General features: G+C 35.3%; 3 protein-coding genes across 5 annotated transcripts; 2 read left to right on the plus strand and 1 right to left on the minus strand.

Moving 5' to 3' along the window:
• Positions 1 to 15,964: 15,964 nt before the first annotated feature.
• Positions 15,965 to 27,353, plus strand: LOC114291735 (glutathione S-transferase zeta class-like). The gene is made up of 11 exons (XM_082868550.1): positions 15,965 to 16,252; positions 16,418 to 16,523; positions 16,617 to 16,673; positions 17,413 to 17,498; positions 17,591 to 17,662; positions 19,220 to 19,273; positions 19,399 to 19,474; positions 22,744 to 22,805; positions 24,839 to 24,898; positions 26,095 to 26,200; positions 26,978 to 27,353. The coding sequence occupies exons 1-10, from the start codon at positions 16,250 to 16,252 to the stop codon at positions 26,197 to 26,199; spliced, it is 681 nt and encodes a 226-aa protein (XP_082724676.1). The 5' UTR covers positions 15,965 to 16,249; the 3' UTR covers position 26,200; positions 26,978 to 27,353.
• Positions 27,354 to 30,014: 2,661 nt separating this feature from the next.
• On the plus strand, positions 30,015 to 41,677 carry LOC145790543 (uncharacterized). Its single transcript, XM_082868551.1, has 3 exons — positions 30,015 to 33,116; positions 39,698 to 40,110; positions 40,723 to 41,677. The coding sequence occupies exons 2-3, from the start codon at positions 40,102 to 40,104 to the stop codon at positions 41,089 to 41,091; spliced, it is 378 nt and encodes a 125-aa protein (XP_082724677.1). The 5' UTR covers positions 30,015 to 33,116; positions 39,698 to 40,101; the 3' UTR covers positions 41,092 to 41,677.
• A 2,894-nt stretch (positions 41,678 to 44,571) lies between these two features.
• LOC114291732 (uncharacterized) lies at positions 44,572 to 57,614 on the minus strand. Of its 3 annotated transcripts, none has more exons than XR_014329339.1 (6): positions 56,963 to 57,614; positions 56,720 to 56,883; positions 53,496 to 54,282; positions 53,275 to 53,366; positions 52,926 to 53,186; positions 44,572 to 44,971 (listed from the first exon to the last, which is right to left on the minus strand). XR_014329339.1 is itself a non-coding variant. In XM_028235595.2 (5 exons), exons 1-5 carry the CDS (start codon positions 57,317 to 57,319, stop codon positions 53,054 to 53,056), a joined length of 1,533 nt encoding a protein of 510 aa, XP_028091396.2. In that variant the 5' UTR covers positions 57,320 to 57,614; the 3' UTR covers positions 52,764 to 53,053. The 3 variants fall into 3 exon arrangements, 1 of the variants encoding a protein (XP_028091396.2); XR_003639483.2 differs by lacking the exon at positions 44,572 to 44,971 and adding an exon at positions 47,302 to 48,201; XM_028235595.2 differs by lacking the exon at positions 44,572 to 44,971 and having other exon boundaries at positions 52,764 to 53,186.
• Between the last annotated feature and the right edge of the window lie 11,389 nt (positions 57,615 to 69,003).

Raw genomic sequence — 69,003 nt, forward strand, 5'->3', positions numbered from 1 at the left:
AATAATAATATGATTTATCGTAATATCTTTATTTTCAATAATAATAAAAAAAACCATTATTATTCTTATAATTTTAAAAATGTCATTGATATTTCAATCTAAATAATATTTTATAATTTTTTTATTTAAAATTTTTTCTTTATATTTGCAATATATATATATTCCAAAACCAAGGGGGGGCATGTGACCCCCTTGGACCAAGTGTGGCTCCGCCACTGTCCACGGGCCCAACAACACTCACGCTAGTCCGACCTGGGACCGGAGAGAAGCCATGTCCTATTTTAATTATGACCTAAATTTTATTTATTTATATTTCATGTGGTAGTTATAACTTAAATTTTATTTTTTTGTAGTTATGACTGAATGAGAATTTAATTATGACATGTATGATAAGAAATACCACAAAATAGTATAATTTGCATATAATATACAACCTAAAAAAATATACCATAACAGTATCTATAAGCCTCCACAAATTTTAAAATTCACTCAAATTCAAACTAGAATTGTTGACCGGAAATTATCTGGAGGCTTTTCCCAAAATACGCCAACCTGCTAACTTATTTCCCAAACTAAGCTTAGTTTGGCCGAAATTCCCAAAATAAGCTGAAGTGTGTTTACAAAACACACTTTCAGCATGTTTCTGACCCAGGCGCACAAAATAAATAAAATCATAAAAACGTGGTTACAAAACACGCTTTTAATTAAGAAAACGTTGTTCCTATTAGCGTTTTCATCTTTAGTGAAAGTGTGTTTCTGAATCGCACTTTCAATAGAAAGCGTGGTTAGAAACCATGCTTTTAAAGAAAATTTGCTTTTAAAAGAAAGCGTGGTTCGTAACCACACTTTTAAAAGCCATAAAATGGCCCACCTCCCTCATTTGCAATCATGCTTTTTATAAACACTTATGTTTTTTTTTCCCCCGAACCAGTTCTCCCTCTGCTCTCACACTCTGTCTTTGTGGGTTCTCTGCTCTCTCTCTCTCTCTCTCTCTCTCTCTCTTTATGGGTCGTTCTCTACTCTCTCTCTCTCTCGCTGGTATGTGGAGATGGACGCAAGTATTCATGTCTTATAAACTCTAAACTCACATGCCGACAATGAAGTACTGATACTTCAGGAAGTTCACATGGTAGTTGTATGTTTAAAATTACTGTAAAAGAGTTGTCACGTCAACCTTTATGACCTGAACAATTATGCATCAATTTTATAGGAGTTGTCACTTCAACTTTTATTGACTACTCAGTACATATCTGAAGGTTTTAAGTAAAGTTCAAATCCGCTTAGAAATTTAATTTCACTTTTCCGCTTACAAATATAATTCAATTTATTTTTCATTATACAATAGTTTAATTTAATTTTTTACCTTACATATTTAATTTAATTTAATTTAATTGGAGAAATTTAACTAATCTAATTTCAGGTTAACTATGTGTTGATTTAAGTCGGTGTTGTTCTTGTCTGCATACTAGGTTAGCTTTTATCTGTAACACTTTCAAGTTCTGTACATTGAACAACCCATCTATAAGTACTCTACTACAAACTAATCTTCAATACATTCGAACTCTATAATATTTTCTCTTCAAGGTTTATGAATCTATTTGAAGCTGCATAGGGTGACTTTCTAAACACAAAGGGTCTAATTGTTTTGTTGTTTTGTTCTGACACCCCCTCATCCCATTATGAATTGTTGAAGTTCACATGAGCAAGGTAGCTATGGTACGACCTCTTTTTTTTTCATACAGTGAGTAGTCTCGTCAAAGTCGTCGCAGTGATACGTCAAACATTTCTCAGTCATGTAGTGATGCAGTGACTTCAACAGAGGTAATAAATTAAAGAACTCAATGAAATGGCCAAGTTCACATGGCCACAGTAAACAGTGTACGAATGATTAGTCTTTTTTGAAAAAGTAAGTAGTCACCTTCGAGTGACGATTGAAGTACTAGTTGTGTGGAGCGTGTTTAGTATTGATTGTTTATTACTCATAAATATGTGGGCTTTTAATGGCATGTGACTTTGTGCAGCATGACTTAGATGCTTTGTTTTTTTCTCACATTTCAGATTTGAATTATTAATCACATTAATACGACCACATGGCAATAGTGCTGACAAACAACTATATAAAGGACTAAAGGAGTGATGGTAAACACACAACCTTTCCACTCAGTTCTCCCTAGGAAGCTATCATTCATTTATTGAGAAAAAATCAAATGGAATATACATTCACGATAAGGGGTAGGAATCACAGAGGTGAGAGTTTACGACGAGGAAGAGGAACGGGAAAGGGACTCGCAGGGGGTAAGAACTTCGAAAGAGGTAAGAGTTCCCGCCGAAGAAGAGGAACGAGAAGTGGAAGTGGCGATGCAGAAGTTGAAACACCGTTTGCTTTTTAGATGCCTCTTGTGCTTATCATGATAGGTTTGGGAAGTGACATTTTGTGATGCTGAAGTACAATCGAGATCTATGTGGTTTCGTGGAGGATCCATCTGTTAATCAAACAGGATATGGTTTAGCAGACGCTACACTTTTGAAGTCGCCTGCACTATTTATAGAGCGCGTGCAAATGGAAAGATTATATCAGAAAAATCGACTGAAGGTGCCGAAAGCACGTTCAGTTAAGATCCAAAAGGAAGATCCAGATAATGTTGATCGACTATGTGAAAGACTTTGACGTGAGATTTCTCAAATGTGTCGTAGGTTAGCCCGCGATATGAAACTATCTATACTTAAGTCAAATGCCAAGAAGAACGGAACAACACCAAATGGTAAGGCTATCAAGGCTGTCAAGGACGATCCTACACTTCTCTCTGACCTTGAGCTCTTAGATTGGTCGGACTTTGAGATTGCCAATTTGAGCGAGGATTAGGCGTCTATTTGTCTACTAAATTATATTAGGTTATCCATAATTATATATTGTGTGTGTCAAAATAACTCTTTCGACAATGAGTTTGTGAAAGGTTTGTCTAATATTTGTCTATATAATTGTTAAGTATTGTACTCGTCGCTTTATTTTATGTGCTGCGTTATGTTGAATGTTTTCACAAATTATTTTTGTGGGATACTTATCTTTGAACTAGTTACGTCATTTTGAAGTGTTATAAATGTTGGATCAATCTTCTGTGTAAATAAAATAACTTGAAATAAAATCAAACAAAATAAATAAATAACATACCGGATTTATTTATCGAATCGAATTAAAATTAAGACCAAGTCGAGTGTGTGACACTCTGTCCTTAAGACAGATTCGCCCCGCTACAGTGCTTACGGTTGAGTGGCGTCTATCTCCCAGGATACAATGATCTTCACAAATTTGTAGAAGCACTACAAACAAATTTGTCCGGTGAACTAGAACCTTGTGTTCTATAACTCTCTGAAATTTATTCCTAATATTTTATATGAAGAATAATGCACTAAAAGAAAATGGACAGCAAAGAGACAAGAATTTCAGACTGGATTTTTCGGATCAATCAAAATTGGAATGGGGCTACCTTTATGTAGGCTTTGTTGGCACCTATTCAATTTGAATATAAAATGTATGAAGAAGGGACATACCTATTCCTTTAAAATTAAAGAGAGACCATGAAAGGTTTGCACCCTTTCATTCAAATAGAGGTTTGACCCTTCCTTTAAAACAAAAAGACACCATGAAAGGTTACACCATTTCATTCAAAATGGAGTCTATTTCAATTCACAACTACCTCTATATAAATTTTCCAACAATCCCCCACATGAACGAAATTGACAGAGAGAAAATGCAACAACATGATGTAAATACAGAGAGTACAAAAATTGAAAATATTCTGCAAAGGATAGGTAGCTTTTGGCTTTGAACCTTCCCTTGTGAGATATTATTGGGTTTACTAGCTAACCAGTGAACATGATGTCTTGAACTGTTCAACCATTTGTGTAAACCAAGACAATAGAACTCACACAGTATATCTCCAGACACAGTTTAGTTCTCACTATTGTGTTCATTTTGGCCCTGAACAACCTGGTCTTTCATGAGTGCTCTAAAGACTTGTAGCCCCTCACAAATCTTATAGAACCGGCCCAGTTCACACTCACATAGGTGATTCTTATGAAAAGTATCCTGCCATACTCCACTAGGTTTACCTAGATATAAGAATCATTAAAAGTATTACTTAGCCTAAACCGCTGCAGACATCACTATTTCATCAAAGAAATGGGTAGGAGATAAACTCCCCAGTGATCCTTCTGAGTCATTCACAACTCGGTTGTCCCTTTGAACCTAGATCTTGGGATCTCTAGTCAACTAGGTTGGGTTGTCATTGTGGTAACTCTTATTTAATAGGCTTTAGTCCCATTCCCCTCGATGAATTCTCAACTAACTCTCTTGCTAACCCTTTGGTTAGTGGATCAACTATGTTGTTTTTAAACTTAACATATTCTATGGACATAATTTCATTAGAGAGTAGTTGTCTTACGGTATTATGTCGACAACGAATGTGTCGAGACTTACCGTTATACATATGACTCTGTGTTCTACCAATTGCTGATTGACTATCACAATGTATGCATATAGCAGGCACCGGTTTTGGCCATATTGGAATATCTTCAAGGAAGTGGCGAAGCCATTCTGCCTCTTCCCCTGCTTTGTCTAAAGCTATGAATTCAGATTCCATAGTAGACCTAGCAATACAAGTCTGTTTGGAAGATTTCCAAGATACAGCCGCCCCACTAAGAGTAAAGACATACCCACTAGTGGACTTTGAGTCTCTTGTATCCGATATCCAATTTGCATCACAGTATCCTTCAAGTACTGCTGGATATCTAGTGTAATTAAGCCCAATGTTACGAGTAAATCGGAGATATCTAAGAACCCTTATAATTGCTTTTCAGTGTTCTACTCCCGGATTACTCGTATATCTACTTAATTTACTTACTGCATAAGCTATATCTGGGCGAGTGCAGTTCATCAAGTACATTAAGCTTCCAATAATTTGGGCATACTCTAATTGAGAAATACTTTCATGTACATTCTTAGAAAGATACAAATTAATATCTACAGGTGTTCTTACAAGATGATCATCATCTTTGCTGAATTTGTCAAGTATTTTCTCAATGTAATGAGATTGTGACAAAGCATATCCTTCTGATGTTTTGGTAATTTTCATACCAAGTATTACATCAGCAATGCCCATGTCCTTCATGTCAAAATGTTTATTTAACATTTTCTTGGTAGTTTTAATCATGTCATTATTACTACCAATGATGAATATATCATCTACATAAAGACATACAATGACATAACCTTTATTTGTGTTTTTAATATAAACACATTTGTCATACTCATTAATTTTAAATCCATTTGACATCATTGCCTTGTCAAATTTCTCATGCCATTGCTTTGGCGCTTGTTTTAAACCATATAATGATTTAACCAATTTACACACTTTCTTTTCTTCTCCTGGAACAGAAAACCCTTCTGGTTGTTCCATGTAAATTTCTTCATTTAACTCACCATTTAAGAAAGTGGTTTTTACATCCATTTGATGAATTTCTAAATTGTATAGAGATGCAATGGCAATTAGCATTCTAATGGATGTTATTCTAGTAACCAGTGAGTATGTGTCAAAGTAATCAAGACCTTCTTTTTGTCTAAACCCTTTGACCATAAGTCTTGCCTTGTATTTGTCAATTGATCCATCCGCTTTCAATTTTCTTTTGAAAATCCACTTGTACCCAAGAGGTTTACAACCTGGTGGCAAGTCTACTAATCCCCAAGTGTGATTTTGCAAGATGGATTCAACTTCACTGTTGACAGCTTCTTTCCATAAAGGAGCTTCAGAACTGGACATAGCCTCTTTAAAAGTTAAAGGCTCATTTTCTAACAAAAATGTTAGAAAATCTGAACCAAAAGATTTTGAGGTTCTAGCACGTTTGCTACGCCTAGGTTCTTCTTCCTCATTTTGGTCTAACTCTTGCTCTTGATCATGTTCTTGATCATTACTAGTAATAGTATCAAAAGATCTCTTATTATTACTAGTCTCTTGTCCAGTTTTATTTGGAAATACATGTTCAAAAAATGATGCATTTCGAGACTCAATAATAGCATTTGCATGCATTTTGGAATGTTCTGATTTATGAATCAAAAACCGATATGCACTACTATTCTTGGCAAAACCAATGAAAATGCAATTAATGATCTTAGAACCTATCTTAGTCTTTTTAGGACTAGGAATAGCCACTTTAGCCAAACACCCCCACACTTTTAAGTATTTGTAGGATGGTACTCTACCATGCCACATTTCATAAGGTGTTTGATTCACTTTCTTTCGAGGTACTTTATTTAAAATATAATTAGCAAAAAGTATTGCTTCCCCCCATAAGTTCTAAGGTAATCCAGAACTGATTAACATGGCATTCATCATTTCTTTTAAAGCCCTGTTTTTCCTTTCAGCAATTCCATTTTGCTGAGGTGAGTAAGGAGCGGTGGTTTGATGAATTATTCCATGTTCTTTACAAAACTCACCAAAAGGTGATTCATATTCACCACCTCTATCACTTCTAAGTTTCTTGATTTTCTTACCAAGTTGATTTTCAACTTCATTCTTATATTGAATGAAAGTTTCCAAAGCTTCATCCTTGGTTCGAATTAAATAAACATAACTATATCTAGTATAGTCATCTGTAAAAGTGATAAAATACTTTTTCCCACCTCTAGTTTGAATTGATTTAAAATCACAAATGTCACTATGAATTAATTCAAGTGGTTCCGTACTTCTTTCAATTGAATGAAAATGAGTTTTAGATAATTTTGCCTCAACACAAACTTCACATTTATGATTTGAATCAATGTTAAATTTAGGTAAACATTCCATATTAATTAATCTACGCAAAGATCCATAATTAACATGTCCTAGTCTACCATGCCATAAATTTGAAGACTCAAGCAAGTAAGAAGAAGATGTAGTATTATTAATAACTGAGGGTACAACAGTCATTACATTTAACTTGAAAAGGCCATCAGACATGTAACATTTTCCTACATACATCCCGTTTTTGGTAAGTACAAACTTGTCACTTTCAAAAACTAGCCTAAACCCATTCTTACTCAACAAAGATCCGGAAACTAAATTCTTGCGAATGTCCGGTACATGCAGCACATTGTTGAGAGTGAGTTCCTTTCCAGATGTCATCCTGAGTGCAATCTTTCCTTGTCCTTCAACTTTGAAAGTTGAGGAGTTGCCCATAAAGAGTTGTTCACCATTGTCCACTATAGAATAAGATGTGAACATCTTTTTGTCGGCACAAATATGGTGAGTAGCACCAGTGTCCACACACCATTCTTTAGGATTTCCGATAAGATTTGCCTCGGAAACAACTGCAGAAACATTGATATCATCTATACCATTGGAAATATTGTCCACTTCAGTCATGTGGGCTTGAGCAGGCTTCTTGCTTGTTCTTCTTTTGCTTTTGCCTTTGCTACGGCAATCTTTGGCCCGATGTCCCTCTTTGTCACAGATGTAACATTTGCCATTAAACTTGTACTTTTTATTATCCTCCCCTTTAGAGCCTTGTGATGAACTTTCTCCAGAAGACTTTCGTTTCTTGGTTTTTAAAACATGTTCCACCACATTTGCCTTAGACTCCATAGGATGCTTACCAGCCCGCTTTTCAGAATTGCGGTTGTCCTCCTCAATTCTCAAACGCACAATTAATTCGTCCATAGAAATTTCTTTGCGCTTGTGTTTGAGGTAGTTCTTGAATTTCTTCCAGCCTTTTGGTAATTTTTCAATTAAGGCTGCAACTTGGAAGGATTCACTGATAGACATGTCTTCTGCGTGAATGTCATGCAGAATGAGTTGGAAATTTGAGCTTGGCTGATCACAGTTTTTGAATCAACCATTACAAAATCCAAGAATCTGCCAACCACAAATTTCTTTGAGCCGGCATCTTCCGTTTTGTACTTTTTCTCCAACATTCCCAAAGTTCCTTTGCTGTCTTGATTGGACTGTAGACGTTGTATAATGTGTTGTCAAGTCCATTCAAGACACAGTTCCGGCAAAGGAAATCGGCATGTTTCCAAGCATCAACCGCAGCAACCACTTGCCGGTTAGTTTCATCCTCTTTCAGGATAGGAGCATCTTCACAGAGAAAACGAGTCAGGTTCAGAGTTGTAAGATAGAACAATATTTTCTATTGCCATCTTTTAAAGTCAGTTCCTGAGAACTTCTCTGGCTTCTCTCCATGATTTATTAGTACTGTCATCACAGGAAAGGGGGTTGGTGCAATTACAGCCACCACAGTAGTACTTGTTTGGGCATTTGTTTCAGTAGCCATCAATTCTAATTTATAAAACAAATTTATAATTAGAATTTTCACTACACAGAAAATTAAACCAAATTCACAGAATTAAATTCTGTAAAAATAAAAGAAACAAGAATGTAACTTTTATTTTTCAATTAATTTGAAAATAAAATAAAATATTATTTAAACAAATTAATTCCACACAGAAAAATAAATTCTGTAAAATAAAAGAAATAAAAACTATAACTTTTATTTTTCAATTAATTTGGAAATAAAATAAAATTTTATTTAACCAAATTAATTCCACACAAGAAATTAAATTCTGTAAAATAAAAGAAATAAGAAAATAACTTTTATTTTTCAATTAATTTAGAAATAAAATAAAATTTTATTCAACCAAATTAATTCCACACAGAAAATTAATTTCTATAGCACTTCAATAATTAAAATACTAAAACAGAATTTAAGTAATGAAAACTCATAAAATAATTTCTAAAACCCAAAATTAATTTCTGAAAAAATTTTACAAAAATATATTCTGAATTGTTAATGACACCAGTATCATACTACTAGTTGTTGTCAAAGAAAAGAGACAGTATATTACTACTATCTGTCAAATAGCATATAATCACTATTTGTTTTTTCAACCAGAATATTATTTTGTAAATCCACAGAAAATAATTTTCTTCTGAAATTATTTACGAAGAATGAAAAAAAAAACAAACGAAAAATTCTGTAAACAGAATAATTTTAATCTGTCTTAAGATTGTTGGATCAATCTTCTGTGTAAATAAAATAACTTGAAATAAAATCAAACAAAATAAATGAATAACATACTGGATTTATTTATCGAATCGAATTAAAATTAAGACCAAGTCGAGTGTGTGACACTCTGTCCTTGAGACAGATTCGCCCCGCTACGGTGCTTACGGTTGAGTGGCGTCTATCTCCCAGGATACAATGATCTTCATAAATTTGTAGAAGCACTTCAAACAAATTTATCCGGCGAACTAGAACCTTGTGTTCTATAACTCTCTGAAATTTATTCCTAATATTTTATATGAAGAATAATGCACTAAAAGAAAATGGACAGCAAAGAGACAAGAATTTCAGACTGAATTTTTCGGATCAATCAAAATTGGAATGGGGCTACCTTTATATAGGCTTTGTTGGCACCTATTCAATTTGAATAGAAAATGTATGAAGAAGGGACATACCTATTCCTTTAAAAATAAAGAGACACCATGAAAGGTTTGCACCCTTTCATTCAAATGGAGGTTTGATCCTTCCTTTAAAGCAAAAAGACACCATGAAAGGTTACACCCTTTCATTCAAAATGGAGTCTATTTCAATTCACAACTACCTCTTTATAAATTTTCCAACAATAAGTGTTATAGTCATACCTTTATTTTGTTTTCCTGTTCGTAGTAGTAATTAGCAAACTAGATACTTTGTATATGTTGTGTGAAGTTTTATTTAAATATTTCTTGGCAACAAATATTTAAGAGCACAACAAATATTTAGTTTCGAAAATTCCGCGAAACTAGACTTAGTTTGGGAAATAAATTAGTATAGGGACTTATTTGGGAAAAGCCCCGACAAAATCTCTTCGAAATTGCGCAAAATATTTTCTGGGGAAGGTGCGTGTCTTGAGGCCATTATTTTCTTCTTCTTTTTTAATTTTTAATTTTTTATTTGTTGTCTTTATTTTTGTCCATCATCGATCTTTTTTAAATTATAGTTTAATTATAAATTTAAAAAAACCAAATAATCAAGTAAATTAAGCAAATATTTAATTTATATTTTTTCATATTTTTTTTTACTTTTATATTTTTCAAGTCATAAGCGGTGATCAATGGTAAAATCTTAGTCTAATAATCTTTGATATGATATTTATGCTTGCTTGTTTGTGGTTTTCTTTTTATTTTTTTATACTGCGTCATTACAGCTTAAATCAGAACTCTAATTTTAGAGCTCTTAATCACTACTCTTTAGACAATTCATGTTGTTTATTTTTTAAAAAAATTATGTATAAATTATTTATGCAAATATCAAATTGATCTGATAATCGTATATATAATTTTATCATTTTTTTAAAAATACTGGATGAGAAATATAATTTCAAAATTACATAATTTATTTTTAAATATTAAAATAATAAAATTTGGTAGCTAAGATTGTTTATCAATACGATATTTTATATGAATAATTTATATATAGAGATCTAAAAGATGATTGAGTGAATTATAAAATGTGGATTGAAGAAAAATCAATCAAAATAATAATAATAATAATAAACAGTTTTTTACTAATTTCATGGGCTTTTAAAAGTGTGGTTACGAACCACGTTTTCTTTTAACAGCAAATTTTCTTTAAAAGCGTGGTTAGAAAACCACGCTTTCTATTGAAAGCGCGATTCGGAAACACGCTTTCGCTAAATATAAAAACGTTAATAGGAACAACATTTTCTTAATTAAAAGCGTGTTTTGTAACCACGTTTTTATAATTTTATTCATTTTGTGTGCATGAGCCAGAAACATGCTGAAAATGTGTTTTGTAAACACGCTTTAACTTATTCTGAGAATTTGAGCCAAACTAAACTTAAGCCTCGTTTGGGAACAGGCTAATTTAGTAACTTTTTGGCTATTTGGCTAAAATATGAGCTAAAAAAAATTAGTATGTTTGGGATGACTTTTTGGCTTTGTACGAAAAGATGTATAAAAAGTAAAGAGAAAAGAGAATTTTTGACTTTTTGACATGGATTGTTGACTTTTTGACTAATTTAATAACTTTTTGACTTTTTAACTAAAATAGAGTAGGGGTGAGCATGGTCTGGATTGGACCGGATTGGAATAAAACCAGAACCAATCCATTATCTACGGATCCTGAAAAATTGGAACCAATCCAATCCGTTTAAATCATGGAACCAATCCGAACCAATCCATTTAAATACTGATTGGATCGGTTTAGGATTACGGATTTATATAATTAAATAACAAAAATATATATATAACACTTTATTTTCATAAAAATATAAATATAGCACCATATTAGTTTCATAATAGCAATATATTTTTTCATAATAGCGACAAACTGTTCTAGAATTTAAACAACCATAAAGAAACTAGTTTCACCATAAGTATTTAGACCATTACAAATTAACACTAAAAACTAGCAAACAAAAGTAATAAAAGAAGATACTATGTAAGTTTAGGTTTGGATTTAAGTTTTATATGAAATAAGAGAAGATACTATGCAGGAGGGTGTATAATAAAAATATAGACTATTTGTATACAGTTCGGATCGGTTCCAATCCGGAACCGTGGGATTCAATCCGGAACTAATCCGTGAACTGCGGATTTTTAATTTTTCAATCCAGAACCGAACCACGGATTCAAAAAACCAATCCAAACCTACTGGATTGGACTGAACTGGACTAGACTGGATCGGATTACGAATTTCACAGATTCCTTGCTCAGCTCTAAAATAGAGGGTCCTCAAACGAGGTCTTAGTTTGAAAAATAAATTAATAGGTTGCCCTATTTTGAGAAAAGCCTCAATTATCTGCAATGGTAATTTGACTATGTTTTTTTAATATAATAAAGGCAGAGGCGGCAGTGGTCGGACATGGCGAAGCTGGCATTTATCTCTTCTGAGGTCATCGCATACGCAACTAAATGCCTCATTCTAATATGCTATGTTTTTCTAATACGCTATTGTACATCCACTCTAGACAAAGGCGGCGGTAGACTTAGTGGCCTTCGCCAAATTATTTTGAAAAATAAGGTAAAAGTTAATTTTTTTATAAAAAAAATAACAATAATGTGACTTAAAAAATGTTGAAAATAAAAAAGTTGGCTTTTGTGGATTTGGTTGTTTTAAATTGTCTTATCAATTTGGAAGAGAGTTTAAACTTGGTAAGTTTATTTTATGGTTGATTTCGGTGATTCTAACTATTTATATTTTAGTTTATTTTATAGTTGATTTCGGTGATTCTAACTATTTATATTTTAGAATTCGTTGAGTAGAATATTTATATAAAAAATGAAGATAATTGAATATCGATAATTATATGTTTGAATCATATTTATTTTTAAAAAATAAACAATAAATATAATTTTAATACAACAATAATAGAAATTCCCCTTTTTTAGAGACCCCACAACTCTTAAATTGATCCACACCACTCATGATATGGACCCCACACATACATAAGTGGTGTGGATCACTTTGGGGATACGTGGAGATCCCAAAAAAAAGGGGGTCTCACTCATAAGTGCTTAAAATACAATTTAATAAATCATTAAAATGATCAATTTTATTAATAAATTATTAAGTCAATTAACAGTTTTTAATGATATTATAAATTTATTTCAATTAATCATTTCAGGTAACTTTATCATTGTATAGCAGAACAATTAAGAATTTCATTTTTTCAATTAATTCTGTTAAATAAAAAATTCTAATAAGGGGGTATTTGTTATTTTTCAAACCATAGAAAGCAATCCATATTTTAAACAAACTTCAAGAGGTGTATTTGTAATTTACCCATAAGAAAATTACCTGAATTATTGATCGAAAAGGGTAAATTATAAATACATGCCTTTGAAGTTTGCTTAAAATATAAATTATCTCATGTGGTTTGAAAAATTATAAATATCCATGTGTCATAATTTTTTTATTTAATAAAATTAATTGAGAAAAATAAAATTTTTAATTGTTCTCCTATACAATAATAAAATTATCTGAATTATTAATTGAACTAAATTTATAACATCATCAAAAACTATTACTTAATTTCATGATTTATTAATAAAATGGGTTATTTGTGATGAAATTAGAAATTTTAAGGTGCGAGATGTAATTTCCAGAACCACATGAGCTAAATCGTATTTTAAGTAAATCTCAAGAGGTATATATGTAATTTATCCTTTTATTATTATATAAGAAAACAATTAGGAATTTAAATTTTTCAGTTGATTTTTTTAAATAAAAAATCTAATAAAGAGTATTTGTAATTTTCTAAACTATAGGGAGCAATCTATATTATAAGTAAACCTTAGGGGATATATTTGTAATTAATCCTTTTATCTATCCATCCAAATGTGTATATCATATGCACTCTATTATGCATTTTTGTAGTAAATATAACCTAATTTTTTGGTAGACGGCAATTTGTAATTTAAAAATGAAATTACTTTTTTTTGTGATAATAGTATATATTTTTTTATCCAAATATTTTTTAACCATAACTCTACCATAAAATAAAATAAAAAAATACACCATAACTCAACTAAAAAAAATTACTAACAATGATGCATATAATACATACTTTTTGAGAGGTATGTATCATAACATTACCCATCTATGTCTTATATTTTAGATTTTTTTTTCCAAAATTCCCCTATAACAATTATTTAAAACACAAAATGGGGTGAATGGAGTTTAAACTCAAGACCTTTGATCTGCGAAACAATAATTTTATCATTTGAGTGACACACAACCAATACACTTTTATATTTTACAGATTTAATCACAAACCCACTAATATATATATATATATATATATATAGATGGTGCTTGATAAAGTTTGAAAACTAAAAACTGAAAATTAAGTACCGAAAATTGAACGCTGAATTTTTTAAATTGAAAAGTTGATTATAAAAATTTAAGTGTTGAATTAAGGCAAGTTGTTTGATATGTATAAAATTAAATTTGAAATTTATTATTTTTAAATTGTATCTTTCAATTTTTATATTGTGATGGTGAATTGGTGGTGGTGGAGGCGCCGGCATTAGCTGTGGCGCTGATGTCAATGGTGGTGGAGATAGATAGATAATGGTGTTTGTAATGGTGGAAGGGTAATGAGAGTGGTTGTTGTATTAGTCATATATGACAATGATGGCAATGATTATATAGGTAAAAGATTGTAGTGGTTGTTGTAGGAGAATGGATTCCCTCCAGTCCCAGATCAGACTGGAGTATACTGTTGGGTTTATGGGAGCCCATCGGGAGTCCTGTTTCGATAATCCAAACTGTTTAATATGTAGAACTCGTTGAGTATTATATGCTTGTAAAAAATCACATTGATTGGATATCGATAGCTATGTGATCAAATCAGTTTTGCATTAAAAAAAAAAATAGACAGTGAAAAGATAAACAGTTGAAAGAAATCTGATCCGATGAAATAGCTATCAATATCCGATCAATGTGATTTTTTACAAGCATATAGTACTCAATGAGTTCTACATATTGAACGGTTCAGATTATCAAAACGGGCTATGATGGGCTCCACAAGTCCAACAGTACTCTCTAGTCCAATCTGGGACTGAAGGGAAGCCATTCTCTTGTTGTAGTAATACAATGGCAACTACAGTGGTGCTAGTAGTAAAATGATAATGGTGCTTATAACAATAATGACAATGACGATGAAGGTGGTGATAGTTGCAGTGGCGGTGGCGGTGGTGGTGGTGGTGGCATAATGGTGATAGTGGTAGTCATAGTGGAAGTGGTGGCAGTGGCTGTGGTGGTGATGGTAGGGGTGGTAGTGGTAGTGAGTTTATAATTGGGTATATCGATTCTTATGTTTAGTATTTATAAATTCAATCACAATTAAATAATTTTTATATGAGTTGAATTTTTTTTAACTTTTAGCTTGAATTTAAGACACTTAAATTTTTAAATGATATCAATTTTGGTTATTAAATGGATTTATTTGATTATCACTTAATATATTCAATTTTAAGTGCTAAACCAAGTTATCAAACACTCCAAAATCATTGTATTAATGTAAGTGAAGATATTTGTAGTATTTAAATCATCCTAAAATGTAACTAAAAAAAATAACAATGAATAATAATCAAACACAAGACATAATAAAGACATTTTCAATTATAACCAAAATAATAATTATAACATCGGATAACCAACATAAAAAATAGTCATTATTAAATGTTATAACCAAATATGATTTGGACATAACCAATGACCTATTCGATTATAATTAAAATAAAAGTTAGGAGAAATATAAAATAAAAATGAGAAGTAGAAAAAATAATTATAAATTCATAAAAGTACAATATTTATTTGCACAATTTAATACATAAATGACTTTCTTTTCTTTTTTTTCCTTTTTTCTTTTTTATAGAACGAAACCAGACATCCATATATTAAAAAACTTCAAGTGTTAGTGGCTACATTTTTACCCAGATTATACGCTGGGTGAATTACACTCCTAGCAACTTTACAAATACAAACATAGTCCAAACACTTAGCATAAGCTATAATATCATTAATAATAGTAGTAATGTGCCAATTCTCCTGGCGGCCTGTTTGCTGCAGCAGCTTGACCATGACCTGACAATCCATATGCACTTTTATTTGTTTCAAACCTTGATGTACAGCCCATCCGATGGCATCCAAACATGCATGCGCCTCGGCTAGTAATGGATGTTGTAATGATATCTTCACCGCAGCCCGCCTTTCGATTTGTTGCTTCTTATTATCCAAACAAATCCATGCAATTCCAACCTGATCTGTTGAAGATTTCCATGATCCATCTATCATAAAATTCCAAGAATCTATTGCACTGTTGCTATCCCTAACATCCTGCACAATGCAAAGGTTAGAGGAGTTATTGTCTAGAGTAGTTGCAGAAGTAAAGCAATTGCCATTTCCAATTTTATTAGGACTTGAGGTAATTACTTGTTCAACAAACCACTCCTTTGACATTTTCTCTAAAAATTATAAATAATTATAATTAAATCATAATTAATATTATAATAAATTATAATTAAGTCATAAACTGATCAAAATAAAAAAATTACAAAATCATAATTGGCATATTTGATAGACCAAAAATGATACTAGTAATAATAAAATTAGTAAATAAATAATGTGTACACTAATATAAATAGGGACTAATTTGAAAACAGAGTCAATTTTCAGTTCCAATCCAATCGAAGTTTTCAAGCTACTTATGGTGCGCATTTCTCTCTCTCTCTCTCCTCTTTCTATTTCTACACTCACTTTCTCTCTCTATGTTTATATAATTTATGCAGAAACAAATCTTTTTTCTTGCTCATTTTCTTGGAGCAATTCAAGTAATTGACCCCTGAATTGTTGAATTTTTGAAATCGATGATTAGGCGAGTGGTGGTGGTGTTGTTGTGGAGCCCAAAACGAAGTTGCAATTGTATTCTTACTTTCGGAGCTCTTGCTCTCAACGTGTTCGTATTGCTCTCAACTTGAAAGGTCTCTCTCTCTAACTCCCTAAATTTGATTTCTTTTTCAAACCCAATTTTGATGAATTGGTGGTTGATTTTTGTTCATCATGTTTATGAACAGGTCTTGATTATGAATACAAAGCAGTTAATTTACTCAAGGGAGAGCAGTTGAGTCCTGGTGAGATGTATTTTACTGGTTGCTCATTTTCACACACAGATAGATTGTTGTTAGTAGTAGGTGTACTTTTGTAACAGTTCTGCTACTATTAAAAGGGAAATTTGGGAATTTTATAAAGATTTTGATGAAAAGATTGTAGTAGTTCATATTAAATCAAATTTTTTGTTCAAATTTAGAATCAAATTCGATGAAAAAATTGGTGAAGGGTTGGAGATGGTCTGACACGGAGACCAAAAGCACTGAATACATATGAATGGATAAGATTTGGGAAAAATATAGGTAGCCGCACACTTTTGACATAATTACACTGGTCTCCGTCGAGGTTTTAATTCACAACAACTAGGTTTTTTTTTTTTTAATCAATAAATCATTAGTTTTATGAATGAAAAAAATAATATTATTATCTCTTTTCAACTAAAATGTATGTTTATCTTTGTTTATTTCAAAGTCTATCCACCATCTGCGTTAGTTTCAGTCATTTTAGCCTTAGTAAAAGGGAAGTCAGTGTAATTATGTCAAAAGTGTGGGGCTAACTGTATTTTTCCCAAACCTCAAGGAGGTGAATGCAGTTTATATTATATATATATATATACATAAATTGCTTTCAATGACGTTGATTCTTGAGATACATATGCATATTATAAAACTAGGAGGCCAAAATTTTGGGTTCCATCATAACTGAGACTTGTTACAGACACTGTAATATGCTTCATAACATTTGTTCCTTTCTCGAATGTAGAGTTTTTGAAGCTCAATCCTGTTGGTTATGTGCCGGTGTTGGTGGATGAGGACATTGTGCTTTCAGACTCTTTTGCAATCTTAATGGTGAGTGGTTGGACCTTTATTGTCATCACCCCATTGGATTTGATTTTAGTAAAAATTTTCAATTTTTCTAACATGTGCTTAGTAATTTGCAGTATTTGGAAGAGAAGTATCCTCAACATCCATTGTTGCCTCATGATCTTCAAAGAAGAGGCATCAACTACCAGGTATAATGCATGTAATCTCTTATTTTTTTGATCAATTGATATGAGTTGTTTATTATTTACGACAACATTTTTGAGCTTTGTTCCATTCACCAGTATGATATTTATTTGATTCAATGTGTTTGAACCTAAGCATCCATGTGAGGCTCTGGAAAGGCCAGAATTTCACTGCTTGCATAATTTTTATGTCGTCATATTTTCTACAAGTTCTCACTAATATTAGCACACTTTATTTGAACCAAATATAGTTACAACTAGTATTAGCAAACTTTATTCAAATCGAATATAGTAACAAATCAATTTTTATGAGGAATAAGCTAGAAAATTCAGACCTGGTGAAGAAACACTAGTTGGCTTAAAATTCATTATGTGACAACAGAGTTAACATTATATTGTTGTGGAGTTATGCTATATGCATCTTATTACTCTCACAGTTGAAGTTGTTTAAACCAGGAAAATTTAATTAAAATATCCTACAAATGTTGGGTTGCTATAATGCTTGATGAAGGTCTTGTCAATCATATGGAGGTGATTACTATCTTGGTATTGGTCAATGACATGCCTAAAGAGCCATATACACATCATAAGTTCAAATGTTCTCTTCACAAGCCCACTCCTTTTTTAGCAAATTTGGTTGCATTGGGCTAACCAGCATGTATGCATGTTAGTTGCTTCAAATGCTAATAGCCTCTCTTTATGTAAATCATAAAGAGGGTAGAAATCTCTTCTTCAACAGAATCTGACACCTCATGCATAGGTGTGGTTGCCTCCACAGACACTATGAGAAGTTATTGGCTAAATTAATCACCAATGGTAGTCACTTTCCACAAGGATATTCCTCTTATCAAGTTGGCCTGTATTGTTTTGAATGGGTTACCCATTGTTGTCAAATTGCGAATCAAATCGTGAATCGTATCGAATCATGAATTGTACGATTCTAACAACCATACCAATATGACTATTGTCAAATTTAAACTTTCAAACCACTTGATTATATTCATGTGAGGAGTGCAATGAGATCAAATGTTTCTCAATCACAAAATAATGAACACAGGAATTCGTTGGACTGCTTAGCAACAGAAAATCGGTGATCTAAGCTTAGTGGTATCTGTTTGACCTCTCTCATCTTTGATGTTTGGTGCTCAAATCCACTTGTTGGTATATATGTGATCTTTTGTGATCAAGATATGCACCTTCAATGGTATTTTCATTTCTTAGATAAGTTAAGGAACTTATTGAAAGATAAGGGAATTCTTGGGAGGATGGAGTATAGGTTATAGCAATGCTACTGAAAGTCTGAAAATGGACCTTAGTGGGTCCAACACGTACATGCAACTGTCATTTTACATGGAAAAGGATATCCTTAGAACACCCTTGCTCTAGTTGAAGTGCTTTATCCTGCTTTAAGGGAATAACATGTTGTTAAAGTAATAAAACTTTAGGCTAGCAGAACTATTCATTCATTCCTTCTACTTTCTCAATATATATTTTTTTTTTCCATCCTGTTCTGCTCTGATTACTTAAACTAATCCTCAAATGTATTTATTATTTGATTTATAGGCTGCAAATATTGTTTCCTCAAGCATACAGCCTTTTCAGAATACAAGTGTACTGGTGAGTATTGGAGTGGGATCACTGCTTTAAAATTTCTGTTTCATTGCTAAAATTCATATAATGCTATCACAACATTTTTTTTAGCATAGTGATGGGCATCTTTTTCCCTGCCTTTTAATGTACAGAAGTATATTGGGGAAAAAGTTCATCCTGATGAGAAGCTTGTTTGGGTTCAGTATCATATTGGGAAAGGCTTTGCAGGTAAGCTTTACCTAATGAACTATAGATTATGGATTTTTATTTTGTTTTTTCATTTAAAGAAATCTGTCATACCAGTTTGAATACACAAGCTGGTTGTGTGTAGCCTGCTAGACTATGAAGCATGGGTACTTTGAAAAACATGCCATACCCATACCGGGTACTTACTGGCGTATAGTACCTCGTATGGTATTTCTGCATACGTACCGGGTACACGAAAAACGTACTCAAATTTTTTCTTCTAAATTTTTGGCGTACCCAGACGTATCTAGTATATACTCAAGCCGTACTGTACCTTAGTTGAAACAATATTTTTTTCTACTACAGAAATAAAACTCCTTTCCCTAAACTTTTTATTTTTATTTTTATTTTTAGTTTTATACTTAGCATGATTTAAAATTAAATTATAGTTTGTAAGTTATTAATCTATTGACATTTAATTTTGATTTATACTTTTATTTTTGACATTAAATGTTAATTATAGGTTGGATCTTAACAAATTAAACTATTTAATTAATTTTTACATTACTCTAAATTAAAAATAAATAAATTTTTAAAAGTGTACCAAGCCGTACCTGTATCTTACTTTTTTTGGATTTTAGCGTATCGACGTACCCGTATCATACCAGTATCAGTACTCGTACCCGTACCCGTGCTTCATAGCTGCTAGAGCAGACTACTCAACGTTTCACCTTCTTAACCTGTTGCCTCCAATCATCCAAGCAATACTTTGTTTCCTTGTTCCTATCAAAGAGCAAGTGTGTGCAACCAATGGACGTCACAGTTTGATCCAAACTCCTTTATGATAATTTTGTTTTAATAATGTATTTTAATTGTTTTGCTAGTATCAACCAAATAATAGCTGGATCATTGTTAAGAAGACTTTATGAAGTGACTGGAACCTTTTTCCTCCTGCCAATTACCAAATTAATTTATTAGTCATTGATGTTAGCATGCTTTTAAAACATTCTTGTGTTTTATCCTTTTCCTTCCATCTTACCTAAGCCAAAGCATCAGTGGTACACAGAATAGTAACCAAAGCATGATTAGGATCATCAAATAAATACATAAAAAGGAGAAGATATGATCTTGTTATCTATTCAAATCTTCACTTTGTCCTCTACCAAAAACCCTATAATCTAATAAGCATGGACATGGACACACCGATACAACAATTTTCCAAAAAAATGCAGGACATTACATGGGGACATGAGTAAAATATATATATATTTTTATATTTATTATATGTTATATATATAAATATTCCAGTCAAAGTTAATAAAAATACACAACATAACACGCATTTCCAAAGTTCAAATGAGAATGGATTAATGAGTATAAATTTACGTTTTCTTATAATTATTAGTTCCTAATTTATTTTGTTCAACTGTGTAATGTTATGTGTCCCTCAAGTTTCCAAAGCGTGTCTGAGTTTAAATTTTAGTTGATAATAATAATAATAATAATAATAATAATAATAATAATAATAACAATAATAATAATAATAACTGGACGTGTTTGACACATGTCGGAAGTGTCTAAAGACGAGTGTTTGAGTCCAACAAATGAAAATGGGCATGTCATTAATATACCTTGTTTTAGCATGCCTTACATTGAAAGGATGGAACTTTTTTAATACAACCTATGTTTCAGTCCAATGGAAACATGTTCTATCCTTTTTTCTTTTGTCCTTTTTTTCAAGCCAGACAACTTATGTGCAATGCAAGTTAAATTTGAGGCAACTTTATATTTTATGCCATGAGGATCTACAAACCATTCAAATGATCTTAGTAGTGTATCAAATATAGGACTTTGCACACAAGTTCTAGTGCTTTAAAAGGATTAATCGACGCATTCAATAAGAATGCATCAATTTATCTAACTGAACATACATAATTAGGATTAGCATATTCATTGTTAAGAAGAAGACTTTATGAAGTGACTGGAACCTTTTTCCTCATGCCAATTACTTAATTAATTTACTAGTCATTTATGTTAGCTTACTTTTAAAACATGTCTTGTGTTTTATCCTTTTCCTTCCATCTTACCTAAGCCAAAGCATTAGTGGTACACAGAATATAACCAAAGCATGATTAGGATCATCAAATAAATACATAAAAATTAGAAGACATGATCTTGTTATATATTCAAATCTTCACTTTGTCCTCTACCAAAAACCCTATAATCTAATAAGCATGGACACGGACACACCGATACAACAGTTTTCCAAAAAAATGCGGGACATTACGTGGGGACATGAGTAAAATATAATTTTTTGTATTTATCATATGTTATATATATAAATATTTCAGTTAAAGTTAATAAAAATACACAACATAACACACATTTCCAAAGTTCAAATGAGAATTGATTAATGGGTATAAATCTACATTTTTTTATTATTATTAGTTCCTAATTTATTTTGTTCAAATTTGTAATGTTGTGTGTCCCTCAAGTTTCCAAGGCGTGTGTGAGTTTAAATTTTAGTTGTTAATAATAATAATAATAATAATAATAATAATAACTAGACGTGTTTGACACGTGTCGGAAGTGTCTAAAGATGAGTGTTGGAGTCCAATAAATGAAAATGGGCATGTCATTAATATACCTTGTTTTAGTATGCCTTACATTGAAAAGATGGAACTTTTTTAATACAACTTATTTTTCAGTCCAATGGAAACATGTTCTATCCTTTTTTCCTTTTCCTTTTTTTCAAGCCAGACAACTTATGTGCAATGCAAGTTAAATTTGAGGCAACTTTATATTTTATGCCATGAGGATCTACAAACCATTCAAATGATCTTAGTAGTGTATCAAATATAGGACTTTGCACACAAGTTCTGGTGCTTTAAAAGGATTAATCAACACATTCAATAAGAATGCATCAATTTATCTGATTGAACATACATAATTAGGATTAGCATATTCAATTGGTAATCATCTCCATGAATGTGGGGAGTGGATTGAAAGTGCATCATGGCACCCTATTGGTTTAAGTTTCAATTGCCATGAAGGTAGGTGAGAATTTGATCTTGTACTAAGCATTAGGAAAAAAATCACTGCTGATTTAAATTTATCACCAATAGGAGTTTCTTTTTGTAGAATTCCTCTGAAAAAATCCTAACCTATTTTAACTTTTGAGTTGGGAAATTTTCCATTAGAGTAATTTCTGGGCAAACAGTGACCAAAAACAAGTTTGCTATGATATGATTAAGGTTGCTTTGAAAATTGAGTGTTGAATTTGAGCTGATTTCTATGTACACACGTTGCAGCTCTTGAGAAGCTATTAAAAGATTATGCTAGGAAATATGCCACTGGAGATGAAGTCTGTCTGGTTTGTTTCTTCCCTCCCTGCTATCTGTGTTCAAGCCTATATGCATACTGTATGTTTAGGGGGGTTCCGTTGCAAAGTGTGAATGTCTAAGCCCTAATGAAATTTTAAAATAAGAGACCACGCTGGCTGTGTAACCTGAATAGATATTTTTTTTTATACCGAACACACGACATTTCAAAACAAATTTCCCAAACTCAAGCCGTTTTGAACTTATATACCAAACCAAGTTTGTTTTTGAAATCATGTTGTCAAAACATGACTTTAAGATAAAAGCGTTTTTTGAAAATACAATTTTAAAAACAATGGAGAGTTAATATGTGTATTGATTTCATGATCGTGTGATCAATGCACGACTTCCATGGGTAAAACCCTTCCCTAACATAAAAGCCTTATTTCAATTTGCTGGATTTGTATGCTACGGTGATGGTGGTTGCCTCATAATCCTATAATTGATTCACCAACTGTGTTGTGGGTTTTAGGTGATGCAATCAATAGACAGAATGGGAGAATGAGTGGGACAGAGAGGGTGGAGTTGAGAAGGTGGAGTTATAGGTGGGAACAATGGGATGAGGGATGGCATTGGATTTTGTTTGGCTAATGAAATAGGGGAGGTTGTGGGTGGTGACAGTGTTTGGTTAGAGACCAAAATGGATGGTTTTGTAATTTGTGTTTGTTTGGTAACAGATATTAAAAGAAAGGATTTGTTTGGTTAGAAATATTGTGATGGAATTTTGGTATTGTTAAAGGGCAAAAGGTTAATTTCACATTTCCCTTTAATCTTGGTCAGCCAACAACTCTTAACAGGGGAGTCAGTGTAATTTCAAAAACTACATTGAGGGCCGTGTAACTTTTTTTCTTTTTCTTTTTTCTTTTCTTTTCTGAAGTCATGTATTGGAAACAAGACTTCACACACAAAATCGTGTTTTGAATACGTGACTTCAAAAACAACCTAGGTTTGGGAAACAAGTGTGTGCTTGCTTTTGGAAAATTATTTTTAAACAAACGTGGGTTTGATAAAAAATACCCCTGAATAGACAAAGTACCAAATTGTACATGATAGACCCTAAAATGGTATAACAAAGTGTTGAACTTGTGATGTATGACATTTCAGAACTTAGGATAGTGTTGCCTACAGGCTACACTTATTTTTGTGGTGGCCTGGCCTTGGTTGAGGAAAGCTTTTACATTTAGAGTTCTAAGGGTGGAAGAGTTCTAAGGTTGTAGTCAACAAGGGATTGAAATTGGCTTGGTTTCCAAGGTGCTGGGTTTCTACATTCTTGGAAACTAGTCACTTGAAATCTGTAGACAGAAACAAATTTGAAGGCTTTGAATTGAAGGCCATACTTTGGTTTATTAGGATTCGACTAGCTAGGGACTTTGGACTGAAATAGGTTTGTTTTGGGGTTGGGAGGGGGCTTCACCATCGCAAGCGTTGATAAAAACCACACTAAAACAATCTCAAATTTTAAAATCTCAACTCTATCGAATAGAGGTTTTACATGTACATCTACAAATTTGTGCTTCTCCTAATTCTACTGGGATCAATATTCTGTTGATGTAGTTTATTTTCTCACAAAATGAAAGCAAATGCTTGACATTGATAGATTCTTTAAACCATCGTATAGACTTTCTACCCACCACAATATATAATTTATCAATTTGAAAACCAGGAAATTGTTTGAGCTTCAATCTGAACACAATTATGCGCTAAAACCATAGGTCAGTAGTTTCCAAGCAGGAAGAGTACCGACTATTGGTCCAGAATCTGACATGAAAAATTGTTGCTTTTCATTCTTGTGGCAATTTTTTCCATATAACCTAGATTACACATAGATAGGAACCAGAATCCAGATATTAGGTTTTGACATGAGAAATTGTTGCTTTTCATGCTTGTGGCGATTTTTTCCATATAACCTAGATTACACGTAGATAGGAATTTCACTTCTAATTAGCTGGCATAACAAGTGCTTATGTAAAATTATTTTGTACTCCTATAGTACTTCCTGAAATATAATATTGGCTATTGTTTGCAGGCGGATTGTTTTCTAGCACCTCAGATTCATGGAGCAATCAAATTGTTCAGTCTTGACATGGTACGTCATTCTTTTAGTTCATGGCCAATTGAATCTGTAATAATTTATATTTCAGCTTCAAATAATTATGTAATTTACATGTCTAAATTTTGCCATACCCATTTCTTAAAGAAAAGGAGAAAAAGAGATGGGGGGAAATCCACATTAATCGTGTTAACTTTCTCTGCTGTCAGCTTTTTTAAAATATATGCAATGTACGTTGGTGCATTGTTTGCAAGAATTGTGGTTTCTGGTAGTCTCAAATCCAATAGAATGGGTTCGTGTAGAATCTAATATAACCTAGATTACACTTGAAAATCTAATATATCATCATCTTCTTGATCGCGTGATGGTTGCAATCAAATACGAATGTGTTGTGCTTCTGGGCTATCTAGATTTTTTCTATCTCCTTGTAACATCTTTAGTTGTCATTGTGAGGAAATGGATCCATGTAGCCGACCCGGAGTAAAGACTTGTGAGTTGAGTTGAACTTCAACACCTTAGGAGTTCTTTGTGTTAACATAAATTTCAGAACATAAACCTTACACTTTGGATCATTTACCATGTGTATTATCAAGAAATCAAGACAAAATGACATACCTGAATCCATTGATGAACGGTTAAACGGAAGCGTGATTATCAATGAACTCTTTGTTATTGATTTTGTTATTGCCTTCTAATCCTTTCTCCTTTGGTGCCTTATGTTTCTCCTTGAGAGGATTTAGAAAGAAAAATGGCAGTGTTCTTATTTTCCATTTGGGAAGGAATAGGGACCATAACCTTTTAAAGGTTGTAATTGGTTTTCAAAACTGAAAGGTTGTGGAAGTTCAAAAGGAATGAAAACCAACTTTAACCAATATGTTTTAATTTCTATTTCTGCCCCTCATAGAAATAGAAATTATACAACTAGTATCTACACATTAGGTCCATAACACATATACCCTTAAGCCTATTAACTAAATTGAATCACTTAAATTGTAGGCTTCTTATAAATGATAACACCACATTTAATTATGTGGTCCCATTGAGACATTATCTAACACTTTGTGCAATGTTAAATCTCTCTCCATCTCTGTGACATATGTGCACACCCCTGTGGCTGCAATTGCAGCCCGTTTTCTTCCTGCTTGTTACGTGGAATTGATGCTATGTATTTTCTGTGCACCTGGTATTGCTCAGAGAAAGTCCTAATTACAAGTTTCTTGTCGTTCTTGCAGACTCAGTACCCTCTTCTCTCTAGGTTGAACAATGCATACAATGAGCTTCCTGCCTTCCAAGATGCCATGCCAGAAAACCAGCCAGACGCATCAGTTGAGGCATGAGGTAATAAACTAGTATAAAAGTACATCTTGATATATGCTTTGTTCTCGTCTTTTTCTTTTTCCTTTTTTTTTTTTTTTTTCTTTGTTTTTTTGGGAGGGAAGGGGGATGAGTTTATGCATTCATTTACCACCATTGCGTTGCTCTACTTGAGGGTGCCTTGCTACCTGACATATTTCTTAGATGGATTCTAATGAATTGCTGTGGTTGGTGTTTCCAATGCACAAGGGTCCAACAAGGCCAGTGGTGGTTTAGTGGCTTTGAACCTTAGTAGCTGTATTTAGGTGACATTTATTACTCGAAAATGTGATTTCGCACTCCCAAGTAAGAAACCTGTAAAAAATTCACTCCTGCTGAGGAACTCACTCCCATCTAAGATAGAATTTCTCAAACATACAATCTCCAAAAAACAATGCAAACAAACCTCCAGCTTATTCTAATACTTTCTATTTACATAACATTTATTTATCCTTAACAAAGACAATTTGTAGTTGATATCAATCTCTACTAATAATTCATATTTTAACACATATTACAACTAAAAATAATAATTTGTTAAAACATATTTATATATTTAATATATAAAATGCACACACACTCACATAGGCGCTCCCTGCCCTACCCTCGCTTCGTGTAACTATACTTTGAATTCTCATAATATTGTGATACTTGGTTCAAGCTTTCTTTCTTGTTAAATTTCAGTTTGACCTCACAGAGTTGGTGCAAAGCTTTGTTGGATTTGTACTAAAATTTCCTCCTTTCTTTTGTTTCTATATTTAGATCAGAAGAGTCGGGTTAGATTGAACTTTCAAGGTAAAACCGGTGAAGCAGATCTGATGCAGAGCTGTCGCTAGCAGATTGTAATGCCACCAAGCTTTGTCTGTACATTTGAACAACAATAATGCAATAAAATTAAGTGATGTGATTATACGTTTTTTTTTTTTTTTTGATAAATAAATGTGATTATACGTTTTGAAACATCTATCCATAGTTTCCTGAAGTTCAAACTGGCTTGTTGTACCCTCCTTTTAATTGTTTAACTGTTGGTGTTTGTCAACTGTACCACACAGATGTTGACATTGACCAGTTATAGGTTTCCTTGTGTTACTGTGATTATGCTGCTATAAATAAGTGAGAATAATTTAAGGCTTCGTTATTTCTTGCTCTCTTTCTTTGTCTATTGGTGCTTTAAAATTACTTTCTTGGCTGCTTTTGTTCTGTAAAAAAATGTAAAACACCCATCTTGTTTCGAGAGACAAAGGCCATGCTTGGAATTTTTTTTCGAAGTTTTCCGTTCGTGGAGTTGTAAGAAACAAAGTTTCAGAATTCTCATATAATACTTGACAGCTGTTGAATTATATTTTGATATTAGAGTTGACCGTTTGACTGCTTAATGCTTCTCAAAGATAGTTTTATAGCCTTTAGGATAAAGACATGAACATCGAATTTCATAGAGAATGCCTTTGGGCTCCTCTGAAATGCCCAAAAAATTTCTTTGTATTTATATCAGGATTTTGCACTGAGGAGAACTCTGTTGGGATGAGTTGGTCAAGATGTGTCCAGTCACTTATATTGGTGAGGCCTACGATGTGCCACCTGTCCTTACCCGAGTAGTGAAGTTTTAGCCGGCTAACAGGTCAGACAGGTCTGGGTAAATGTTTTGGGATAGAGAGAAGGGATTTGGGAATATAAAATCTTTGGCCATCAAATCCCAATTGTTATCCATGCTTCCACTTTGTAGTAGTGGTTTGGCAAGATTTGTTTTGGAAAATTCATGCCAAGCTAAATCCATTAGACAGATAACTGAGCTTCACTTATTTAAGGGAAAATAAATTAATTTGCTTGAAACATATACTTTTTTCTTTTTCTTTTTCTTTTTCTTTTTTCATCACCTAGCCTGTGTTTTTCACCTAGAAGGTATTGCGCCGTGCTAGTGCACCTGTGACATACAATACTTTCTCCTACCATAGTGTTGTGGCCCCTGCCTATTCTTTTCACTCTATCACACAACATTGCACGGGGTATTCTTCCCCCTCTATTGCACACCGCTGTAACCCCCATCCCTTCCTCTCCATCTCTACCACTATCACACACTGCTTCTACCCCTTCCATCTTTGCCACCTCACACACCGTCGCGATCCCCCCACCAATTCTCCTCTTCCATCTTTGCCACCATCAGACACCACCTACCAACAGCCTATTTACATTCTCTCCTGTATCTCACCTCTACTGCATGCCTACATGCTTCACCAGTCCTTTTCACCTCTATCGCAAGCTTCATTCGATTTAATTTTTTGTTGTTCCCATCATTTGAGGTTGACCGTTGCCAACAGCCATCAACATCACCGCCATCAGTACTGCATAAAGCCACCAACAGTGCCACCACTATTGCCTAGACCTCCAACAATGCCACTACTGCATTTGCTTCCTCTATCTCACTTCTTCTCCCCTTTCTCATCTTTACCCTTTTTCACTACCCTTTTTTTTTTTTAAACTTTTTATGGTGGTTATAGTTGATTTCAGATATGCAAAATTTGTGTTTGATGAAATGGCTGAGAGATGTAGAATTTGTATTTGTTTGATCAGGTCTCATTGGTAGATGTTTGATCAGTTATCACTAGGTTTATTTTTTAATGCTTACCAGGTGTTTGAGAAAACACAAGTGAAAATGAGCAAAGAATTGGTGTTGAAGGTTTGGTGGTGATGGCGGTGGCAGTTGGGAGTGGAATAGGGAAGGTGGATGTGGGTGATGGTCTCTGTTGGGAATGGGAGGTAAGAGCATCCCTAAAGGGACGGTTAAATTTGTGTGATGAAGTATGTTATATAACATAGTGGCCATTTGGGATCAAAGTAAAAAGTTGCGTTTTGCAGCTTCATAAAAACGCCAATAGCAGCAAAAATGCAAACAACAACTATTTGGGAAGGGGAGCTTCTATATACACACACCTAATCCCCTCTTTGCACATCCTTCTCACTACACACACCAAAAAAATTAATTCCTAATTAGTTTCCTCAGTACACACACAGTGAGTTCCAAATGTACCCTCATACACACACACACACACACACACACACCCGACCCCAAATACACACACCTATTGAATCTGAAGCACATCTTCAACCTTGAAGCATTCCATCACATACAAGCTGAAGCACCTATTCAAACTGAAGCACATCTTCAACCGTGTGCAAATACATTGAAGCATTCCATCTCATTACCGTGGGCAACCCAGGTGTGCAAATACATTGAAGCATTTCATCCATGAAGCTGCATCCCATTGAAGCATTCCATCAGATTTTCAATCCTCATTAGGTGAGTTTACTTTTGAATCATCATTCCTATTCAATCCTCATTTTCATCTGTAATGTAGAGTTTTTCACTTGGAATGTAGAGTTTTTGATTTGGAACTGTCGTTCGGAACTGATTAACCAAAATATAACAATGTGTTCGAACGTAGGAATCTGAAAATAATCAATAATTTCATCAGTAGATTTCCGAAAATGTTACATTGTTTCAATAGTCAACTTCCGAAAAAATTGAATTTGGACAACACTCAACCTCCGAAATTATGTTTTTGTTTCGGATTTCAACTTCCGAACAGAATATGTACTTTCGGTTGTGAACTTCCGAACAGGTTTTTTTTTTTTTCCCCTTCTTAATTAAAACACTTATTATAATTTAAAACACTTATTATAATTTACACACACTTATTGTAATTTTACACACTTATTGTAATTTTACACACTTATTGTAATTTTACACACACTCTCTTTATTTACACACACACTCATTACACACACTTATTATTTTTTGCAGATAATATGGATTCTGAATATCAACAACGTGTCCCACCTACTGCTTTAAATAGATGACGTCGTGAATTGGATGTAGACCATGAACGGGGACGAGGGCGTGGGCGAGGACGAGGTCAAGGTCGTGGTCGAGGTCGTGATCCAGTTTCGGTAGAATATGATATTCCCAGTGCCAGTCAAAGTCGGAGCCGAAGCCAAAGACGAGTTGAAGGTTATGATATGCCTGACATTGCTGTGGAGGATACCTCTTTACCTGATTCTCCTCCTGTCCAGGAAGAGTACCTTACTTATGCTTTTCAAGGTGGACCGACTGATCCATCAATACTGCTTAGTTTCAATAGTCAGCAATCTCATGGACGCAAGGTAAACCATGAGTGTGGCGAAAGACGCATCCACAAGCTTCAACATCAATACCAATGGAATTGGCTCTCTTACTCTCTACAAGCAAATACTCCAATGCAGAGATAGACACATTACCCCGTAGCTCCCTGAATTGAGAAGGTTTAAATTGATGTTGCACAACAGTTAGACTTTTCTCAAATGAAGCCTTGATATCAGTGTGTTGCAACTCAAGCAGACTGTGTATTTTCTCAAATGATGCCTGAAATGAGACTTGACATGAACCTAATTGTCTTTTAAGTTTTGCATGTGCACTCTCAGCCCTGTTCAATTCAATGTAAGTGAAGTTAAAATCAAGTACATGGCACTTATTAATAACATATTGAAGAAAAGTAATCTTACCGGTTCGTTGTAACATTGTCACAATGCATACACGTGTCTGTCTATGCCGCCACAAATTTGTCCTTGTAAGGAACCAACCAAGTATCCATGACGTATTTGACTGCATCAGGATAACTACTGAATTCCTTAAGTAATGATTTAAGACGCTCATCGTATTGAATTTCAGAAGATGAATACACTACAGAGTTCCACTCATGGTTGAACTTCTCCCATTTCTGCTGTGTCTCAAACATTTTCTTACATTTGGTCAACACATTCTTACTGATATGCCAACGACATAATAAATGTCTGGCACTCGGGAATATCTTCTATATGGCATTCATCAAGGCTAGCTCTCTGTCAGTAACAATAACTGTTGGCACAACAAACCCATCCATGACATCACGCAATGTAGCTAACACCCACGCATAGTTATCGACCCTCTCATACTGTAAGTATGCAAAAGCTACAGAGAATGTCATTTCAGTTGATGTCACTCCCACAATTTCAAGAAGAGGAAGCCGATAGCTGTTGGTTTTATATGTGCAATCCATAATTAATATACGTGGGAAAGACCGAAATAAGTCCAAACTGGTAGGATGTGCCCAAAACAAGTTTGTCACAGTCATCGTGGACTCTTCAGACCGATGGCGCTCAATGTAATTAGACTTGGCCAATTCACCCAATAAGTGTTGCATCTGTGATCTTCCAGCTCTCTGTACCACCCTGTTTCGATGGCGTACATTGTAAATGGTTTTAAGTGCTTACATTGAGGGCATCTCGCTGTTTCAAGGTTACTAGGATTTCTTTTGGCCGAACCATGCTCTTTGACATATCCATTAACAATGCTTTCTCATCCTTTGATAGCCTCCCCGCATATGAATGTCCCTCCAGGTGCTCCGCAGGTGGATGATTATGCAATCCGCATACTACGGTCAATGTCCATTCATCATGTGTGGTAAACCTGTGAGCCCTCATATCAAAAGGACAACCACATTTCTTCGTACCGGTTATTCTTGATGTATTGTTGCCATCATGTTTTAACTTCTTTGTTGCTCTATATTGGCTACTCCTCGCACAAGCAAGATACATCCTGGGTCTTTTTTTCCCTCCGCCATAGTCTGATGTTTTGATTACAATGACCAAACCATTTCTCTTTCCAACTTCACGTACCCAGTTGAGCAATTCATCCTTACTTTTGAATACCTACAAAGTTAAATAAATATTATCAAACATTTACATTTGGTGAGCAATTCGAAACCTAATCGTTATAATTTCGTAGAGTGAACCTGTTCAGTTGTGAATTGAGTGGTGTAATCTAACACAAAATCCATGCAAACCTGACTTCCTTGAGTTGACACATATTCCTGCATGTTTTGTATAACATTACAAATTTTTAATGGCATTATAAAGATTAATTTGCAATTTGAAACTGTAAATTTGGTATGCAGTTTGCAAATTTGGAATATAAAATGGGGAAAAAAAATTTACTTCATTCAGAAGTAGTTGTCCGAATTTATTTTCAAATTTCGGAAGTTGAATGTTGTAAAAGTTAACTTTGTTTGGACAACAACTTCCGAATTTAAATACCTTGTTCGGACAACAACTTTCGAAATTTATTACTTTGTTCGAACAATAACTTCCAAAAATAAATAATTATTTCGGTAGTAGATTTCCGAATCAAATAACACAATTCGGCCCTGGTTATCCGAACAACGCTGGGAAAAAAAAAATTAAACTCACATTTCCTTCGCTCTGTTTCACATGAACACTTATTTGCTGATTTTCAGAAGGCAAATCCTCCATAACAATGATGTTTTCCCAACGAATGACGAAGGTTGATGAATGAGTGCATTGAGAAGCTGCAGTGCATGTGCAATACGGAAATGCCAAAGCCCTTTGGTTTCACTTCTAACTCAATGAACTTGGAAGAAGCTATGAATGACTCTGCTTTCACTTCTAGCTCAATGAAGCTACAAACACGATGCAACAGATGTGAACTCTAGAGGGAGGTGTGCATTGAGATGTTTTGAATTAACAATGGTGTCTAAAATAGTAATTTCATTTAGGGATACAATTGTAATAAAATTAAATATCATTAAGTGTGTACAAAGAGGGTATTTGGTGTGTGTAGATAGAAGTTCCCTTTGGGAAGTGATAAAAACGCAGGTTGTGAAATTACGTAACTACCCTCCATGTTTACATTTTGAGGGCTAGGGCAAAACACTTGGCTCATTTCCTCCTTCTTGCCACTGCTCTCACTTCCTCTTTCTCTTACTGCTCTTGTGGAACTCCCTCCAACAACCCACGATGAAACCGTCGGCCACCGACGCTGCCTCCGGAGTCCTCGTCCATTTCTTTGTCATCGTTGGATCTGCAACATCAGGTAAGCAGGGAACCCTCCTCCCTTGTTATTTGGTTACAGTTATTTCGAAACCATTTTCATAAAAAATTGGATCAAAATGTTGCACATCTGGTGTTGTATAACACTTGTATGCTGTAATACTTGACGATATTGGCTTCCACTTGTGAGATCCTGCCTTCTTTCATGTTGTATTTTCGACTTTGGTCTTTGGTGTTCTGTGAACACAAAACAACAAATCCATCTATTTTCTGCTATTTCCTTCTCTTGCCACTGCTATTGGGGGCTATCTATCGTTTACTACAGAAAAAAAATATTTTCGAAAACAGAGGATAGCCACTTGTGTTATAAAAATGTACACTGGTTTAAAAAAGCTTGATTGTTAGAGGTTATCCCTACACCCCGTGTAGGGTTCTTGTTTGTTTACTGAAATTTTTTCATGATTAATCTAGTTGTTACAGGGTTTTCATGGACTGTTTCATAGTTATGGAGGTACTTATATTTATGCATCTCGACTCTTTATCTATTATTGAGCACAACAAATTTAGAGAAACTCAACCATTTTCAATTCTACCCAAATTGACATCCCATTTAATTTTTAACATCTGTGACCCACAAATAGCATAAATAGATCTTTATTTACTTTCCAGAGTGATATATGATACCTTATGCGTGATGGGTGTTATTATTATTATTATTATTTTGTTTGCTTTTCCTATGTTTTTATGAAAGGTTGAAAGTACATATACAAGAATATTTAAATATGCACTTGTATATGTGATTTGTGTTTTGGGTTTTACTATGAGTTCCTTGACAAGGGGTAGAGTCCTGTCTTTTATGTTTAATTTTGCTTTGTGTCACGACCCAAACCCGGCCCTATGGGTTTAGTACCGTAACCGGCCAGTAATCCGAGATTACCGAAGGCCTGCTTAACAGTAATACAGTAAAACAGAGTATAGGGCTTGGCGGAAGCCAATACAGTAATTAAACAGTGTCCATTGAGCTGTGACAGTCTGTATGCCAAAAAGATTTTTCATGCAATCATACATAAACAGTGCAGAAAGCATTCCGTCTGTACAACACCGTATACAAAATTAACAGTCACACAGTACAGGGACCTAATCCCTGTATAACAGTACAGTAAACAGTCAGTCTATACAAAACAGTTAGACAGTACAGAAGACAGGCGGGGGAAAACCAACAAAACACCCCCAAGCCATAGCATGGCAACTCGGAACCTCGCAGTGAGGCACAAAGGCTGGCTTGACAAAACTGGAGTTACCCTGACGCTCCTAGCTCCGATCTGGTGCCTGTACACCTACATATATATATGAGCAGTGAGCTAAAGCCCAGTGAATAACATAAAGCGTAAAGGGGTTTAGAATGAATGTCCTTACAGTAATGAAAACAGTTCATTTCAATCAGTAATTCAGTTGCTCAGTACAGTAAACAGTCATATGTGGTACATCCATTAGCATAACAGTAACAGTAGGTCTTGAAAGACCGAACAGTAATGATGGCCATCAGTCAGTAAACAGTAGTGGTTCCACAAGGAAACCGACAGAGATCTCTGTGACAGTAACAGTAACAGTAAACCGTAGATACTAAGGATGCCACAGTACAGTTCAGAAATAAAGGACATACATTCATTCAGTAAATAATACCAGTTCAGTAAACAGTTCAGTTCAGTATTCAGAAGATAATCAGTTGAACATATCTTTACACAATTGTTACTCACAGAGTTCTGGGCTACAGTATGCTAGAGCGTGTCTCCCCAGTTGCCAACCCTACACAGTTCACAGGTTGAACACACACTAAGCTACACAGTTGGGCAATATCATAACTTAATCCCTAATTTGCCTTGGTGTGTTCTACAACGATATCCTCATCTAAATGCCTTAAACTAGGCCTAAGAATGCCTAGGATGGGATGAGGATGCAAAAATGCACATTTAAAAGCATTTTCAGGATTTTCAGAAAAACAGAGTCCCGCTCGAGCTCAGGTTTCCCCGCTCGAGCGTACAGGCAAACAAAGGTACACGCTCGAGCGCAAACTTTCCCGCTCGAGCGTACTGTAAAAGTACTGGATGGGTGAAATCCCCGCTCGACGCCCGCTCGAGCTTGAGACATGACTCCGCTCGAGCGCCCAATACTCCGCTCGAGCGGACTGTAAAACAGTGCAAGATGCTGGAAGCTCGATTTTCCCGCTCGAGCGGCACTTCCCCCGCTCGAGCGGACGACTGAAATCTGGAAATCCCAGATTCGAGCTCCAGGTCCAAAACCAAGCTCAAAAGCATCAAAACCAATCCTCTTGGGCCCATTTTCTGGAAAACATTTAAAAACACATAGGATATCATGTTTCAAAGCGCAATTTGAGAAATCAAAGCCCAAGGGTGTTTAATTCAAACCCAATTTCAAACCAATTTCAAATCATTTTCAAGAACAATCTTCAAACATGACATGCATGATCTTAAATCATTTTCAAAGCTTTAATGCTGTTTCAAAAGAGCTCAAGCCGTCAAAACCAAGATGAACTCATGGAGTATGACCAAAAGATGGACATGCATGTGAGGTATGATGAATCACAACCTCAAAACTTCAATATATGTACATGCATGCAAAGATTGAGCTTCAATTCAACCACAATGAACCAAAACATGACTTAGTTCTACAATGAAGCATGAATCATGCAACAATCAAGCTCAAATACACAAACAAGAGAGTAATCACTCTACCTTAGGTCTCCAATGCAAGGCTAGAGGCTCAAATTAGCAATCTATACTTCAATTACCAAGCAATTCCACCAATGAACTCAAACTCAACTCAATTCCCTCTCACTCTCTATTTCTCTCTCTCTAGTCGGTGTTGTGCTCAAGAATGAGCTGATGAAATGTGTAAGTATGAGTGTAATGAGATGAGCCAAGTAGTGGGCCACTTAAGTGGCATTTAGGTAATTACGGCAAACTTTGCAATTAACTCATTTTAATCTAATTTAATCATACCTAATCAGTTTTCAGATAATTATACCATAAAATCATATTAAATATGACGATCATAATACACTAACCCATTTCCGGTTCGGCCGCCGATAAGGCCTTCAATTAATAGTTTAAACATATAAGCATGAACAGATAATCATACAGTCAAACAGATAGAATGCAATTCAATCAAATGCGTTCATTTAATTCAGTTTAAAGTTCGGTCAGTCAGTTCAGTACTTTAATCAGTTCAATTATCAGTCAGTTTATCAGTTCCGTTTAGCAGTAATTGGTGATTATCGGTAATCAATCAGTCCCTAATCAGTAAACAGTATGAGGGTTGTTACACTTTGGCACAGTATTAATATAGGATTGTTACTTATTTTTCTTTTTCTTTTCCTTTTGTTTTTATGTTAAACTTGCTTTTTAGTTTAATTTCACAATGCAATATTTATTGGTGATGCTCTTTCACACCGACCAAAACCTTCCTTTTCTTATTCCATAAATTAAAGTAAAAGGGAGAATATGTCAAGAAGGTTGACATTAGATTAAATTTGTGTCATCTTCTTTCTATTGTTAAAATTAATCATAATTGAGATGAAAAGTTCTCCAAATTTCATTTCTCTCTTGTCTAAAGAAACTGTTTCTGATCTTCGGTCAAGTCCGTAGCCTCCAAAAGCAAATTCGTAAAGTGTATACCACTTAATGGAAACAAAATTTCCTAGCAAATGTAAGCCAACTCTTCATCCTTGCAAAGCATTTATTCTCTTGTAGTCTATCGACCTCCAGGGCCTGCTGCAATTCCGGACTGGGAATTTGCAAGAAACATAAGGCTCCAATAATCTGGCCATCCATACTAACCCTCTTAGTTGTTGTCAATAGACCTTGCACATATTTTCCATTTCGGTCGAAAAAGGCAAATGGAAATTTATCTGACCAATTTCAAACAATGTTAGTAACTTATGAATCACGATACGTATCTTACGATTCAATATATGTATTGGTAAATTGGTACTGTTCTCAATACATATCTTCTGTATAATGTATTTTGCGATACATATATGATAGCAAATAAAGGAATTTATGTTATTTCTCTAATTCTTCATGCTATCCTATCATAAAGAGATTTATGCGTTTCAGAGTTTAAAAAAATAAGATGTTGCATTTCCAAGGGGTATGAAAAGACCGCAGTAATCAAGGTTCTAAAAAGCGGTTGCGGTCGCCGTAACGGTGGCGGTGGCACGGTTGCGGTTGCGGTTGCGGGGTGTAAAGACCGTAGCATAACGGTTGCGGTAACCGGAACTGTGAATTTTTTTATTTTTAGCACAATTTTAAAAAAACTTACTGATACGCATATTTTTTTTTCCATGATCATATTTATTGGGTTTAAAATAAATATTGATCAATTTTTGTAAATTTTTAAGTATGATCCAATATATTTTATATTTTTAAATCACTATAAACTGAGTTTTTTACATTTTATTTTAATAATTAATGACTTTATATTATACAAAAAATCCATCACTAACTATTATATATAAAATAAACAATGACAAAAGTAAGAGAATAAATAAGAGCCTAAATATATATATATACATATTTTAACCAAGCCAAATAGATAATGACCACATTTATTATTATTATTATTATTATTATTATTATCATCAAACAATATATAGATAGACACACACAAACAAAATGGTTGAGTGATAGCAGCGGAATAGAATAACATAGGTCTTACAGTTTCAACAAATCAATAACATGTTCTTCATCTTCCCTCTTCTCTCTCTATCTCTTGCTCCTTCATCTTCTCTCTTTATCTTCCCTCTTCTCTCTATCCCTCTTCCACCATTTTTAGCTTTTTTTTGTGTGTTTTTTCGAAAGAAACAGTTTGGAACCGTTACGTAATGATGCGTAACAGGCCGTTACGACCACTACGACAGCCGCTATAGCTGGCACACCTGTGAATCTCAATCAAACTGCAAAAGCAGCCGTAACGGGTGGCAGTAACCACCAAAACCGTTACGTAACGGCGTTACGTAACGATTGCGGCCGCTTTTTAAAACCTTGACAGTAATAGATTTCTAGATTTAGCAGAATTAATAAACATTACAGTTAAGAAGACTACCTATCAAATAATTACTTGTCAACGGTTTGTTCTGATTCCTTAAAAATAAGATCATGAACCAAAGATTTTCCCATAGCTTCCGCAAACGATAATCCTGTCAACTCTGCAACCTTAGCATTCCAACCATTTATGTGGCCATCAATGTCTACAGCAAATATGGGAGTTGTTGCAGTCTTTACCAACAGAACTACTCTCCTCCATCCTTTGCAACTCTAAATCCCAAAGTGAGGCATGTACAATAGTCTTAGGATGTTGGACCCAAGTTTAAGAACAATACACTACTTTTCTTAGATCCAAATGGGAGTAAAAACTACCATCTACTTGAAGTTTTTTAGCAATGTTTGCAGATAGATAAATTGGGACTACATTGGGAACCAAGAAACAGAACTACACATGGAACAGTTGTGTATTTGGTAGTCAAGGTGATGGGCAAAAAAATATTACATCTAAAACTAAAAGAGCTGATCTAAAAACAGTAGGAAATCCAAAAGAAAAGGGCTTTTATTTTACCTTGTATTGTTATTTTTTTTGGTTTGGTTTTTTTTTTTTTTTTTTTTGTCTATTTTTTTTTTTTTTGGGTACCCGGGACAACACAATCAAATTGTTGGTATAACTTATAAAACCCAAGAAACACTAGGAATGCAACTAACGAACGTGAATGTCAAAAATAAAATAAAATAAGCAAAGCAATGACAAAACACCCACGACCCTACAGTAGATTCTATTTTGCAGCTTAAAATAGATTGATAACCCTTCAACAAAAAAAAAATTATAGAGATGGCGTCATCCATGTCAACTGCCACTTCGTCATGGCCACCAAGGATGTATGCATGTGGCTTTGGACATTGTGTTGTCAAGATTTTCAGATCTGCCAAAAACTCAGGTTGTGCGTACTACATCTACCCTAGTCCTATGGTGCGTTTGTGTTGCCCCTCTCTTATGCAGTTAGTCATGTGGTTGTTCATTTGTCATTATGTCGCATATCATGCAGTCTAACTATCTATTTCACTTTTGTATGGTAGCGATGTATTCTGTGGGTTGGTTGGTGTAACGAATTTTGTAGCGAAAGATTTGCTATTGACCACCCACCAAATGTTGTCGATATAGGGTTACGTGCAGACGTTTTCACATAGATCAGAGCCTACGTATGCTTAGGATGTTGTCGGTGTTTTGTGCATCATTGTTGTTGTGTTGTTGTTTCGTATGTGATGCATTGGTCATTTTCGTTGTTACATGTACGTTTGGTTTTGTATCACCTACCATTGTTATATGTTGTTGTTGTTAGTAATGCATAGGGTACTGTATCACATAATATTTCTGCAAATTGCTAGATGAACTATCTTTGTCTTTTTGTCGTTTTGTACTATTATCTACAACTTCATTAATTGTCTATGGACAATGTTTTCGGTTGTGGACATGAAAAACATTTACTCAAACTTTATTAAACTGCTACATCATTAACTTTACATATTTGTTGGATTTTATTTCTCATCGCTCCAGCTACACCAATACTACTGATCATGGCAACAAACCGTTCATCACCCCATACCCCTTCGCGAAATCGAGGTAACGATGTTACATCAACCCAACAACAACCAGTCCACAAAAGTCAGTTCGACGGTGACAACACAAAGCTGTATCTACAACTCGTCATCGCTTAAATGGACGCGGGTAATCAACAACCGTGCTGATTGTCGATGACTGGATGTAAGAATGTTGCCAAGAAGTTTTTGGACAAAACCGGCCTGCTATATTGAGCCAAACAAATGAAAAACAAATATGACAACTTGAAGAAAGATTGGATTGCGTGGAAGAAGCTGGAGGATTCCAGCTAAGGCTTGATAGGGCTTGGGTACAACCAAGAGACGAGTTTGTTCACAGCACCTGACCATTGGTGGGCCAAAATGCAAGCGGTATGTAGTGCAATATTTTTTGTTTCCATATTCTTGTACTACTGTTTGTGATATGTAGTGCAATATTGTGTTTATGTAACTACTTTCTGAATTCAAAGGAATTCCTCAATATATTAAAATTATCCTATAGATAATTGTGCCAAGTTCGAAGATAGTTTTTACATCCATCCAATCCAACCTGAAAATGAATGAACAACTTTGGTGTAGTAATATTTTCATTATTAATTGCTATATTATTAAAATTCTTTCTTGTGAACCGCACAACTTTCAATGTCTACAATTATTTGTATGGTTAGAATTATTGTTTGTGAGTTATTACTAAAACCGATTATTGTTGGAATTCAATTGCCTTGCTAGCGCACTTTCATCCCTACAAAAAAAATTGCTACCATTATTTTACATTGTCAACGATGTAATTGATTATTAGTAATTACATAATCCCTTCAAATAATTTGGTGGAATTAATTGGTTACATTCTCAGTTATGATTACAGTAACTTTACATTCTCACTTATGTATTCAGTATTATTGGATTTCACTATCATTGCTGCTTCACTTCCATCCCTACAAATAAATTGCTACAATTTTTTACATGTGTCTTGTTGTGTCTCAGATGAACAACCGATGTGCCAAGTTCAAGATGAAGCCTCTGGACCACTTAGAGCTGATGGAACGGGTGTACTCTGGCGCTGCTTCGACAAGAAAACATGCATGGACTCCAACTGAACTCCTCGATGATGATGATGCCGTGACCAATGCTGACGATGACAGCGGCATGCGACCTCTCAGTGTTGGCACACCACCATATCCGGGCCATGATACTGTTGGGGAGAACGTGGTGGACAGTTTGCTGTTTGACGATGTTTCCCCATATTCAACCGCTGACGGATCAACCAATGCAAAATGTTGCAAGCGGCTAGCCCTTGGTACTATCACAAGTAGCATGGACAACCTTGTGCAGGTAGTCGATAAACAAAGCTGAGAACTAAAAATTACGCAATATGTTGTCACAGGGAAGGGTGAGAACACTGTGGGGGACTATCTTGCGAGGCTAATGAACACACCTGGATTAGAGTAAGGCATTAGTTGTTCTTATTCGCATGCAGCATAATGGCTTCGCGCGATAATCGCGACCTCATGATAGCTCTCCCCCTGGATTACATTGTTGCGTGGTTGAAAGAGAAACATGCCTGCACGTCGCAAAATGTTGGCAGGGAGCATCAGCGGGACGTACGTTTGTTCAGGAATGATGGTGTGGTTGATATGGATTAATCTTCTGCCCTGTCATTGTCTTGTTTACTGCTGCTATACTATTGTAGTTGAACTATTGTGGACTTTTATGTTCTGGACCCTTTTTTTTTTTTTCATTTTGTTATTTTTGAAATTTGTTTTAAGAAGGATATGTTTGACAACAATGTAGTTGTTAAATTTGTTTAGAGTTTATGTTGTTTTAGTTTGCCTCTCTGTGCAACACAATGACATTTAATTTCACTTGTGTTGGGTGCATTTACTTAAGTGTGTAGCAGAGTAAACTATATATATATATATTATTTGTTATTGTTGTGAAATTTGCTATTAACTTCTGTTTTTTTTTTCGTCATGTAAATTGTTGCAGGGTAAAAAAATATTTTCTTTGATGTTTGTAGATGGGAGGAGTAGGTTTTGACCCTCACTTATGACGTGGGTAATGTCCAACAAGTGTACATGCCACATGTTGCTAATGCCATGGATCTATGGCAATGGAATCTTAGGTAGGGGTGAGCATGGTCCGGATTGGACCGGATTGTGGTAAAGCCAGGACCAATCCGTTATCTACGGTTTCTAAAAAATTGGAACCAATCCAATCCGTTTAAATCATGGAACCAATCCGAACCAATCCATTTAAATACGGATTGGATCGGTTTGGGACCACGAATTCACATAATTAAATAACAAAAAAATATATATAACACTTTAATTTCATAAAAATATAAACATAGCGCTATATTAGTTCCACAATAGCAACATGTTTTTTATAATAGCGACATACTGTTTTAGAATTTAAATAACCATAAGAAAACTGGTTTCACCATAAGTATTTAGACCATTACAAATTAAAACTAAAAACTAACAAACAAAAGTAATAAAAGAAGATATTATACGATTTTAGGTTTCAGTTTAGATTTTATATAGAATAAGAGAAGATACTATGGGGGAGGATGTATAATAAAAATATAGACTATTTGTATACGGTCCGGATCGGTTCCAATCCGGAACCGTGGGGTTCAATCCGGAACCAATCCGTGGACTATGGATTTTTAATTCTTCAATCCAGAACTGAACCGCGGATTCAAAAAATCAATCCAAACTTATCGGATTGGACTGGACTGGAACGGATTACGGATTTCACGGGTTCCTTGCTCAGCCCTAATCTTAGGTACTTTGTGAGCTTCCTGCACAATATACCACCTTTTCCTTAAGTATGCTGCAATGTCTAAGAAATTTCTTCTCTTTTTTCTTTTCTTTTTTTTTTTTTTGAAATTGCTATTAAACTAATTTTTGTATTTATTTATTTTGGTTCTATAAATTACTGTAGGGTAAAAGAAATTTTTTGGATGTTGGTAGATGGCAGGAGTAGGATTTAACCCTCACATATGACGTGGGTATCCAACAAGTGTACATGCAACAATGAAACTGTTGCTTATTTTGTTGCTAATGCCATGGATGCATGACAATGGAATTTGTTAGCCACATGCACCATGTACTAGCTTTCACAGGGAAGTGTCACATCCCCATTCTTCATGCATCACAAGCAAATAGTTGTATGTACTTGAACTTGTCACACAAGTGCTATATACAAACATGGTATGTTCGTATGGAAACAAGATGTTGGTGGCTCATTATTAGTTCATTTGTTGTTGTGCTCCTAATTTCACTTCCGTTGAACAAGTTCTGCATTTCATTTTTTTATTCACTTCACACTAACATAACCCTGCCGAAGGTCTAGTAAGTGGCTGACATTAATATATATTGGTATTTGCTATTGATATATTTATTGGAACACCATTTATGGCAAGCAAGTGTTGTAAACTGTACAAAGTGGTTATTGTAGACTAACGTACCATATGGATCAAATGTTTTCGGTATTATTGGTTACAAACTTATTTTTCGGTTTGTCTGCAAATTTTGTATTTCTTTCTTCTGTGGTGTGCAGTGTCCACGGATCTGAAAGAGAGTACTAACTTAGGAGTCGTACGCAATGGGCAAATAAATGCGTGGATACGAGAGACGATTGGAGAAATGGAATCGTTGACATCAATGATATGGGTGGAAATTGCACGTGTTGCAAATGAGTACGCATATGTTGAAAGGACTCCATTTCACACATCATCGTTGACTGGTCACTTGTGGATAGAGGAGATGCTTCGTGGTCGGAATGAAGCATTTTAGCAAAATTTTAGCAAAATTTTAGCATGCCAAAGGACGTGTTCTTATTGTTGTACAAAACATTAGTTGAGGATTTCGGCCTCCCACTGCCACAGCATTCCCATGGTGTGGATGTAGTTGAGAAGGTCGGCATGTTCGTATTCGTGTTGCAAGGCTTCCAGAGTTGGAATATTGAAGATCATTTCCAACACTCAGGGGAAACAGTATGGCGTCATGTAATGCGCGTTCTTAAAAGTAATGAAGTTGTTTGCAAGTGCACACTATCAACTGACAAGGTCACAACACAACAGACATCCGTACTTGGAGTCCTGACGAAAATATTTTCCATTCAGAGTGAGTTTACTTAATTAGCCGATATTGTGATTAGTAACCATATTCACAAAACAAGGAATTACATTTTTGGGCTAATGTGTTTGTCCTTATTGCTTATGCAACTACTTTGTGTGCTTGCCCAGGACTGTATTAGCGTGCTAGACGGCACACACATGGAGGCACATCTCTAGTACCATCACCACCTCTGCGTATATCAATCTCGAACAAGCTGAGACAACCTCTACATTCATCAATAACTGAATCACTTTCCCCAAAACCTCCTAACAGCAAATCTCTCCGCGTCTCAAGTAAACCAACAGACATAGTCCGTGCGAGAATCAGAACAGCTTTGGTCAGGGCACAATGCCAAACACCCACATTAGCCTTCATATGTTTTTTAGACAACACAACAATAGATGGGCCCTCATTTGCAAATTCTCTGGCATCTCACTCGTAGAATGCTTCAAATACCCCTTCATTTTACAATATGTTACACCCCTTTTAACATTTGAATCTTCAAGTCGATACTTCATAACCCATGGCACCTTCTTTGTCATTAATGGAACAATAACCATTCCCATAATACACTAATTTGCACTGACAGTCCACGGGAAAAACAAAATACGTCTACAAACTGTCATTGCCATCCAACCTTCGATCGTACACATTTACCCACTGGCATTAGGTAGGCAAAAAGGGGAATATTTTATTAACCTTAATACTCTTTTGTTTATATCTCAATCTCAAATAATAAAATAAATTAGGCAAAGGAAGTTCAACATAAGTGAAATCACTTGTTGAAACACCTTCAACAACACTAGTTTTTATATTCGTCCACCTCTATCCACCTGAACATTACAAATAAAAATACATAAAAATTATAAATCTAAACAGTTCTAAGTACATTTGATTCCTTCATAATTTTGCATTCTTTTCTACTAATAGTAGCAGCCACTAAATATATCTCACCCTTCTGAATAATTCCAACATTTCCCAACAGCGTATCTTTGTAGTTCATCTAAACAACTTAAAAAAACCGATCCACAACCTCTATTCCGTGATGAACATACTTTTTGTCCTTGCCACCAAAGAGCTTGAATCTCATTTTCTTTAGCATCTGAAACCTGTTGGACAGGTCAAGATCAACAATCAAGATCTTAGGATTACCCTCACCAACTCCAATAAATATCTTGTCAGGTGTGGGAATGAAATCTGACAGACTATTATTACTTATGATGAAAAACAAAACATGGTGGACCACAGTTTCCTCTTTAGCCTCTTGTCCTAATTAAACATTCCCAATTAATTTTATACCCTTAACCACGATCTTGTCTGATTGACGGTCATATCTTTTACTACCCAACTCAATACCATTCAACAATCTCGCCACACCTTTATTATCAAATTTAACGTCCCTTAACTTTTCATCCTACAGTTGTAACTTCCTTACTCCCCTCTTAGTCTTCTTAATATATCGGAGAATATTATGAATGTACCATCTACGAATGTATGCTGCCCTAAAAGGTGCACGACCATGGTAACTACACTTATATCCACTGGACGCCAATGTCCTTGACCTCCAGTACGCCAATGTCCTCCGATATTGGCTACTTACTACTCCTTTCATTTTTTTAAAAAAAAAAACTCCAAATCTTTTATCTAAACACTTTTACAAAATCGATTACCTCTGTCAACCCTTTTGTTCAGACACCTTAGCTTTGATATTTTTGCCCTCTACTTCTCGTACCCACAAACAAACTTCGCTGGAACTGACCACCGACTCTCTTCCCATAATCCTATTTGCCACGTCAAAAAACGATCTATACACATTTGAGTGAACTGCCCGTAATTCTCATGACTCTTTTAAGTAGTACAACATTGTATACCAATACAATCAACAACAAAAAAAGACAAAAAATGGGGGACGAAACAAGGTACCAGAAAACGTAACCGCAATAGCTATCCCACTGCAAAAGCATTTTCCTCTCTACAGACAAATGTTTTTTGGTACCAAATAAATAGCAAAATTAGCCCGTGAGTAAGGAGAAAGATTCCCAATTCAAAACAATTCAAAAGCACAATAATTTTCCCGTCTTTGCTTTATGTCACTCCATCTGAAAATATCTTTACATTACAACCACGCAAACCGCGACAAACGTGACACATGTAAAGCACTACCCAACAAAGGAATCAAAAGTACTTACACCACTCACACCTGGGCCCGGGTTCCTTTTAACTACATCCATACACGTGTCCATAATCAATGAATGGACGGCTCAGATCAACGCGCGCCCTTCCAATCACACCAACTCACACCAGATTTTTTAACTAATAGGAAGCCCTTGTACGACTGGTGTGAATTTACTGTTTACCACTACAAAATGCCTTGCCAAGCCTCTTTCCGTTTCTATGCTAAAAATGTTTTCCTCACCTACACACAATGCCCTTGCCCAAAACATACTCGCGGTGTGTAATTTTGACTTGTGTTTTACTTTTATCTCCTGCAAATGGGAGGGTAATATGCACGACAATAGAGTTTTTAACGAAGTACCACAGGACCTGGCAAAACAATTCCCCCACCCGAAGGAAGGTTAGATGAATTAGGGGTGTTCAATGTAGTTGTTAGTAGTGTGCATTTGGTTAATAAATGAGGTTACTAATGCAAAATGATCTTATTACAAGCAGGAAAATACTACCTCATTGATGCGGGGTACAAGAACCAAAAAGGCTTTCTGGCGCCGTTTTAAGGGATGTCGATACCACTAAGAAGAGTTTCACACTAGTGGACGGGCAAAAAATGCAAACGAAGTTTTCAACACGGTGCACTCCTCTTTACGAAGTGCAATTGAACATACGTTCGGAGTTTGGAAAGTGCGATAGGGTTTCTTACATAACATGCCTTGGTATGATTTTGGAAAAATACAGGTGCCATTGGTCGGGGCTTCAATGGCACTACATAATTTTATACACCGCTACCCAACGACGATGAAGACTTCAATAGGGTTGCCAATGCAAAGACTTTTATTTTCAATGACATGATGGTGAACCGGAGGGCGATGATGACGTACATATGAACGAAGTTAGAAAACCATTCGGAATGAGTTGGTGCGACATCGATGTGAACTCGAGCTGTAATCCTGTTCAAACACACCTATTGATGGGAAATGATATGAATATATCGCACTATTGAACTAATTATAATACTGTCTGCTTGTCTTTATAAAACAAAGGTCGTCAAATGCGTTTAGCATAAATAAATCAGAAATTAAAGAAAAAAAAGAAAAAAAAATTTGAAGCGCAATTTCTTCGGAAAAACACCAACTTTTACATTGTTGGTAACATTAATATTATATTCCCAAAAAAATTGTTCAAACAACCACATGGGTAAAAAAGTAAATTTCCTAAGTTGGGTGGGGGTATTTTGGTTATTTCAGTGTGACGCCATAAACAAATATTAACCCAAAAAGCAAAAAAATAACTTTTTACTAACTTCCCAAATTACTTTCAAAAAAAGTCAAAAAGCTTGGTAAAAAGCCAAAAGTCAATTTTTTACCATCTTCCCAAACCACTCCATAGTGATAAAAGTGAAAATCAATTGTGTGCGTAGTGTTTGTTGGTTTAGAGAGTGATTGTGTTCCAATGGTACAACTAAATGTATATTTACATCTATCATATCTATGTACAAAGGACAAAAAAAAAATATTAAATAAATTTTTAATGCCACAACTAACATTTATTTTTATCACTTTTCTGCCTTGTTTTTCTTGAACTTGGATCCTCTGTAGTGCCCACTCTATTGTGCATAAAAATGACATCATTTTGATATAGAACAGATTGAGGGAAGAGTGGTGACCAACCCAACCTGCTTTGACGATCACCTTCTCCCACCTTCAACCCATCGCATCACAGTCCCCTTCCCGCTTCCCTCGCACCATTGCCAACTGCCATCGTCGCCCAATCCCAACCTCTCTTCTCTTTCTTCTTCTTCCTCCTCTTTCTTCTTTCTTCTTTGCCACAAACCCTGGATCTAGGGTTTGCAGTGGCAAAGAAGAAGAAGGGTTTGTAGCGGCAACAACAAAGAAGAAAAAAGAAGAAGAATAAGGGGTGGGGATGAGAAGAGGGTTGTTGATGGTGGTTGAGGGGTTGCCGAAGGTGGTGTTTGTGGCATCCGGACTAGACCGGAAGGAGAAGGGAAGGTGAAGAGGAAAGGTCATGCTAGTTCTCATTGTCCGTCACCAGAGGTGGTATTAGTGGCAACCCAAATCTGAATAGGTCATGTTGGTGCTCCTCGTCCATCGCCGAAGGTGGTGTTGGTGGCAACCCAGATCTAAATTTGTGGAGAAGAAAGCAACAACTGGAAGAAAAAAAAAAAAAAACACTAAAGCAGCAGCAACAAAACGTCATTTGTAGTGTACTACAAAAAAAAATCAGACTTTTTTCTCTCATATGTCCTTATGGCAAAGCTTGTCTCCCCTATCAGAAATTTTTCTCTGATATGAAAAGGATGAAAAGAATTGTTTTGGCTTACCTAGAGCCTTGTATTTATAATGAAACAATATTACAAAATAGGAAACAAAAATAAAAAAGGCATTAAATCTATGATTGGTTTTATACATACTACCATAATTACAATATTCACTATTTCCTAATTTAACACTACCATAATTATAATTTCACTATTTCCTAATTCCAACACTCTCCCTCTAACTTGTGTAAAGATATTCAATAAACGCAGCTTGCCGTAGACAACTGCAGTAATGTTGGACCTACAAACTTGGAAGGGGGAACCTGCAAAGGGGGGTTAGGACTAAAAAAAGGAAGATCCTCACAAAAAGTAACATTCAGAGTGTGGTGAAAGTGACGAGACACAGGATCAAAACATCTATACCTTTTAGACATGGAAGAATACCCCCAAAAGATACAACGAATAAACTTGTCATCTAACTTAGTGCGAGCGGGACGACGGTCCTGAACAAAACATGTACACCCAAAAATACGAGGTAAAAGAGGAAAAAGGATAGTCTTAGGCATAAGAATATGGAATGGGGTAACGCCATGTAACACACGACTAGGCGTCCTATTAATGAGATAGATCGCAGTAAGAACAGCTATGTGCCAATAAGACTTGGGCACACGCATACCACGAAGAAGACAACGTACGACAGACATAATATGACAGTTTTTACGTTCAGGCACACCATTTTGTTCAGGAGTCCGAGGACATGTAAGTTGTTGAAGAATACCCATTCGATTAAGGTTGAAACGAAACTCATTGGAGACGTATTCCCCACCATTATCAGAGTAGATGTTCCTAACAACTGTATGAAATTGTGTCTTAACCATTTGCAAAAAACTGAATGAACATGGAAAACACATCAGACTTGCGGCGAAGTAAATAAACCCAAGTGCACCTAGTGTGATTATCAATAAAAGTCATATAATAACGATAACCCGAAAAAGCAGAAATAGGAGAGGGACCCTACACATCAAAATGAATAAGGTCAAAAGCACTAGGGGCCCATGTCATATGTGGTATATAACTAGTACGGATATGTTTAGACAACTCACAAGTAACACAATGAAATTTAGAATCCTTGCAAGCTTTATTTAATAAAGGGAAAAGTTGACATAAATATTGAAAGTTAACATGACCCATACGGGCGTGCCATAACTCTAAAGTTTGAACAGAAAAAACACAAGATATAGAAGTAGGCAAAACAGATGCCTGAAAACTAGCTAAAATCAAAGGCTGGTTCGGTGGATCCCCAAAGTAGTATAGCTCATCACACTCATATCCCCTACCAAAAATCCTCTTCGAACTCAGGTCCTATAAAAGACATGAAGAAGGGAAGAAGATAACAGCGCAGTTAAAGGTTTTGGCAAGACGACTAATAGATAGAAGATTATAAGCAAACTTGGGAACATGCAACACAGAAGATAAAGTGATGGCAGGGGATAAAGACACAACACACTTATGTTGGACAAAAGAGCAAGAACCATCAACAAGACACGCAGATGGGGTAACAATGGTGGGTTTAGGAGAGGAAAGAAAAGAAAACTCACCAGTCATATGATCAGTAGCCCCAGAATCCAGAATTCATAAAGGACTAGCAGACTGAACGTGGAAAGCAGTAGAAGTACCTGTAGCAAAGGTGGCAGTAGAGGATGATGAACTAAGAGAACTAGTGGTGAGAGACCCAAGTTGAGCCTGAAGCTGACCAATCTAAGTCTGTAACTGCTGTAGATTAGGGACATTAGAAGGCTCAGAAGCAAGAGTAACTTCCACCAAAGCAGCAGTGCGAGCAGAGCCAGAACCACGTGGAGCAGGACCACGAGGACGGGAAGGGCGTTGCCTTAACTCAGGATGAAGTTTGAAGCAACGGGCTTTGACATGTCCAGGGCACCACAATGATGACAAGTAACAGAACCGATGGAACTTCGAGAACCAGAACTCGCAGCAAGAGCCATCTAATTTGCTAAAACTGGAGGGACTGAAGGAACACTAGGCTGAACCAATCGCCGGCGACGCTTATCACTGTCAATAATGGCAAAAGCCTCATAAAGAGATGGCATGGGTAATGTGTTTAGAATCTGAATTCGAAGAGATTCAAATTCAAAGTTTAAACCCATGAGAAACTGATAAGTGTGCTATCGGGCAAGCCTCTTGGATACAAGGGAGGCGGCGGCTGGTGGAAGGTCAGTTAAAGTCTCATATTGAGCAAGTTCCTCCCAACGAGCCTAAAGATATCCAAAGAATTCAACAATAGAAAGGCCAAGAGAGGACTGAGAGACCCTGGCTATATCCTAGTAAAGCTCGAAGATACGGGCATCATTGTGAGCATGAGCGTACATTTGTGACAATGTCTGCCACAAACTCGGAATTGTATCGCAATAAAGAAACATATGATAAATTCAATCTTCCATGGAATTAAACATCCATCCCAATATAGTGCAGTTATCAATATCCCATTGAGCATGTATAGGGTCCATCGCAGCTGGCGGGGTAATAGTAGATAAAAGCCAATGGGCCTTTTCCTTTCTCCCAAGATAGAGTTTAAGGGAACGGCTCCAAGCAACAAAATTTTTCCCATTCAACACCACACTTGTAATACGATGAACAAGAGTGTGATGAGAAAGAGAAGAATCAAAACCAACAGGAATAGGTTTGGTGGGTACATCAGAAGAGACAATAAGAGATGGCTTAGTCACGGTGGAAGAATAGGGGCTGAAAAACACAATCACAGCAACAATGGCTGAAATAATGCAAGAAGCCAGAAAAAAACTCAACGGCTTATCCAAATAAATGCTACCGAACAAATCTGGAACCCCAATGAATCAAGAGGACAGGAAAAAAAAAAAAAAAAAAAAAAAAAGGCGCCTAAAACATTAGCACAACACCCCGAGAAGGGGAAAAGGGACCCCGAACCACCCTAGAGGGGTAGCCGAAGCACACAGGACCAAAACAAAGTCTGGTCAACAGCAAACAGAGCCTCAGCAAGAGTGTAGGAGACCTACAGAAGGGAAAACAGGAAAGAAGAAGCATTGTTGGGTGGTCTATAAGGTGTGGGTAGGGCTGTCGGCAGCTGAAAGAGAAAAAATAAGGCTAGCCGTGGTGATAGGTGGGACTGGGTGGTGCCAACAGAGGGAGAGAAGGGCTAGGGTGGCTGGTCTTTGGCTCTAATACCAAAAAGGATGAAAAGAATTATTTTGGCTTACCTATGAATGAGGTAGAGCCTTGTATTCATAATGAAACAATATTACAAAATAGGTAACGAACAAAATAGAAAACGAAGATAAAAAAAAGACATTAAATCTGTGATTGACACAATCACAGATTTTATACATACTACCATAATTACAATATTCACTATTTCCTAATTTAACACTATCATAATTATAATATCACTATTTCCTAATTCCAACGATGTGTCCATATGGCAAAGCCTTTCTCCCCTCCCCTCTATCTGTGTCTCACTTGTTCATTATACGGCTCACGGCATAGAGCTTATGGTTTTAGCAAATTTTAACTTCTGCAACAACTAGCAACATCTTAGCAAACCCATTGGAGCAAAACAAAAATGTTCACTGTCATAGCGTCTGAATCAGTGGGCTTATTGTGAGCCCTATTTGGAATGCTCTAAGTCATGGTGGTAGCGGTGAGGGGAGGGTGATAGGCTTTGGAAGGCAAACTAATTAATTTTCCTCTTTTTTTATCGTTTAAAAATATTCAAAGAACTAATGAAGGGTAAAATTGGTTTTTTATTAAAAAATTAACGACGTTATCATATTTTATCCAATTACTTAACAGTTGATTAATAACATGAATATAAGTGGACGGTAACATTAGTTTTCCAAATTAGTCGGTCCAATGACTTGGATGCCAAGTTATCTAAAAAAAAAAATGAATATAAGTTTAATGTGATTAATCCTTAGGGAGGTCGGCGTCATTTATCTATACTAATAGGGTCAGGTGTAATTTGAGTATTAGTTAAATGAGGTCAGTATAATTTTTCCTCTTTTAAGTTACGTCACGTGTTAATTGTGGAGATGATTTTGGCAGAGAGAGAACTATTTTTGTCACTGCCTATTTTTATTTTTATTTTAACACATTCTAACTACAGCATTGGAAGACCCACTAACAAAATTAACAAAAACTTGTACAAAATTGGGTCCTAATTTAAATACTTTTTGTCATTTAACACATGACAAACAATTTTAGCCATCCCATTAGAACTCCAAGGGCGGCATCTAACATTTCCAACAGCCAGTATCCAGCTTTTGACAGTCTAATGCTCCCAAGTCCGATCTTTAACACTTTCATTCGGGGTACCAGCTAATTGGTCAGTCAATCTCCAGAATATCCTAATCTTTCATAAGATACAGCTAAATAAACAATGAAAGGGCATCTTCAAAAACTGGACAAGCAAAACATTGGGAACATATATTGTATCAAATTAGTTTGGCATGATGTTCAGAATGTTGTACGAAACGTCATAATATGCACGATAACCGTTTGCATATGTGGTTTTACAAAAACAGCATGCTCATAATAAAAAATTGAAAAGGCTTTCGGCTCACCTTTTGTCTTTTGACGTATCCAATATGTTTCCAAAATCTGTGTCCTAACTTTTTTTTCCCACTCCTTCAAACCTCATTCAAGGCGTTGCAATTGGCTTTCTAAACAATTCATGGCAGAAAAATCCTCATCAGGATTTCTTGGCCCTCTTACTTTTGCCATTCGTAGTTCTCATATTAGCAGCTGTAATAAGTTTATAATCAGAGTGAGGCATTTCACTCAGCTTTCCGAACCATTCCTCGTAGAACTGCCACATTTCTGACCTGATCAACAACAAAAAAACAAGAGTTCAATCAGCAGAACAGAACATGAGGGCAAAATAGTAGTAGTAGGAGGACTGGTATGCCGTACCAGTATGCCAAGAACTGAAATGGTGCATACTTTTCATACATTATATCAACATCTCTTTGAACATTTTGAATGGTGGAATTTCTTTTATGAACCTGAGCTAACAACCATTCAAGGGGGTCAGCTATATTTCCAACAACTGAGAACACACGAGGAAACAAAACAAAAAAAAAAAAAAAAAAAAAAAGCAGCAAACAAACAAACAAACAAACAAAAAGAGGGACCTGTTTTAAATGCCTAATAGTTTCAGAATCAGTTGGAATCACATGGTAAAATCCCATGCAAACGAGCACATTGGCACATGTAAAAGGGCCAAATCCATAAATTTCGTTCAGTTGCTCAACTGCCTTGCTGTAGTTTGATAAGCTTGGTTCACTACAAGCTTCTTCGAGTTGTCTAAGTTGGATTCTGCCTTCAACAATACTCTGAGCAAGCTTTATTATGCGACTTGCTCTATAGCCAAGATTACAGCGCTTTTCCAGAAACTTTTCATTAAGGGTTGCTAGTTCTCTTGGGCTAGGAAAATTTCCAATCCTATTGTGGCTGGAAAGTTCTATCACTTCTGAAGACTGAAGATCAGAAAACAGACGTGAATCAGCTTTAGAAACTTCAGTTAAATCAGCATTACTAATTTCAGTTGAAGTCTGAGAAAAGTTGTAGCATTCATGCAAGTCTTTTTCTCCATTTGACGAGAGGATGCTTGGGCATAGTTTCTTTGTCCCTTGTAAGCAATCTGACATTTCAACAGAATCTGTCCTCATGGTATTTTCTGCTTCTATTTGTGTTTGGGTCTTCAAAAATCTGATGGCTAAATTTTTGGAACCTTTTTTTGCTCGAAGCTTCCTCTTTGGTTCTTTTCCTATAGGTGTCTTTGGAACTAAATGCTCAGTCTCAGCTTTTGGAGTTTTTGTACCATTTTCAACATTGGGAACTAATGCACTGAATGATGAGCACTGCAGTTCCAACTGAAGCTCACAAAGTGCTCTAGCCATGCTCAAGGTCCTGGACCACCTACAGAAGATAAGCATACATTAAGTTCATACATTTTTTTTTTTTCTTTTTCGCTCATAAAACATCAACTTTGAGAAGACTGTTATTTAAAACCCAAGCATACACAGAATGATAAGCTGCATATGACCAAACACTAATTTTGCTACTCTTTTGTATCTGCTGAGGTTAATACCGTTAATGTCAAGAGCACAATTTGCCAATCTCAAAATTTTGACACTATCAACCAACAAATAACAATATAACCACAGTGATTGGAGCCAGAAATAACAGCACGATCATCAAAAGAGAGCAAATGTGTTTTTCCATTTCTTTAATCTTTTCTATCTTTTGACAAACAGATTTTGTGAATACGAGGCGATGAAACCTAGGCAACTTTTTAAAACAAAACTACGATGATTAAAGAGTAATGATATAATAATAGAAAATTCATACAGAATTTCTGTACAAAATAATGTGGCTCAATGTGGACCTTTTACTTTAAAATAAATCACTCATGAAGATGACTTTTATTTACAAAAATGATGTAGCCACATCATTCTTGTGGTATTTTTTGTATAAATTATCCAAGAATAGAGTTTTCCAAGCTTAAAACCCAATACCCATTTGTTAACAAATTGGAAATTGAGAGAAGTAGTTTTGTATGTTCTCCCACATGTTCTATTATTCCATACTAGAGTCACCAGCCTGGGACATTCTTGTTGTGTTATTTATAATTGGGTAGAAATCTATTAAATTATTATTCCCTTTTAGTGATTTTGCCTTGTAACTAACTTTTTTTTTGGCTCCCATTATCAATTTGGATATCCTAAATATGAACCATGCAATTGTTTCTTTTGTACAAAGGTAAATAAAGGCTTCTCTTCTAGAGAAAAGGTCTCTATTCAATAAAAGTATAAACAGATATATTTATACTGAATTACTAATCGTAATACCTTTATTGATAAGTGCACACCGTATTTTGTCATTTAGTGTGCTTTGGAAATTGTAATATGTATAGTTTTTTTTAATACTAAAGACAATATGGAGTGTATATATAAAGCATGGGAGTGGGAATAACAGTTCTCTATTTATTTCTATATATTAACATAGCATTTGTCTATTTTGATGTGACATTAATTCAGGAGTAATGATTGAATACCGAGAGGCAAAGATTTCATTAGAAGAGCCAAAAAGGGATGAAACCTGTGTACACCAAGAGTATATTCTAATAATAAAAATTCAGCTATGCAACATCTATGAAAGAGAGATCTCCTAAAAAACCAATAAAAGCAAAGGATGAGTATATCAACCTCTATCTAAAGGCATTGACTATTGGGATACGTTTCTTCTTATCATAGTACACCCAATTCCATTAAATTGCAATGTTTAGTACTATGAAACTTCTTGCAGAGCGTATTCACTGCAAGCTACTGTGCCATATATATCTGAGCCACCGGTGACTTTTCCCACACTTTGTAGGCAGGACTTAGTGCTATTGCTGTTCTCCAAGAATCAATTTTTTGAATTAAAACATGCCGCTTCACTACAAGATCTTGTATTGTCTCTGTTAATTTGACAAAGTATATGCTCGAGATTAAAAAATAAAAAATAAAAATCAACCCAACACTTGAATAAATCAGTGCATAGACTCAAGCCTATCAAAAGCTTATAGTTATTGAGGCTTTCAACCATTGAATTTTGCAGGTACAAGTGCACATCAAATGGTAGTGATAACAGGCCTGCCCAGCAGCAGACAAAAGTTGAGTTGGACTTGACAAACCAACAGAAACACATGGGTTTTGGTTCAAACAGATTGAAAATAAGAGCATATTGAATACATGATAAAAAAGCACCCGCAGAGAACTAATGGCCCAAGAATTCAGACCTCAATTAGCAAGTTTTCTAATCTGAATTATTAGCATATATACATAACCATATATTAATTTTCAAGGAAATTCTATGGTACACACTATGCACCCCAGTTACTACCTTTGTGGTCTTTGGTTGTGACCTATTGTGGTGGTGTTAGTTATGACTCAATTATTTTGGTTATGATCCAAGAGTTCTTTGGTTATACCTTATGTGCTGTTTGGTTATAACTCATTTTGTTTGTTTTTCAGTTATGACTCAGTAGGATTGAGTTACGACATTGGTGGTAATCAAACCCACAAATGTCATAATTTGCATAGCATTACCCTAATTTCCAACACTTGCTTTCAACAATCAAACAAGCTTGACACCAGACTTCCCTGAGGACAATGTTCAATAATAAAGAAGTGCATTGTTCTAATTAGTCCTTTTGAAAAGAATTCAATGCTTAATTCATTGAATAATTTACACCCATTTGCAATTCATCCATGTACACAAAATTACACCTCAAAAAACAGATTCATCAAAATTCCAACTTTCCTCTTAATTTTATACATAGCAATTGCTTCCAGTGAGAGAGAGAGCTTACTGGCAGTTGCAGAGGAGTACACTCTTGACCATGTCCTCGAACAATGTAGGCGACCTAAACACTCTCCCAAAACCCCTCTCTTTGGCTTCTCCATGCATCTTCTGAAACTCCTTCACTCTCCTCTCTTCCCCCTCCGACAATCTCAGCATTCTCCTCACTTGATCCTACCAATCCACATCAATCAAATCACAATCAATATATACATACACAAATATATGCATAGAGAGAGAGAGAGAGAGATACCAGTAACGATTTTTGGTGCTGAGGAGAGAGAAAGACGGTGCCAAAGACATGGAGATGGAGAGATTGAGGAGAATAGGAGGGGTGAGAGATGCGGACGAGAAGAGAAGTAGGTGATGACGAAGGAATAGAGTCGCCATTACCAGATTCACCATCAGAATGGAGGCGAAGTGGGCGTTCTAGGGTTTTGGAGAGAGGGTCCCAGTGATTGGGGGCCGTCATGAACAAACCATGGCTACAAACTGCCTTCACCAGATCGAATGTCGCCGCCGCCTCCCCCAGCGGCAGCTCCACCACCACCATGCCGCCGTCTGCGGTGGCTCTTGGGATCTCCTCCGCCTTCTCTCTGAGTTCTTTCATTTTCGTCCCTCACCTTTTTCCGGCGAGCGAAGGGTTTTAATCGGTTCGGAAATAGAAATATCAGAAACTTGAGGGACGAAATTAGGAATATAGAAAAATATTGGGGCCATCGGGAATTTTAGAAAAGTTGTGGATAATTTTGAATACAGCAAAATGTTGAAGTATTAGATAATTTTGAAAGCCGGCAAAGCACTAGTATATTTGATCACATCATGAAAAAACTGCTCACTTGAAACCAAAGCACATAATACAAAAATGCTCTGTAATGAATTTCTGGAGTACATGACCCATATAATCCATTAATGTTTGGAAGAAACTTGGTTTTTATCCCCTAAAAAATGGACACATTGTAAAAAAACAAAAGATGTGCTTGCCTTTTGCTATGGTCTGAATTGAAGGCTGTTATTCAATTTCATTAGGTCTATTAGGAGTTTTCTTTTCATTATTTGAATCGTTCATTTTGTTAAATCTTTTTTTGTAGATATTGTTTACAAAAAAAATTTAAATCAATTTAATAATTATAACTTCTTCATTTTGTTGCGCTTATTTCTAAAAGAATAAACGACAAGTCTATTTTTAAAGTTATTCATTTTTTTAAAACAAATGTAATAAAATGAATAACTAACAATTATTGAATCGATTTAAAATTATATTTTATGAATCAAAAAGTCTTATAAAATTAACAGATCAGATAATCAAAATGGGATTCCACAAGTTCAAACATCACCCGTCAATCCAAATAAGAATTAGAAGCAAACCCAACTCAAAAAGTATTATGCAATTTAATGGTAAACATTATGAGTACATTAATCTATATAATAATGTACCTTACAAGTGAAAATTGTTAGGTGTGATGTTATAATCAATTTTACAGAAAAAAAAAAAAATTATGAGTAGCATTTATTACAAAATCCTATGATTAATTTATGTTATATATTGTGATAAGGTACTTAAAATATATTTTTTAAAGATGCACAGACAAATAGCTCAACTTCTAATGAGGTTTGGCTTTGCTATTTTTTAGAATGGTTTTAGCTTATCGTTGGAGGGCTATTTTTGCAAGGTCTAACCATTTTTTGGCTTTGGTAAGCCATTCGGCTCAATTATTAAAGATGCTCTAATTAATTAACTTTTAACTTACAATTAAAAAAAATATAATAAGTTCTAATCAAACAGTTCTTGAGATATAACTAAAAACTTTTTCAGTTGTAACTAAAATAATAATTATAATAGGTCATAATTAAAATAAAAATCACAAAAAATTATAATTAAATCATAACTAACAACATAATAAATCATAATCAAGTCATAACCAACACTACAATCAGTTATAACTAAATATTACAAATATCATAACTAGACAAATGGTACACACACCCAAACAAAAAAGAAAGTATTATAGAATTTCCCATTCTAAAATGACCCTTAATATATATATATGGAAAATTCTAATATACGTGTTGAAAGAAGTGTACCATATATATTTTTAACAAAAATGATAGAGATCACTAATTTTGGAGCTCTAAAAAGATCACTAATAACATGGCGCTCGATAAAAAAAGAAAAAAAATACAACATCAAAGTCAAAACATCAAATCATTCATGGTGGGGCCCACTGTCACATCATTAGTGGTAGCACTAATTAGTACTCTCACTCATTTTCCTATTTATAATTATGTCATTTTCTGCTTTAATTATAATCGATTTTATTATTAATTATGACATTATTTTAGTTATGATTTATAAAATTTTTAATTATACCTCATATTATGTTTAGTTATGAGAATGATGTTGGAGACACAAATAAACATATCAATAAAACACATTAACCATACAGTGTTAGATGAGTCTTTTATATCAAACGGTGGAATCCAATTTATTTACTAGTGTCTCAATCATTAATGTAAAGTTGAATTTCGATAATGATTATGAGTTGCAATCTTCCCGATGTATTATAGTAATGCAAAATTTGCAAATTTTGTTGTTAAATTTAGCATTGAATTTGACAATCTCGCTGTCATTCTCATGATGAGATCAACAAATGATAATTATATGAGTTTTTATTATAATAAATGAAATAAAAAAAAGCAAAAATAACATTTGGACAACTAGAATAATAATAATATCAATTTGTGATTTTTCAACAATACCCCTAGTAAAATCTGCTATTTTATTTTAGGATAAATTAAACTGACACCCCCGGAGGTTTATGTTTATTACAGTTCTTTCCTTACCTTTTGAAAATTACATCTCTCCCTTAAAGTTTAAATTTTCATTACAGATTCCCCCTTTAGCAATTTAATTTTTTTAAATACCAATTTTGCCCTCATTGGGCAAATTACATTGACACCCCTCACATTTTAGAAATTACAATCCCCTCCTTAAGGTTTAAAGTAGCATTACCAATTGCCCCCTCCTCTGTTAGTATTAGTTGGAAAAAAATTAATTGAAAAATTTTTTTGTTAGTAAAGTTTTTAAATTTTTGTTTAAAAACCAACATAAACTCATTTTTTGAATTTACGTTTTTTCTCAAATTTACAAACTGAGACAACCATTTATAAATCAAAAAAATTATCAAAAAAATTTTTATGACAATTTTTTTAATTTTTGTAAATATAAATTGAAAACTGAAAACCAAATAGGCTGGATGGTAAAAATGTCGTAAAATTAACAAATAATTAAACAAATTACCAACGTAAGAAATGACTTATCAAAAGATTCTTAGGCTATGTATGGTTTGATTTTTAGAAATTTTTTTAAAAAATTAAAAATTAATTTGGTTAAGAAATAAAAAATAAAAAAATAATTATCATTTAAGGGTAAAAAATAATTATCATTTTAACTTTTGGGCAGGTTATATACATACGTATGGCTGTGTAGACGCGCCCTCGGGCCTCACTACAGTTCGGACTCAATTTGTGTCACGGTCCTGTATCTAATCTCGCAGAGTGCAATGCAAGACCGATGACTCATCAAAGAGTCCAAATCCGGCAAATCGTTTTGGAAAACAGATTTTTTAGAAAGAGGTGCCAAACATGGACTGCTTTGCCAGATACAGAGTCGCCACCTAAATATTTATTTTGGGGGAATTTAAGAAACCCTGACTCGTTGCCTAAGGCCACGTGTCCGTCATCACCAAAGTTGACTCGACTCGGAAACTTGGGTACGATTGAGGAAGGTCACTTCGTGAGCACCCCCGTTCGCCCGATCAAAGATCGGTCTCTACTAACCATGATATCTAGTTTTGAAAATATTATGCGTTCTTATTCCGGTTATTAGCCTAGATTTACTATGTGATGCGCACAGCATACAAGTATAGACTGGATCGCCTGAATTGGAACAAAACATTTCATTTTGGTTTTTGAAAGCGGTTTACTACTCGCAAGTAGGCTTGAAATGCAGATTTTGCCACCCTCGGGTGGGCTTAGAAAAGATGGTTTTGCCACTATCTAGTGACTTAAAACTCACAGTCAATGCATCATTCCAATTCAAATAACCCAACCTTCACCCACAGGCATTCGGGCAGTTATATCATATAAGCAAATAGCCTCATGGTAAAGCATGCTATCATGGCAGTCACTCACACGCGTGCAAGAATGCTAAAGCATAACCACTTACCGAGTACTCCAAGCCAAAACAGAAGCTAATTAGAAATTCATGCATGGTCCTATCTATATAGAAATGCCTAATGCAACACATGCAAAATGCAACTAAGATAGGCTCGGCTATTCTAAAGATGGCATGTGAAATGCTACAACTAACAAGTATTCAACTCGAAATTGGAATACAAATGCAGTTAGTATGATGCGCCGAGCTCGGTGCATGCAAAATAGATGAATGAATGCAAACATGCTATCATACTGTATGTTAATTAAAACATGCCATAATCTAACCATCATAAGCAGGTAAATAAAAGGGAGAAAGACGTGGGGTTGGAAGACATACATCACACGCATGTACGCTTATTACAGTTGTGCCCTCGCTCGGAGGGTCCGAATAAATAATATACAGTCCGAATAAATAGTACAGTCCGAATAAATACAAAATCCTAATTAATTAACAAATTAATCTAGGAAAGTAGGTAAATTAGCACGCAAATCCATGGACCGCCTCAGCTCTGTTCCAAATGATGAATGATGCATGCTTGAGTTGCCTTGCGCAGAAATCCATTACGATGCCCCAGTTTGCCTCTGTTTGCAATTGTTCTTGGAATATTGCGCAACGCTCCAGAAGGCCGCTGATTTCTGATTTACTGCAACAGAGAGCAACAAAGGGGCATGGCAAAGTATTTTCACATATGTATGCATGACTACTCTTCAGGGAGTGTAGCCCTCGATCCTTGTGCCACCAATCACGCATATCGATACATGATGGCCGAGGAGTCGAATTGCACGACTCAATATGAAATGAATGCACATGAAAACACAACAAGACCTAAACTCCATCATGGGTAATCCGGAGCGTCGGCGACAGGGAATTGAGACACGTTCCGTCACTTGGAGTACGAAACGTACCTCGTTTCCCGTGCTTGGGCTAACTCCTATCCCAAACACGATGCAAATAAGATGGCATACACAATGCGATTAACATACAACCTAGCATACGCAATGCTATGAAAATAGCACACACAATGCTCGATGTGACATGGCATACTCGATGTGACATGGCATACACGATGCTCTAGCATGCAATCTCGCATACACAATGCTATGGACCGAAATGACATACACAATGCACAATGGACTTACATCAATATGAATGGACCTCATCCACACTCACATCAGTGGCCATGAGATGGAAAAGAGACAACCAAAATGCGTGTACACTTGCACGCATACCGAGGACCGAACCTAAGGCATAAAATGCCACTCTACCAAGGCATGGCAAGGGATAAAAGATGGCATACAAACATGTAATTTCCAGCACTGAAACATGATGCTAAATGGTCCCGAAACATGGAAATATGGCACCCGATGCATGAAATAAGCCTCGAAACTCAAAGCTAGGCACATGTATTGCATTATAACTATGCAAAGCAAGCATTATTTGGCCATGAAGTACAAAGACAGAGCCAAGGAAGTCCCAAAACATGCACATTTCTAGTTTAAAGCATGGCCAAAAAGTGCTAACATGATGGACTAAAATAGCATGCAAATTTGGCTAGCAAGCATGGTTTACATGGCATGTATATGAAGCGTATGAGAACTCATCAAACCAGCCAAAAATAGTGAATAAAACATGACAAAATATGCCCAAATAACCACTGAAATGCAGCCAACATGTGCGGAAATGATGAGCTCCTTTGAAAGGGCATGCAAGGGGTTACTCAACACATATATGATGGACACTTAGCATAGCAAAACCAACTCTGAAAATCAAATATGACAGCCCTAAAACTCACCAAAAAGGGCCTGAAATTGATCAATAAAGCATACAATAAAAGGTCCTCTTGAAAGGCCTTGAGGAAGGTTGTTCCACACATGCATGAGGGACATAAAATATGGCCAAAAGGGCCTTGGACAGAGCTAAGGCAGACCTCAAAACCCTTAAAATGAGGCCTGGAACATGACTTCAAAGCATGTAAAAAGGGGTCCCTTTGGAAGGCCAACAAGACCACCAAACAAGACAAGGAGAGAGGGGGTCACTCCCCTCTGATTTTGGCTCTCAAAAATGCATCTAAGCCACTGAAAATCCACTGGATTTCAGTGGCCAAGTGCTCTAATGCATAGCCCTAATCATGAAGAGATGAAGCATGCATAGGGGGAAGATGACCCCAAACAGAAAAGAGACCTTAACCAAACTTGAAGGGGAGATTAAAACAAGATTTTTTTTAGTTTATGACAAATCTCGAAAATGTTCACAAGTAAGGCTAAAATATGATGCAAAAAAAGTCCTAAAAGAGAGATAGAGGGTAAGGGGAAGTAGATGACCTTAAACAGTAAAGTGCCCTTAAACAAAGTTGAAGAGGAGCTCAAAATAAGACACTTTACAGTTTAGGTCGAGACCTAGAAATGCTTGCAAATGGGGCTAAGTAATGAAGCAAAATAAGGCTAGAAAAAGGGAAATTAAGACTTACCCTTGTAGAGCCGACCTCCAGCAGCTTATAGACCAAGTTGGTGAGCTTTCAACCTCTGTAAATGACCTCCAAGGTGCTGGAATGAATGAGGGAGGTGGTAGGCTAAGAGATGTAGGGTAAAATGGCCAAGAATATGAGTGTTTTGAGGCTTAAAGTATAGAGATAGAGGGTTGTACGTATATTTTCAGCCAAAAGCTTCTAACCCTTGAAAATGGAGGTGAAGGGTTGATTATATAGAGGGAGGAGGCCATGGCTTCTTGAGAAGCCAAGAGAGAGGCTCAAAGCTTCTAAAGGAAGCTTGACCAAAGGGTCAATTCCTCTTTTAAGCCAAGCAAAGAGGTGAAAACTAACTTAAAAGAGGCCAAAACAAGGACAAAACCCTCGGACAGTGGGTCAAGTGTAAAACAGCTGGCACAGCTGGAACACACTCAAAGAGACAAAACTAGCCGACTAGTTCAAAAAGGTCAGGGTGGTCAGCCGACCACCTCCCCTAGTCGGCCGACCAGGGGTCAAAAGGTTCAAGCAAAATTGCTGGTCGGCCTACCTAGAAAAGTGGCCTCCCAGATGAGTAGAACACAACCCTGTGGTGAAAAACCAGAAAATGTGACCTAGAAGAGAGAAAAAGCAACTTTTTAGAGGGGTTCAAGAGGGTCAAGATGAATTGCTGGTCGGCCTACCCATATTGGTGGCCTCCCAGATGAGCACAACACAATGATGGTAAGAAAAGCTAGAAATTGTGGCTCAAAAGTGAGAAAAACCAGCTTTCTGTCAGAAAAACCGGCTTTAGGAGAGAGAAAAAGAGAAAATTAGTTTTTCAGGGGAAAAGATGGCCTCCCACCATACTACCACCTCCCTAGTAATGAAAATAGGGTCCCTACCAAAAATGGACCAAGACGGATGCAAAATAGGGTTCAGGGGCCAAAACGCACAGTCTGGGGCCGCAAAAACAGGCTGTTAGGCACCGGAAGTGGCGTATGACCACGAAGGTGGTTTCCTGCACCACAGTGTCCCTCTAAAGGTAGGAAATAAGGTATGTGCCAAAAACCGGAGCAAATGGAGGTAGTTAAGCGGTCCCGAACCGAGGCACACGGCCGACGGCTCCGAAAACCAGAAACTGGGCTCCAAACGGAAAAAATGGCCTACGACCACAAAACGTAGCCTACGACCACTGAGAGATGGTCTACGAGACCTCTCCCTCCCTTCGGGAAGAGAAAACGAAGGAAACGGGACCTAGTTCGCAAACCGAGGCAAAGTACAAAAGAGTCCGGAAGTCCGGAGGCAAGGCTCGCAGCCGAGACTCTGAAATCTCAGAACGAGCACAATATGCAATATCACCGAGCGCTCAATCGGTGACGTCTGAGTCTTAAGGTTGGTCAAAAATGGGGTGTCTACAGGCTGCTTCAATTTAATTTGTAAAAAATTATTTCTAACCACTCGAAATATAAAAATGATAATTATTTTTTATTTTTTATTTCTTAACCAAATTAATTTTTAATTTTTTTAAAAAATTTCTAAAAATCAAACCACACATCGCCTAAGAATCTTTTGATAAGTCATTTTTTACGTTGATAACTTATTTAATTATTTATTAATTTTACAACTTTTTTTATCGTCAAGCCTTTTTAGTAACCATTTCGTTTTCAGTTTTCAATTTATAATTACAAAAATTTTAAAAAACTGTCATAAAAACTTATTTGATAATTTTTTTGGTTCATAAATGTAATAACCCAGATTTTTAATTATTCTATAGAATTTATACTAATATTATTTAATCTCAGTCAGGAAAATATAGAATTTATTATATATTATTATAATATAATTATTAAAAGTTAGGGATCAAAATATAAATAATAATAATAATAATAATAATGGACATAATAATAAAATAAATAATTAATTTTATGTTGGTATGTGATAATGTGTAATTTAATTTATATAATTATATTAAAATATTTGGTCAAAAGGTAATTATCTTAAATATTTATTAAAGATAAGAACGATTTAATAATAAGCGAATGGGGGTGTGACACATGGCAGCCCGTGGCGTGGTGCCCACGGCTGCCTCTGTATATAAGGGAAAGAAGTTGACTGTGGAAAGAAAAGAAGAAAAGAAAGAAGAAAGAAAGGGAGAAGGAAAGGAAAGAAAGGAAAGAAAGAAAAGAGAGGAAAGGAAGGAAAGAATAGTGGAAGCTAAAAGGGTCTTTGGTGGTGGAAATAAAGAGTAAGATATTAAAATTAAGGTGAGTTATATTATACCTTGAGTCACCAAAATGTATTTTACTTATGTTTTGACTTACCAAAATCTATTTTATATAAGTTATGTTTTATTAGTATATTTATAAAGGTTTCAATTACGTGGTTTTATTTCTGAATCCTATTTGCTTAAAAGGAAATCCATGGATATGTTTGTTTTACTTTTAAAGAATATTTGGCTATCACCTTACATGAAAATATGTTTTGTAAGTACCACCACGGGGTCTCATGCCTTGGGAGACTTAAATAACCATTGGCTTAGTGAGTCCCATGCCTTGGGGGACTTAAATAACCATTGGCTTAGTGAGTCTCATGCCTTGGGGACTTAAATAACCATTGGCTTAGTGATTGACCACTTTGTGGTCCAGTGTTTGTCGTGGATCCATTGACCAGTGTAGTGCTTGGCACTTAGTGATGTACTGTGGTTATGGCTGTATAGTGATTTCCGTATAACATGTATATATCAAATGATTTCCGTACTATGTATGTTATGTATCAAGCTCTTTTTGGCCCAACTAATTATCCATGGTGAATTTTATGCCTTATACTCTTAGTATAATATTTCTCACTCTGCCATGAACTTATAGTTTTTTTACCACTTTCAGGTGACATGTCGGAACCAGCGTGTGGGGTAGGCACAAAACACCTTTTATTGATGTATTTTTTTATGTAAATATCGGCCTTTTTGATCAATACATTTTGTAATAAAAATAGACGCTCCAATGATTATTTTAGTACCCTTATTTAAATATGTCTTCCGCTTGCGTTGTTGATTTGTTTAAAGATTTGGCCGGAGGTAACCTCGGTTACTGGCCATCACGATGCTTAACCCTTGGGTACGGGGAGCGGGTCGTGACAATAAATGGTTGTCTCAGTTTGTAAATTTGAGAAAAAAACGTAAATTCAAAAAATGAGCTTACGTTGGTTTTTAAACAGAAATTTAAAAACTTTACTAACAAAAAAAAAATTCAATTAATTTTTTTTTTTCAAATAATTTTTTTTCCAATTAATTTTTTTTCCAACTAATACTAACCAAGGGGGCAATTGGTAATGCTACTTTAAACCTTAGGGAGGGAATTGTAATTTCTAAAATGTGAGGGGTGTCAATGTAATTTATCCGATGAGGGCAAAATTGGTATTTAAAAAAATTAAATTACTGAAGGGGGAAATCTGTAATGAAACTTTAAACCTTAGGGGGAGATGTAATTTCCAAAAGGTGAGAAGAAAAACTATAATAAACATAAACCTCAAGGGATGCCAGTGTAATTTACCCGATATATATATATATATATATATTTTTATCTGTGTATGTGTGTTCTCAATTTGGTCTTATAGTATTTTATTGTTCCCATTGTGCCTCAATTCTAAATGTTGTCAAGATTTTGCCATTTTGTTCTGTTGGGGAGTGTAGTTTTTAGCTAAGAATAATGATTCATTTCTTAATTTTGCTCCTCTAATTTCATACCTAATAATGTGAAATTATGGACGCTAAAAATGTAACTTTAGCCCCTCTGTGTGTAATTGGGAGATTGTTGGCCCCTCTGTGTGTAATTTTATTCAGTCTTGTTTTGCTAATAAAAATATCCCTGATAATTTTAAAGTTACTTTGATTACTCTTATTCCAAAAATTGAAAATCCGGAATCATTGACCCATTTTCGTCCCATTAGTCTCTGTAATGTTTTGTATAAAACTTTGACTAAAGTGTTAGTTAGTCGTCTCAGATCTATTTTGTCTGCTGTGATTGGGCCTTTTCAAAACAGTTTCATCCCTGGCCGCTCCACTTGTGATAACATCATTATTGCACAAGAAATTGTTCATACTCTTAGGGGAAAAAAGGGTAAAAAAGGTGACATGATTTTAAAAATAGACCTTGAAAAAGCCTATGACAATGTGTCTTGGCAATTTCTTCACCAAACTCTTGTTGATTTCAATTTAAATAATCACTGGATTGAATTAATCATGAACTGTGTTACTAATGTGAAAGCCTCTGTGCTTTGGAATGGTGAGAAGTTGAAAGAATTTAATATGGAGAAAGGGTTGAGGCAGGGTGACCCCCTCTCTCCTTATCTCTTTGTTTTGTGTATGAAGAGACTCTCGAGCATGATTATGGCCAAAGTGAATGATAAGGGGTGGAAAGGGGTTAAGGCTTCGGCCCAAGGCCCTGTTATCACACACTTATTTTTTGCTGATGACTTGCTTTTGTTTGGTAAAACGGATGAAAAGAATTGTCAAATCATCATGGATGTTTTGAATGAGTGTAGTTCTCTTTCAGGTCTCAAGATTAATCTTTTAAAATCTAAACTTTTCATTTCTCCTAATGTTATTAATGTCAAGGCCAAATCCTTGAGTAGATTGTGTGGTATCTCTCTAACTCGAGATTTGGGTCATTATCTTGGCATCCCTTTGCTTTATAAAAAGTGTAACCAGAGTTACTTTCAATTTATTATTGATAAGATCCAAAGAAGATTGTTTGGCTGGAAAACTAATCTTCTCTCAATGACGGGAAGAGCCACTTTAATACAATCAGTTACTTCCGCTCTCCCCTCCTAAACTATGGATGTTCCCATAAGCATCTGTAAGGTTATGGATAGATGAATCGTAACTTTTTGTGGGGTGATTCTGAATCTAGTAAGAAAATTCATCTTGTGAATTGGGATACTGTGTGTTATAATAAAAGAGTGGGTGGGCTTGGGCTTCGCAAGGCCAAAGCTCAAAATCTTGCTCTTATGTCCAAAATGGGGTGGAAAATTCTCAATAATGAGGATTGTTTATGGGTGAAAGTGATTAAAAGGTAAATATCTTTTAAAAGATTCCCTTCTTTCTTATACTTCCAAGAGAAACTCCTCACTAACTTTGAGGGGCATTCTCAGAACCAGAGATATCTTGAGAAGAGGTATCAAGTGGGGTGTGGGTGATGGTGCTAAAATTTCCATTTGGCATGCTTGGTGGTGCGGAAAAGCTTCTCTCGCTTCACAATACCCCGAACATAGTTCAATCAATATGGATACTGTGGATAAACTTATGAATGATGTTGGGGAGTGGGATGTGAATAAGATCAAGGCTTGCATTTCAAGTGAAGCCCTTGATTATGTGCTTAATGTTAATTTATCTCGTTTTGTTACCTACCCTGATACTCCCCATTGGAAGGGTTCCACCAGTGGCAATTTTTTCTGCTGCTACAGCCTATCAAATGGCCTCTAGTTCGATAGATAATTCTATTAATATGGATTGGGTTTGGAAATTAAAAATTCCATAGAAGCTTAAAGGCTTTTTGTGGTTGACTCTTCATGGTAAACTCCTTACCAATTCTATGAGGTTAAAAAGGGAAATTACGGACAACGCAAATTGTCCTAG

Source organism: Camellia sinensis, chromosome 5 (genome assembly GCF_055761805.1).
Source record: "Camellia sinensis isolate YWXY chromosome 5, ASM5576180v1, whole genome shotgun sequence".
NCBI classification, from domain to species: Eukaryota; Viridiplantae; Streptophyta; class Magnoliopsida; order Ericales; family Theaceae; genus Camellia; species Camellia sinensis.

Bases quoted from the DNA above. Each gene is read 5' to 3' on its own strand.
- LOC114291735 (XM_082868550.1), top strand. The intron at 16,524-16,616 runs GTCTCTCTCTCT...GTTTATGAACAG, and splicing joins TATTGCTCTCAACTTGAAAG to GTCTTGATTATGAATACAAA. The intron at 19,274-19,398 runs GTGAGTATTGGA...TTTAATGTACAG, and splicing joins TTCAGAATACAAGTGTACTG to AAGTATATTGGGGAAAAAGT.
- LOC114291732 (XM_028235595.2), bottom strand. From the start codon at position 57,319: ATGAAAGAACTCAGAGAGAAGGCGGAGGAGATCCCAAGAGCCACCGCA. The intron at 53,367-53,495 runs GTCCCTCTTTTT...TTGTTAGCTCAG, and splicing joins CTATTAGGCATTTAAAACAG to GTTCATAAAAGAAATTCCAC. The intron at 53,187-53,274 runs GTACGGCATACC...GTTGTTGATCAG, and splicing joins TTTCAGTTCTTGGCATACTG to GTCAGAAATGTGGCAGTTCT.